This window comes from Cryptomeria japonica, chromosome 6 (assembly GCF_030272615.1).
Source record: "Cryptomeria japonica chromosome 6, Sugi_1.0, whole genome shotgun sequence".
In the NCBI taxonomy this organism is placed as follows: domain Eukaryota; kingdom Viridiplantae; phylum Streptophyta; class Pinopsida; order Cupressales; family Cupressaceae; genus Cryptomeria; species Cryptomeria japonica.
In genome coordinates this window covers 188,312,848-188,384,936 of record NC_081410.1, presented here as the reverse complement: position 1 = coordinate 188,384,936, position 72,089 = coordinate 188,312,848, and the positions used below count along the sequence as shown (strand labels likewise).

Below are 72,089 nucleotides of genomic sequence, written 5' to 3'. Positions count from 1 at the left end.
ATTAGACTCAAGGCCAAGATCACTAGGAGAAAAGGTAAGATGCATAGTCTCAATAACATTAGTAGAATGAGAAGGCAAATGATTGGTAAGGATTTGGAGGTTTTGATTAGGAAGAGAGCTATGAGTTTATTTCCTTTGTCATTCACACCAGTTGCAGACATGGTATTGTTATCAATAAGGTCTTGAATCTTACTCCTTAGGGAATAACACTTTTCAATGTCATGACTAGATTGACGATGATATTAGAAAAAGGCTTCGGCATCAGATAAGGTGGCGAAGGTTTTTTTATGTCAATTGGTTTAATGGGAGGAAGTTTTGAAAACACATTCTTGTTCAAAAATTGTGTCATAATGTTATGCAAAGATTTAGAAAGAGGAGTAAATTCATTTCTAAAATACTTGGATAAAGGAGACACACTTGTTGTTGCAGATTATACTTAGTTATTGTTGTTATCATTGAACTTGATGAATCCCTTGTTCAGTTTAAACTTTGCAAAAGGTTGTTGAGCACTTCCATTCTTATCAACTAGAGCCATTGAAGGCGATTATTCAAATTGACTCACTTGAAGCTGATAGTTTTGAAGTACTGCGCACATCTACGTAAAGGAAGTAAACTCAGAAAAGAGAAGCTTATCCATAATGTCTTTTTGCAAATTAGAAATAAAAATTCTTTGAAAATATTGATTAGGCATAGGATAAGAAATTTAAGAATACAAATGCTTATATCTATCAATAAAATCAATCACTTTTTCTTGAACACTTGGCTTACAATGCATCAAATCAATCAAAGTAATCTTAGGAACAATATTATTGTGAAATTATTGAATGAAAGCATTAGCCAATTGTTGAAATGGTGTAATTGAATAAGGAGGAAAATAACAATACCATTTCAAAGCTTTATCTCTAAATGTTCTAGTAAACAATTTAGCCAAAAGTCTTTGATCATAAGCAAAATCACTACACAAAGTTTGAAATATTTTCACATGAGTTATGGGATTACTTTTTCCATTATAAAGATCCAATTGAGGGACTTCCACATTTTTAGGGGGAACAAAACGAACAACATCATTAGATAATGGTCTTGCTACATCAAATGTGTGCACATTAAACTTTAACTGGTTCATAGAAGCTATTTGTTTTTGCAAGGATGAAATCGTTTGAGCTAGGCTATTAATGGTTGCTTCGATGGATGGGTTGAAATTAGACACATTGGATTGGGATGGAGGAGTAAAATTGTTAAAGGAAGGAGGGGCTTAAGAATAAGGAGGTGGAACACTATGATAGGTAGGTATGGGAGATGATTGGGTAAAAAATGGAAGACTTACTAAAGGAGGGATGAAATAGTTTTGATTAGAGATGTTTTGCCCTTGACTAACATGTGTAGGAATAACATTTTGTGTGGAAGTAGCCATGATGTTGGATGTAAAAGTAGGAACTCTAGTCATAGAAGTATTCATAGGAAAAGAATGATTAAATTCACTAGGAGGTTGAGTGTAACCAAGGACTCAACACAACTTTTCAAAGGCATGAAATTAGTGTCAACAATATGAGAAAGACCACGTAACAAATCAATGCCAACTTTATCACTTTGAACCGATCTTTTTAATCCTTCAATCAATAGGATAGCCTCACTTTTTGGGTATTATTGACTCATCCATTAATGAAGATTTTCAAATTCATTGTCAATCTTCTCCAATTGGTCAATAGAAACCCTAGTTAGTGATTCACCCTCATCATGAGAATTATATAAAGAATGGGGATAAGTAACATCAATTGTTGGAATAGAAGAACCACCCACATTCTCATGAACAAGTTATCCAAATTAGGCTTCATATTCTTAGTAATTAAACCTTGGGCATCCTTAATTATACAACTTCTTCTCATGGGAATATTATAGGTAGGGCTAATGGTAGTAAAACTCATGCACAAAGGAGGGAAATTTGAATTTGAATTTGAGAACTATGATTAAGTAATACAAACTTTTGTGAAAATTATTGATTAACCAATTAATTAAGCAATTTGATTTGTGAATTTGAAACATAAATGGATCTAGATCATAGCATAACATTCATAAAGATCATATCTAAAAAGTAATTTGATAAATTATGCAACCCACATAGTAAATTTTAGAATTATAAATTAGGGTTTTTGTAAATTCAACCACTAAATTTATGTAATTCAATTTGAAAATGAGATCTAGGAGGGAAAATTTGAATTGTAAATTAAATGAATAATTAGATCTGAAATGGTAAATCTAATTTAGACAACCCACAAGCTCAATTTTAGAATTAAAAATTAGGGCTTTTGTGAATTTAACCTCTAAATTTTTAAAATTCAATAAAAAATTAAACTTGCAAATTCAAATTCAAATTTGAAATTGCATAAACACTCAAATCTGAAAACAAAAATCAAAATTGCAGGTGTAAGGATTTAGGTTCATCAAAATGTAATGGTGAAAAATTAGGGTTTCCACAATTAGATAGAAAGAAACCACTAATTTATGACTTAGGGACTATTACATTAAAGAGGGGGGTAAATATAACAGATCTAGCCACAAACTAGCAAGGATAAGGGTTGTGAGTTCTATTAGATTTACTAGGGATTTGATTAAATTTCCCTTTTTTGAGTTGAATTGTGAAAAATGCTGAAATTAAGGTTAATGTGTTGGAATTGATGTAAAAATGCACAAACAGTAAGCTACAGTCATCAGATTGAGCTACGAACTTGGATCTGAGGATTGTAAGAGGATTTGGATCTGTTCTTAGAAGGAGCTCCTAATTTGTTGGGACCAATGTGGTGGTCACTTTGGTCCTCTGCACATTTCACACTCCAATGGGGGATCGATTTGTCTTTGTAGATAAAGCTTATCTTGAAGATCGTAGCTCCATACTTGTTCCTATGCACACTAGAGAAGGGAAACATGTTGGGAATAGGGGTTTTCCCTAGGTCAAACCCTTGTTTTGAAATTACCCATGAAATAGAAATGAAATTTGATTGAATTGCAATAATAGAAATGCTCTCCCTTTGAAGGAGATGTTGAATAATGACTCAAACACTAATTTTGTACATCCTTGTGAAGTTTTGTTTGTCTCTAGACAAAATTAGAGTTTCATGAAGTCTTACATAACATAGAACATGAATGTCAATGCCAATGATTGAATCTTGACTTTAGCTCTGCTTCAATGCTTGAAAGAAGATTGGTTGCTTTCTTGCTTGAACTTGAATGCTTGATTGCTTAAATTGATTATTCAATATCATTGATTGATGATCAAATGAGAGGCGTAGACCTCCTTTTATACTTACCTATCATAAAACAATTTAATTTTTTGACATGAGCCAACACAAAGTTGGAATTCTTGCTCATATTTCATGATCGTTAAGGGGCCCAAATTTGGGTCCTAATTGGGAGGACCAATGCATTGGATGCTCTAGTCCCAAGGGGACCAGGGCATTATGCCGAGGTCTTGCCCAATTAGAGACCACAATTTAAGGGCAGGATGGGTTGTGCATTGAAAATGGTTCAATAAATTTGCATAACATGAGCAAAAGTAGGTCTCTTTCAAGCCTCAGAGCACAAACGCCAAGACGGGGGCCCAAATGAAAACAAAATTGTAAGGGATTACAATTTAGGATAGTACACCAACACTTTTCTAACAAAATTTTAGGGATATACTTAGATTGACATCCTGACTTCAAAAGTGTTTCTGATATTTACATTTGACAACTTTGGGTCAAGGTCGTCTAGTGACATTGATCCACATTTTTTAGCCCAAAATTTAGACACAGGTTCCTCTTTGCTTACCATTTCCAAATCTACACTTCATTTCTACATATCACTTCTATATTTTCCTATTTATGTTGTTTATGCTTAATTTTACACTATTTAGCCTAACACTTTACATATATCTTATCCAATCAAATTAAAATTAATTAAACAATAAGAGAATAATCAAAATCATAGTGCCCAAATCTCACCATTATTTCTAAAGTTGACACCTAATTGGTTGTTCTCCAATGTATTTGAGAGGATTAGGTTTGATTTCTAGTTTGCGTGACTAGACTAGTGAGTCTTGTTGGAGCTCAAAATTACAGGTTTCTAAACCCTAAAGGTATGCTAAGCCTTATACTCAAGTTCAACATTCAAGTCTAGCCAACTGACAGAATAAGTCAATGTGATTGTGATTCCCTACTCTTAGAGCTCTGCTAAACCTAGGTGGTTATACCTTATTACAAAGTATTTTTATCCAACAATACTTAAGTAGATTTATGATTACAAAATTTTCTTTAAGTCAATCTCAAATTGGCATAGATATTTGATATGACCTGATACCTTTTCCCTACTACTTCTATGAAACTGAAAATAAAATGTTATTAGCTAAAATTTTGAGATAAATGCATAAGAGGTGTCACAACTTGTATACTTCTCCCTAAAGGTCTCCTTGCATCTCTATTTAGGACATTTGAAGGGACTCCTTCAACTATTTCATCCAGATGAACAATCTTTGCATCTATACAGGCAATGGGATCCTAAATGCTCGAACAAGCATCATATTTCATGAAGTTATGGTTCCCTTTCCACTCCTAAGCCCTAGTGATCTTGTCATAGGCTTCCAATTTATCAATAGTTGCCATCTCATCCAAGTTTCTGATCAGATCCTCCTACTCAAGTGGTACATGCTTATAAGAGCACAATTTTTGTGATTGCTTGGCTGAACTAATGAATCCTTTAGGATCAAAGCCAACCCTTGGTTCATCTTGGGTCAAGCCATAATAGGCCAATTTATCTTTAATGAAATCATATCCCTTAGTAGAAAAAAATGTAAATTCTCCAAAACACAAGTATCCAGCCATGAGGGACTATTTCCCATGTACTCCTAAATGTGTAGAGCTTGATTCAGCCAATTGCCTCACAATCTCCAAGTAAGCAATTCTATTCGATACCATTTTTGGGAGCAAAAGAGGGGCGCCCTAAAATCCATACACTCTAATATTTGTATACTCCTTGAAAGCATACCAATCCCCCCAATTGTGATTGACTAATTGTCTATCATCATACTCTTTTGGCCTTAGAAATTTTTTAATTTCTATAGTATGAATGACCTTAGAGTTGACACAAGGGATTGACAAAATGTTCTTCAAAGCTTAGGTACTGGGACCATGGACACCTCTGATCCCATATGGCAATCCACATTGTCACTAGCTTGCTTATTCCTTGTCTATCATACTCTATAACCCTAAGACTATCAACCCATAAATTCATGCCCTTCTCGACATATAGAAGCATATGCATTAATACATAATAGTGCCTGAAATGGATTTCATCAGTTTTTTTTTATCCTTTCCAAGCCATGGTTTATATAATCCACCATTTGTGACACATAATCAAAAGGTCAATCTTCATGTCTTTGCACATCTATGACTAATATCATTGATACTATATCCATGAGTGGGTTAGCTTCAAGACCTAAAATCTGACAAATAGAATAGTAAGTGTACCTAAAGTACTCCTGAAATGAATCCACATCAAATAGTGGTTCCTCATTTTCATCAAATATCCTCAGATTGTTCCCATCTCTAGGTCAATGGGTCGACAATCTCCTTCTCTTATATATTTCCTCAAGTCTGGTGTATTCATTTACTAAGAGGGTTGGGTCAATTGGCTTATCGAGGGTTAAATATAAATCAAATACCCTAGACATGAAATCTCTAGTAATAGGCAACAATGGTTCTCTTGTAGCATCACAAATTGTTTTGGTTTGGGGTTCATATTTCGTGGTGAATAATATCATCAGAACAACATTTATAAACACATTAGGTACCACCAATTTCTTGATGTTATGTTCTCGTGGATTACATATCGGTTCAACCCTATTTTTTTTCCTAAAGTGATATAGCAACAATTCATAACCCCTCACAGACATCCATATTTCTCCCATGTCTCCAAATTTATCACCTAGTTTCTCCATGTCCTGCTTTGATTGGGAAGACCTTTTGGATCTAGGACCAGACTCAGGGAATTGGTCCATCAAATCTTGATTTTAATGTTTTCTCTTCTTTTTCTAATTTTTTTGGTTTCGATTCTTGAGGGATTTATACTTTAGTTGCCTTTTCCTTCTGTTTTCTCACTCTGAGCTTCTTAGAGGAACCCTCTATCATTTACAGAAGAAGGAAAAACAATCAAATTACAAGATTCCTTCTTGAATTCGATACTTAGCTGGAATATTGATGCCAATATTGAATTGATGTTCTTCCCCTAGCCCTTAATTGTTCTCGCCTTCGCCTTTGAGATTTTTGCAGTGATCAAATGTGTGCAGGATTGTCTCTTTTTTTCTAAGCCAAAGAGTTTGCATCATTTTAGAAATAGTTACAAAACAGTCATTTAATGCTTAAATTAAAAATTTGTGTGATATGAAACCAAGTTGGTACAATATTAATGTTAGAGAGACTTCATAAATTGTTGCATCGCCATCTGTGATTTTCAATGTAGGTTTCTCTTTCGGTGAAATCATTTTTATCTTCCCTATTGTTTACAAATATAATTAAAACAATTTTTTTGCGATATAACCATTACTAGTTTTCTCCAACATCCTTCCTTTCTATGTAGCACCTACTTTCGGCAAGACTTTTTTTCTTCTTATTGATCCTTATAGTTATACTGAAACTGACAGCTTGCCAAGATTGTTGATGGGCTTTGTCGATAAGCTACGATTCATCAAACATTAGTTTGTGTAGACACCCAAAATTGTCATGTCTAATTAAATAAATATTTTATTTATTTAATTATCTAAGCCCAATTCTTCTATTAATTAAATAAATCTTTATTTATTTAATTAATTCATTTATCCTCTTCTAGCCTTATTTCTCATTTAAATAAATACATTTATTTATTTAAATTATCATTTTCCTAAATTAAATAAATATTTTTATTTATTTAATTATCCCACTTCTTCTATTAATTAAATAAATCTTTATTTATTTAATTAATTCATTAGCCTTTTCTACCTATGACACATGTCATTCATCTCTTAATTTATACACTACCTACCCCTTTCATTATTTTATTATTTCTTTTACATATCCTCTAATCATAGCCGACCTCCTTTTACACCTCTCAATCTTATCCCTCCATTTCATATAGTGTCTTCTATATAAGGAGATGCTTCCTTCATTATCAAACCCTAATGAGCTAACTACTTGATCAATTGACTACACTACGATCCTACTTGCAACCACATTCCGTTCTTTGTTGAGCTCTTGTGCACATAAAATCTGAGAGCAAATATATCAAGCAAGATCAATGGAGATAGGAAGAATGGAGATCAAAACCCTATTGGACATGTGATGGTGTAATCTTTGTGATTTCGTTGAATTTGCATTGTCTTAGGTAATCTTCATATGTTATGGTGGATCTTTGTTGATTGTTAGGCTAGGGTTTTGTGGTTGGATTCATTTAGCCTTTCAATATTGTTATTATTGTTATCCATTTTCACCATATACATTTTGGCATGCCCGGTGGGACTCTTGTCCCTTTTTGCATTTAACATCTTGTTGCAGATTTTGTATTTTGAAGTTGCAGATCTGACATTTTCGACAATATTTTTGACATTTCCGTGTCTGCGCACTTTCAGATCGCATTTTTGATTTTCTGGCGCGTCTGCGACATCTTGGATCGCGTCTGTGTTATTGGTGTCTTTTTATTTTTGCAGGTTCCAGGAAAGCGCGTTTGGGTTTTAAAGTCACATCTGAGTTGTTTTTAGACGCGTTTGTGTCCTGGAAGCACATCTGTGTTATTTGGGCACGTCTGTGCTTCATAGAACCGCGTCTGTGTCACAGAGGCGCGTCTGTGTTCACCAGTTTTGAATTTCGCATTTTTCATTGATTCAGTTTTTCGGATTTTGCCTTTAGGGTTTCAGATCTGGTTTATTTTGAGCTAACATTTTCAGATCTAGCTAACAAAATTGGTGTAGCTTGTCTTGAAGGCTAAATCGTTTGGTTGAAGGCCCCTATTTTCACAAAGTCTTTTTGGGTTTAAAATTTACCTAACGTGTGTGCTTGCAGGAAGGGGTGATTATTTCAAACAAATCCAAACTACTAACAACTCTTTGTTGTAGGACCTTGGCAAGGGTTTTTGGATTTTTATTGTGTGCCTTGTTTTCATAGACTAGCAAACACTTCAATTGGTGCACTAAAATTGAATCATTGTCTTTTGTGTCTTGAGCAATAGGCTCTTTTTATTTAATCTTTAGAGGGCCTGTCTTCCCGTGTGGTCATTAGGACTACTAGTGAGAAGAGAACGATCCAAGTGGTAGCAAAAGAAAAGCCATCTTCTTCCAAACCACTATAAATAAATGTATTCATGGTGAAAACTATGAATAACGTGTGCTGATTAGTTCATACCGACACTATGTCTCCCCATAAACCTGTTTGATCAAATTTATTTGATCAGTTGTAGGGCGTAACCCCTACCGGCTGGGAGCCTTCTGTATTTACAGAGCTGAAAGTGCCGCATGTATGGCCACACAAGCGGATGCCCTTACTAGCACCATTTTGTTTTAGAAGCCCAAATCCTTCTAGTTGTTGGGGCAGGAGGTCGGACCTCTGGTAGCAGCCCACACACATACGGTTCTTAGTAGAGATATAAAGTTCGCCACGGGGAGTTTTCATGGGGACTAATGCTTGGCTGACCCGAGAAGTGACTGCCGAGGGTGGAGCCAGTGAGGTCAAGCATCTAAGTATCCACTCTGAATAGCGTAGCCTCGGGGGTAAAACCCCATGTGGGATCAACAACTATTGTCTTGGCCAGCCATAAGAATTGTGCTTGACTTATTTTAAACATTCAAAACATTCAAAACCAAACAACAAAACATTGTGTCTTTTGTGTCTTCAAGTGTATGCAAAACATTTTACATCAAACAACACACTTTCTTGGAGTCATTTTGGAGTCTAGACACTTGCAAACATTGAGTCCTCATCAACACTATGTCCTTTTGTCACGAAAAACAGTCAAACAGTACGATTTTGGTCACAACAAAACAACTTCACAAATCGGAAAAATTGCACAAAATTTGCAGAAACGTGTCTGTGTTTGGCATAATAGCGTCTGTGTTGTCTAGCCGCGTCTGTGAAGGGCAGAATCGCATCTGTGCTCCAACAGCAAACATTACAATTGACAGAAAATCGCAGAAGTGTGTCTGTGTTAAACAAAGTAGCGTTTGTGTCGGGAAGCAGCGTCTGTGAAGTATACAGGCGCGTCTGTGTCCAGAATTGAAGAAAAAAAAAAAACTGTTACAGTCTAGCAAGCAAACACAGTCAGTTTCGAAATTCTTGAGCTTTCTAGGTCATTTCTCCAGGGTTTTATTTAGCATTCAACCTGTCCTTGGGTCTCACAAAGTCCATCATTGCTTTACATCTTGCATTAAATTTACATTTGTCTAAACTTGAGTCAAAAGGTCACTTGCTTGTCCTCACTATACTTTGTCAACACACTACATACAACAACACTTTGCTAAGTGGTCCCTCATCAAGGTTTCTTACCTTTGGGTCTCATTTGGTCTTACTTAGAGTCAAGGTCAACTTACCTCATCAAGAGAAACTATCCTCTCTTTGGAAGTCACACCTACTCTACTACATACATACTTGGTCTTACATTTTGGACATTGCAAGTACACTTCAGACTCATTTACATTCCATCCAACTCTTGGTCTTCCATACTCTTTCCATTTTTCATCTAGTCTCACACATCTTGGTCAATACCTAGTTCATGGTTGAAACCCGTCTTCAAAAATATAGGAGAGAAACTAAAGAGGCTCAAGAGTCCACAAACATGAGTTCTTATGAGTATGACAATGATATCTTTTTTAATTCTGATCATACTACATTACCTGACATGGATGCCTATAGAAACATTCCAAATGTTGAGAACATGGACACTATAAACAACAATGCTACACAAAATGACAATGTGGACAACTTTTCAGTACATTCAGTAGATGTGGAAGAATCCATTATGAATCCCCATTTCAATCAATTGGTTGAGGAAATAATGAGGAGGGATAGACAATACTTCTTACAAATGATGGCACAAAGTGGAGCCAAGATACCTCATGATTTTGACATGTCTCAAATAATGGAAAATTGACCTTTGCAACAACCGCACTCCAATATGGATCAAAGGAGACCTAATAGTGGAGGAAATAGAGGACCACATATGGTACCTGAATCACCATCAGCTTTGCTTCAAAAACCAGAGGTCCCACATACACATGGTCAAACATATGATACTTACCTTCGTAGACCATTATGGAAGTCTTATGCAGACAGATATGCGCAATCACATACCAATGCTAAGGAACAACCACCAAAACAATTGGATGTTCAAAGGCATGCTCAAAATTTGGACACAAGGAAACCTCATGTCAAATTTGGGGGCAACACAATAGAACATGACATGCCTGTAGAGTATGATATACATGGACAAAATAAATATGGCATTCCTCAACATGAATCTATACCAAGTGGTTCTTATACGCAACATCATTATAGACCTCCTCCATATGAACATGTGTATGATCAATATCATCCATATATGCAACATGCTCCTCCTCCAATTGGTGCCTCAAGCATGGGGTATGGTCCAAGAAGTCGATCTCCACCTAAGAGCAATTTGGAACAACAAATTAGGGACTTACAAAAGAAAATGGAGGACATAAATACACCAAAGCCAACATACACAATGAGAGACATATGTCCTTATCCATTTGACAAGAGCATTCCAATGCCTCCTTTTCCTACACACTTTGTGATGCCTAAATTTGATAAGTATAGAGGAAAAGGGGATCCTAAGGCACACATAAGACAATTTTTCACAGCTTGCATTGAGGTAGCAGCAGAAGAGACATATTTGATGAGATTATTCCCACAAAGCCTAGGTGATCAAGCTATGGAATGGTTCTCCCAACTCCCACCTGGTATTAAGTCATGGGGTGACTTAGCAGAGGCATTTATTCAACATTTCTCCTACAACATAGAGACATACATATCAGTCACTACTTTGTGCAACACCAAGCAAAAAGAGGGAGAGTCTTTTGCATCATTTTTACAAAGATGGAGAAATCTAGCCAGCAAATGCTCTTGTGAAATTCCACAAAAACAAATGGTAGAAATGTTCACCCAAAATGTTAACAAAGAGATTGGTTATGACTTAAGGAAAGCTTGTTTGTCCACCTTCAAGGACGTCATTGAAAAAGGCTTAGCGACAGAAAAGGTCCTAATTGAACAAGGAGTCATTAAAATATTCAAGGAAAACAAAGATGACTTTAAAGGAAAAGACAAGCCAAGATTTTGGAATAAAAACAAGAACACAGTCAATGATGGTGTTGTTGATGCTAACACAGTGCAACCCAAATTCATTTTTTCTGGATCAAGTTCTACAAACAATCAAGTGAATACTCAAACAACTTCCAGATCACGAAGGAAGTACACCCCATTGGGAGAACCACTTGAGTGAGTCTTCAAGAAGCTAGTGGCAAACAAGGTAATCACAGTTCCAGATTTTCCTCCATATGAACCAAAGGTTAAACCAAATTGGTGGAACGATGATGAGTATTGTGAATTTCACAAGAGCAAGGGTCATAAGACAGGAAATTGTCATCGACTGAAGAACATCATACAAGATCTCATTGATAGAGGTGACAATGAGATTGAGGGACATTCATCTAATCAAGAACATGAGATGTTTAAGGAACCATTCCCAAAACATGACAAGGGAAAAGCTAAAGCTACAGATGATCAAACCAACTATACCAGAGCATCCTATAACTATGATTCAACCATAAATCACATTTCAATGGACAATTACGTCTCTACCATTATCATCAAGGACAAAACGTATGAGAATTCTACTCAGAGACCCAAGATTGTCCTAAAAGGTATTGGATCTTCTTCCGAACCTACCTCTGAATTTCATGTTACAACCCGCCGAGGTAAAATCACTTTGCAAGGAGCTCCAGCTAAAAACACCACTTCCTCATCAACCAAACTTGAGTATGACCTTGTAGAACAGTTAGGGAAGACACCCGTGCTCATTTCAATCCTTGAGCTATTACGCATATCTCCCGCACATAAAGCCATTCTTGACAAAATCTTGAGAGATACTGATGTTCCTACTGATCTGAACATGGACCAGTTTCAAGCCATGGTGGGATACCTTTCCATTCCACACTCCCTTACTTTCACAGAAGCAGATGACGCCTCCATAAGTCAGCCACATAATGCACCATTACACATTGAATCCTTCATACACAAACATTGAATAAAAAGAGTCCTGATAGATGGAGGAGCAGGTCTAAACATTTGCACATTAAGAACTATTACACAATTGGGATATTATGATAAAGCTGTGAATTCTACAAATCAAATCACCATTAAGGCATATGATGATGAAGAGCGTTCATCCAAGGGCACAGTCACCTTACCTCTTAGAGTTGGGCTAGTTACAAAGGATGTGGTTTGTCAAGTCCTGGATTTAAATCTCACTTATAACATATTGTTAGGACATCCTTGGATTCATGAAATGAGGGCAGTCCCATCCACATATCACCAATGCATTAAGTTTCCTCATAATAGAGTCGAAGTAACAGTTAACGGTGATCCTAATCCATTCATATACTGCAATAACTTGAAATCAAAGACTGAGACCATCATTCCCAGTAATCGTGAGGCTGTTCCTTCATCAGCATATATTGATCCTGGGTCATTAAAACCTTCGACATCAAAACAAGGTGAGCTTAAAGGCAAATTTCAGGACAAAGGCATGGGGGAATATACTTTCAATCAGACCATGTACTTACGACAAGTCATGAGTTCCCCAAAAGAATATGGAAGACCACATCCTAACAAGAAAATATCCATCATGATGCTCAAATGGGACCCTACTACCTTTCAAAGATGGGGTGAACTAGAAGAGGAAGATTTATATAAGATGCTTTTCAGGGACAATGAAGAGGAAACGCAAGATCATATCAACCTACCATGTGAGAAATATGGCAAAGGCTTCAAAATGCTACAAAAATTTGGGTATGATGGAAAAAGCCCTCCGGGGTTATGAAAGGAAGGCATCATGGAACCTTTACAAGTTGAATTGACCTTCAAAAAGGAACGCTCGAAAGGACTTGGTTTCTCAACTTCCAAGGTCCACACCCAAAGGACAGAAGAAGCTTTACAAATCAAAGCTGCCAAAATGCAACAAGAGGATCGCTATTCCATAGATTCTAACGAATGGGAATGGGGTTCAGACAAGTCTTCCAGTGACTACGAGCTCCCCAAGATATTCAGAGAGCCAGATGAACCCACAGAAGAAGAGGAATTTTATAACAAGTTCAGAGTTGGTCAAGAAACAACCCAGGAGGATTCTACACAGTCCTTGTCCCAAGGTTCTAGGTTGAAATCACATAGGATGAGAACACCTGTCCCGGAGTGCGCTACTAGTGATGATAATTTGGATTCACTCGTGATCGAGACTAATGAGGAGAGTGCCATTGATGACCTCGATAATTACCTTGACATACCTGAATATAATCACATCTTCACTCTTAGCTCCCCTAACTTTGAAGACATTAACGACCTTCCCCTTGTTCACCGCCAACTCATTGACTGGGATCATGAAGGACCTGCACAATTTGATACATTCCAAAACGATGAAGCTTTTATTGACTATCTGGGCATATGAGATGATCTTCCCCCTGGAGACCATAAAGCGAGATACACTATAGAACTCAATAGCATGGCATATTTTGGCGAGGGTGTCGGACCTTCCAGTCGCAAAAATGTAAAAATAAGAACAAATCAAGGGTCTTATGGCGAAAACCACACTATGGCGCTGTCTGACCCCAAAAAAGTAAAAAGAAAGGACGTATCTAAGGGCAAAAACCTCTCTGAGGCACCCAAAGATGGAAGGCTCGACATTCTCCCAGCATCATATGAAGAAAATTCATCCATGTTGGTAGAGGAGACTATCAAAACAAACATTGGTACAGAAGAGGTTCCACACAACATATTCCTAGCTCAATCATTGACAAAGTCCGAAAGGTCAAAATTCATAAGTTTCTTCAAAGAACAACAAATTAATTTTGCCTGGTCATACACTGATATGCCTGGATTGGATCCGGATTTGGTAATGCATCATCTGATAGTCAAACCGGGGGCAAAACCAGTGAAACAAAATTAAGAAAAATGCATCCACAAGTGGCATTACTAGTCAAAGCAGAACTTGAGAAGTTATTGGATGTCGGATTCATACGCCCAATTGATTATCTCGAATGGATCTCCAACTTGGTACCTGTGAGCAAACTAGATCGCAGCATCAGAATATGTACAGATTTCAGAGACATCAACAAAGCTTGTCCAAAGGATGACTTCCCATTACCAAATATTGACTTGATTGTTGATCTCATAGCAGGCCATGAAATGTTATCATTGATGGATGGATTCTCTAGTTATAATCAAATAAGGATCGCACCCGAGGATCAACACAAAACATCATTTACTTGTCCGTGGGGAACTTTCTGCTGGAATGTCATGCCTTTTGGGCTAAAGAATGCAGGTGCTACATATCAAAGAGCTATGACTACTATCTTTCATGATCTCATGCACGTAACTGTGGAAGATTATGTTGACGACCTCTTGGGCAAATCCATAGACAGGAATACACATTTGGACATACTTTCAGTCATCTTTGATTGGTTAGAAAAATACAAAGTAAGATTAAACCCCAAGAAATGTGTCTTTGGAGTAACCTCCGGGAAGCTCCTAGGATTCATTGTATCCAAAAGAGGAATTGAAGTTGATCCAGCAAAAGTCAAGGCCATCTTGGGAATGAAACCACCAAGAAATATCAGTCAACTTCGATCCTTACAAGGCAGACTCCAGTCCATCCGAAGATTTATAACAACATCAAATTCAAATTCAAATGGGATGATAACTGTCAACAGGCTTTCCAGACGCTCAAAGATTATCTTCTAAATCCACCAGTTCTGATGCCACCAGTTCCAGATCAACCTCTGTTACTATACATATCAGCTACTCCAACAACACTGGGGGCACTCTTAGCACAACAAAGCACTGAAGGAAAGGAAAAAGCAATATACTATATCAGTCGCACATTGGTGGGATACGAGCTAAACTACACACTAATTGAGCGTGCATGTCTCGCCATGGTCTTTGCTTCGCAGAAATTACCACATTACATGCTCACTCATAAGACTAAGTTAGTTGCAAGGATAGACCCATTGAAATACCTTCTCAATAAAGCGACACTTACTGGGCGACTGGCCAAATGGGTGATGATCCTAAGTGAATTTGACATCGAATATGTGGACAGAAAAGCAATAAAAGGACAAGCCATCGTAGATCAATTAGCAGATGCTCCCATGATAGATGATGTTCCTCTAAGTTCAGAATTTCCAGATGAATCCATTTTGACAATGTCACATGCAAAGCCATGGCAACTGTACTTCGATGGCTCTTATACACAGCATGGGGTAGGAGCTGGCATCCTCTTTATAACTCCTCAAGGAGATTCAATACCAAAATCATACCGCTTATCATTTCCTTGCACTAACAATATAGCGGAATATGAGGCATTAACAACAGGATTATGGTGGATCTTTGTTGATTGTTAGGCTAGGGTTTTGTGGTTGGATTCATTTAGCCTTTCAATATTGTTATTATTGTTATCCATTTTCACCATATACAGTTTGCAATCATGGGACCCATGAAGCTTTCGGTATAGCATCTTGTTTTGCTAAGACATTATCGACCCTTGGTAGACTTTTATTACTACACCGAAACAAATTCTTTTGGTAAACAAGTGAAGTGTTTCACAGACAAGTCCCTTTTCGTTGTAACTCCATCTTTCCGCAAGACTCTTTCTAGCTTGGCAAACTTACAATGTTATGTCAATACACTTGTTTTTAGTAAGATCTTGAAGAGAGTTATACTGATGCAGAAGTTTGTTGATGTAACATGGCTTTTCAGGGAGATCAAATTTCATTTTACTGGCTTTGCTTGTTATCCTGATATGATTCATGTATGATTGAAAGACATATTATGCATTATCGAAAACAAGACTTCCTTGCAGAGGACATTTCAATATTCTCTTGCAAAGGTATATGTTGGGCTATATGTTGGGCTCTACCCATATGGGAGCCACATTTTACCCCACATATAGCATGTCTTTCATTAATGAACTTGTAATGATAATAACCTCCTCTGGTGACTAAATAAACCATTCTTCTCAAACCAGTATCCATAGATTGGACGAGTTGAGTGTTAGCAAGGTAAAGAGTTTTTTGCTAGGTTAATGAATTACAAAAATCTTGGTGATAACATGTACACAAGGTCTAGGAAAAATGGCTATTTTATAATTTGAAGAAGACTAAATTTTGCCAAAAATTAAGGTTCCAATAGTGGCTCTGTCTGGGGATGTATACCCCTTGAAGGCATAGCAAGAATCCAATTTTTTCTGGGATAGGGGCTAAAAGTTTCAGTGCTAAAAGGAATGGTATATTACACTGGAATGAAACCTAGAATACTATACGTGGATAATGATCAAGAGAAAAATCTGTTTAGGAATTGTCCATGTGCTGGTAATTCCATTTTTGCACCTTTCATGTTTTGTAAAAAATATGAATCCACTCCATTGTTTCCATTGATGACAAAAGGACCAATCCACAATGCCTTAAATTTACCGTGTTTCCCTTTTTCTTGTGTCTTGGCATTCCACATACGAATTAATTCACCTTCCTAGAATTTCCAATCCTTGGCACTTTTATCAAATAGATATTTTGCCTTATGTTGTTCCTTAATATTTTATTTTTGTGCTTCTAGTCTTACTTTATCCAGTTCTACAAGTTATTCCATTCTTTCTTCCATTGGTTCAGGGACATCTAGGCCTTCCTCAACTATAAATTTAAGTATAGGTAAGAGGTTATGCATGGGCATCCATTCTTGTGTTCCATAAACTAACTCAAATGGAGACTTGCATGTAGCCTTCTTGATTGTGATCCTATCTGCCCATAGTGCAAGTTTTAGTTTTGGATCCCAATATCTTTTATTTTGTCCTAATATTTTCTTAATTATCTTCAAGATGTTTTCATTTTTGGATTCAACATATCCATTTGCTTGGGGATGATATGGTGATGAATATAAAATGTTTATACCATAGCAGCCACATAATAAAGTGAACTCATTTGAATGAAAACACATCCCATTGTCCATAGTGATTTTGGTAGGCACTCCAAATCTAGTTATTACATGACCCTCCATAAATTTTATTGCCACCTTGCTTGTAGTCTGCTTGGTTGGGACTGCCTCAACCCATTTAGTAAAAAAGTCAATAGCAGCCAGGATCCAACTATGTCCCCCACTTACTTCTCAAATAATTCTCCTATGAAGTCTATACCCCATTGGTTGAAGGGTTCTTCTATAGATACTGGTCTTAGAGGCAAGGCTCCTTGATATTTCAATTTACCTAAGAACTTCTGACAAGGCTCACACTTTCTTACATAATAATGTGCATCATTAAAAACACTAGGCCAATAGTATCTACATCTGAGTACCTTGTGAGCTATAGTTTTAGCCAAAAAATGTCCCCCATAGACACCATAATGCATTTCCTCTAAAACCTTCTTGGACTGCCATTCATCCAGACATAGTAGTAGTAGTCCATCTCTATTTTTCCAGTACAGATCACCCTCAAGTATTACATATTTGGAAGCCTGTAATTTCAATGTTCTTTTCTGATTTTCACTCAACCCTTTTGGATATGTCATATTTTTTAAATAGTATACTATGTTTGTATACCATGGTGTTTTCTCAATACTTAGAATGGTATCTTTTCACTCCACATTGTTTACTTGTGTTGCTTCCAAGTTTGATTTTGCCATCAATTTAGCCAATCCCTGTCTCCTAACCAGTTTAGTAATTTGAATATTAATATTAAATTCTTGAACTTGATTGATCCATCTACACCTTCTTCTAGTTGCTTCTGATTGTTTGAAAATGTATCTGACTGCTTTATTTGGGACATAAGCTATCACTTCTGCACCAACCATTATGGTCTAAAACTTTTTACAGCCTTCACCAGAGCATATGCTTATTTTTCATTGATATCATACTTTAGCTCAACATCTTGTAGGGATTTACTGAAGAAGGCTATGGGTTGTTCATGTCCCTCATCATTCTTCTACAACATAAAAACAACTATAGTATTAGAAGAAGCAAAGGAGAATATATGAAATGGCTTACTAAATTTAGGTGATTTCAAAATAGGAGCTTCTTTGATGGCCCTCTTGATATCCACAAATGCATCTATTGCTTCGGATGTCTAGCCAATCATTGCTCTCTTTTTCAACATTTTGGATATTGGTTTGACGATTTCAAAAAAGTTTGAAATGAACCTCCTAACAAAGTTGATTTGCCGAAAGAAGGATTGAATGGCCTTCACTATCTTAGGGATAGGAATTTTATCAATGACTGCTACTCGGTCAGAATCTATTCTTACTCCCTCCTTGGACACAACGTGTCCTAAAAGCTTACCTTCAGTGATTGCAAAATTGGCACTTTTTAGGATTGAGAGATATTCCATACTCTAGTGCTCTGAGAAAGATTTTCTCAAGGTGTAAACAATGGTCTTCTTCCTTCTTAGAAGAGGTTGTTAGATCATCTTGGTATGCCACCATGATAGCATTAATCAGGTCTGCAAATGCCACATCCATGGCCTGTTGAAAAGTTGCTCCTACATTTGTCAATCCAAATGGTATCCTAACATAGACATATGTAGCCAATGGAGTTGCAAAGGTAGTTTTATATTGTTCTGATTCCTTGAGCTTAACTTGATTGTAACTTTAAAAAACATCCATCATGGATAGTAGCTCACACCCTGTGACTTGTTATAGTAATGCATCCATGTTTGGAAATGGATAATTATCTTTGAGAGATGAGATGTTCAAATTCCTAAAGTCCACACAAAGTCTAATATCTCCATTTTTCTTCCTCACTGGCATCAAATTAGAGACCCAAAAAGAATGCCTAATTGGTCTTATTATTCCCCCATCTCTCAACTTCATGAGTTCTTCCTGCATTTTTGGTGCCAAGGTTGGGTTTAAAGGCCTTTGCCTTTTCCTGAATGGTTTGGCATTAGGTCTAAGCGGAATTTTATTCTGAAAAAGGTTTGATCTATAAGCTTTCAAGTCTTCATAGGACCAAGCAAACAAATGTTGGTATTTTTTTAACAGAGCTATTAACATATTTCTGACTTTGGGAGTTATCTTTTTTCCAATATACACCTTCTTTGGAGAGTTCTTTGTCCCCAAATTGATCTCCTCCAATTTGTCATTCTACACCATTGTAGATTTGAATGGAGCATCATTTCCATCAAAAACTCTTTCTAAGGCAACCAATCCCTTTTGGATCTTATTAGTTCTTAGCTGTACTATTTCCTTCCCAAAGACCATATCCTTTCCATCAATGTTCTCTACAAAAGCATTGAAGTCTATTTCTTGGGCTTCATATTTATCAATGCATTGCAAGAATATTAAAGATCATCATCATATTCAAAAAATTTCCAACTGTAGATATTATCTGGAATGAATGGTCTAGTTTTTATTTCAACCTCTAAGATATTAGCCATGGTAACATCATCTTGCCTGAGAGCTATATTGGCAAGAAAGTCTGCTATCATGTTTTTAGATATGTCTACCCAATTTATTGAGAAAGCATTAAACATTTCTAAACAATCCCAAATAGCATTCCTATATTGCTTGAGCCTCTTATTTTCGATAAATATTTGGATCTTACTTGTGAGACAATCAATTCAGGATCTCCAAAAATAATTAGCATCTTTATGCCATGTTTGATTGCCAAATTTAATCCAGTCAAAAGGGCTTCATATTCTGCAATATTATTTGTGCACTCAAAGGATAGCAAAAAGGAATACCTAGAAGTCTTCCCTTTAGGAGAAACAAAGATCACTCCAGATCCATTTCCTTCTTTGATGCATGCCCCATCAAAGAACATTTTCCAAATCTTTCGAACATTTTTTAATGTGACTTGTAACCGGATCACTATTCTGTAATTCTAGTCTTATTATCTGCACAATAAAATTCCCCATTTCTGTATCATAGAAGCTCACCATAGGATCAACATTCAGATATTCAATGATATGGGGTGATCTTGGTTCCCTCTCAATTTGCACTTGCTTCCCATTTATTGGAACTGTGGCATATAATAGGTCCAACTTGATGCTTCCTCCTACTAGTCCCATCCATTGTCTTGAGAGAAACATTCCATAGCTAGGGGGTACATCAATGGCTGTGATATCTATTTTATAAGTGGCTTCTAGATATGATGCTATTTTTATTTCCACATCTTTTAAGACTCCTAAAATAGGGATTGATTGATTGTCCATAGCATAACAAGTGCCATAATGATCATCAATCTCCAACCCAAGATCTTTCATGACTCCCAAAGGCATCACATTTATCATTGTTCCCGAGTCAATCATGTAATTTCTCATTAGCCTATTATTTATCATCAATTTCAAATAGAAAGGATCAACTTGGGATGGGTCATCATAAAGAGTGGTTCCTAAATATATTCCAGGAGCTTGTTTATTTTCTCTAGAATCCATTGATTTATCCTTCTTTTCATGTTTGGTCTCACTAAAACTAGAAGGAACTTTAGAAATTAATGTTATGGTGCTATTTTTTTTAATTTTGGGATCTTCATCATTTCAAGCAAAGGCACCAATATCTTCCTTTGTGATAATACACTTGTAATGTCAAATGGGGTTGTAAGTGGTGTTGTTGATTTAGGGGTTTCTATCTGTGGAGCATCTTTCTTTTGACACTCTTGGTTTTTTGATGCATTTGGGTTTTGTTTAGTAATTATTACTTTTGGCATCACTCTGTTTTTAAACTCCCTTCCATCAACATTTTTTGGATTCTTCTCTTTTATGAACATGCTAGTTGGATTACCCTCGTCCTGATTGATCATCTTATTTCTTAGGTTGTAAATGCTTTTAGCCTACTCCATAGCAGCGATAGTGAGGGCTTTAATTTATTCTTCGAAAGGTCTCCTTAATGATATCACACCATTCCATCCCTAAGCTTTTCTATCAGTATTATCACCGCTATCTGAAAATACCTCTTGTTGATGTCACTTCTTACTTTGTCTTTGGTGAGAAACGTCATATTCATATTCATCATCATCTGATGATTCATATTCTCCTATTCCAGACAACATATTTATGGTGCGGTTGTCATCATACTCTTCATTTTCATGGCACCCTTCTTCATCATACTGCAAGTTTTGAGATACAATACATTGTAGTGGGGAGTGTGGTAGATTGCAAGACATACACCAAGGAGTTTCCTCCACAAAATGATTGTTTTGCTTCTTCAATAGGTCAGGAGTCTCTTTCTTTTCATCAACGGGTCTACCATCTTTCCAGTTAGTTTTATATGGCATATCATGTAGTCTTGGCCTGTCATTCCTCTGAAACTGGGGTCTATCATTTCTTGTGACTTTATGGGTAAGGTATTTTAAAGTACTTATGACCTTATCCATTTTATCTTCCTCCTTGTCTTGCTTGTTTTGTGCTTTAGGATTGTATAATTGAGCATCATCTCTCCTACTTGTTTTACTAGAACTATTGCTCTCAATGACAACTGTAGCTTTAAAAACATCATTTAAATTTGAGGGATTCCTTGTTCTTAGTGCATATCCCATCTTGGGATCAAAAACATCAATATAAAATGATAAGCTCATGGAATCATTTGGCTTGAGATGATGAGGCAATTTATTAAGTAATTTCATTAACCTCATATTGAAACTAGATACTGATTCATTGTAGCCTTTCTGGATATTTGTTATCTTATGCAAGGAAAACTTTGGATCCACATGACTCCCATATTGTTCAATAAAAATCATCTTAAATTCATCCCAGTTGTGAATTGATGAGTCAAGTAGGCTCTTATACCAATCTCTCGCATCTTCAATGAGGGACTGCATAAACAATCTTAGATATCATCATCTCACACATCGAATTCATCCAAGGTATTCTGAAAACTTCTTATATGGTCCTCCTTGTATATCTATAAAATCAATTTGTCTATATCTATCCACATTCAGAGGACCCCTTGCAAATATGTTCTATTGGTGTTGATATTGATTCCCATATTGATATTGATACCGAGCTTGGTGATTTTGTACCTGTGGGTCTTGTTGGACTTGTTAATATTGTTGGTTATATTAACTAGCATAATTTGGTATTCCTTGTTGGCAGTGTAAGGGATTATACATGTTTTTATTTAAGCTTGTATAGTTGTATGGAGGAATTTGATATCCATAATAATTATGGCCATAATTAAACTGAGCCATACTTCTCTGGGCTATAGTGGTCCTAGGTAGAATAGAAGTGCCAGATGAAATTTGTGAGGCACTCATTTGTACACTTCCTAGCATTGTAGTCTTATAAGTACTACAAGTTTGAGGATTGGTGGTGGGAGCATTTGCTTGAGATGAAGGGTGAGTAGTCATGGTGGTGTGTAGACTAGGCATTATACTAGTCATGGGCATACTTTTTTGAATTCGAGTTGACATATGAGCCCTAGTAACTGGAGGTGGATACAATGAAGCATTGTTTGGAGGTGGTGGAATATTTTTTGCCAAGTCCAACTTCTACTGAGCAAGAAAATCTCTTTGTGCCCTCAATTTAAAAGTTCCATTTTATCTTTTATTTCATTTATCTGATCTGGTAACTACTGTGTAGTTTCCCCCCTTGTACCCTTGGTGGGATAATGTTGTGCACCTGGGTAAAGCACATCCTCTAGACATTAGGTGATGATGAAAAACAAAGGGGGGTGTTAGGGTTTCGATGTTCACTCCCTGGGCTAGATAGATGGCTTGATGGTCCTCCTTGAAATTGATTATATGTTGCTGCTGCCCTAGCTAATATGTTCCTCCTCATATTGTCCTTGTAGTTATTTATTTGCTGATGTAAGGTATTCAAATGCCATTTTTGTATTATTATTGATTTTTGGACTATGATGTTGGTTTATTTTCTCAGCTAGGGACCCACTTGTGGGCGAGGTAATATGGTTACATGTTGATACAGGGTTTGATGAATCCTTATCTAAACTTTTATTTCTTTGATTCTTGTTTCTAGCTTTATGCTTAAATTTGAGAGGGTATATAGGGTGTCCTTGTCTTAATGACCTCCTCCCATACATATAAGAGTAATTTCTAGATCTTGTGTTTATGAAATTAGAGTCGCCACCCTCTTAGGGATACCTTTTTTTTTTCGTGTTATGAGTTCGCGTTCTAGCAAAGTTTGTAACAAAGTCTTCAAATATTCAAACTCTTTCTTCCCAATGGAATTATAAATTGTCCCCAATAAAGTCGCTAATTTCTAAGAGCTCAAAATTGCAGATTGCTAAACCCTAAAGGTATGCCAAGCCTTATACTCGGGTTCAACATTCAACTCTGACCAACTGATGGAATAAATCAATGTGATTGTGATTCCCTACTCTTCTGACTCTGCTAAACCAAGGTGGGTATACCTTATTACCAAGTATTTTTATCCTATAATACTTAAGTAGATTTATGATTATAAAATTGTCTTTAGGTCAATCTCAAATTGGCATAGAGGTTTGATATGACCTGATACCTTTTCCCTTAATTCTACTTCTATGAAACTGAAAATGAAATGTTATTAACTAAAATTTTGAGATTATAAATGTATGATTATGACCAGTGCCTTCTTCACCTATTGGGTTTAGAGTCTTATGAATTTCTTTCCCTATATTCTCCTTGTTAGAGAGTTTTGAAAAAATATCACCCACTATTAATCCTTCCACAATTGGCGATTAACTTTCATCATGACAATTACTATATAGGCAATTTTAATCTTTCCTAGAAAGAGGCTTACACATTAATCAATCCAAGAATATAATTCATCTTTTTCATTCCACACAACAATGTAGAAGACTTGAAAATAATAAAACAACTACAATATGCAGAAAGAGATTAAACAACCTTTGATCTCTTAGCATCAAAATAACAATCTCGAATTGAAAAGTACTCACAATAATCTTTAACACAAGATAGGAAATAAAAGTAGGTCAGTCTGTATTGCTTATCCAGAAATGATTGTAATTGTCTTTTACATCAGAATGATCTCCCTTTTATAAGGATAGATCATAAAGTTTTAAAGCGACATGTCTTTTAGTAAATGGCCATAATCATTACATAGCTTAATCACTTAAATAAGTTTGTTGATCCCTTAAAGAAATAAATCGATAGCTCCTAGATGATCTATGTAATCCTGGACCTTATAAGTATGAATATTTGAGACAAAGTGTCTCATAGAAAATTTATTCTAATAAAACTGGTTCATTATGGTTTTCATGTTATCTAGGATCCAATCTTCATCATTGATTTTGTCCAATGCTTTAGGAAGCTCATCTGATAACCCATCTCTCCACTGCTCCTAAGGTATAAGTGATCCATCTTCTCCTCCTAAGATAACAGGTAAGCTTTCAGCACCCTCCTTATCCAAATGAGCCATGTCCTCTTCAATCTCTTCATGGTATTCCTGATGGTTCTTCAATAGTCTTTTTGCTTCTTTCAGGATTTTGGATGAAATGGGATCCCTCAATTTAACCACTTTCTCATTCAGTCTCTCTGTAAGCCTAACATGCTCTTGAAAAATCCAGTATGTTTCTGCATATGTGTTCCAATAATCATTTGCATGGGCCATCATATCATTAAATTGATGAGTGAGCAAGTCTGACATCATATCATATGTAGTTTTCTTCCTATGTTCTTCCATCTTGATCTTTTTCTCAAACTTCTTAGCTTTATATCTCTAATAATTTGTGTCATGCAGGGCTTCAACAATCTATTGTTCTCATTCAAATGAGAACTCCTCCTTGTCAGTGATAGCCTTCAACCTTTCTTCACACTGTAGCCTGAGTTCTTCTGACTTCTCATATTTGGATTTATAAACATCCCTTTCTTTGACTACATGTTTCATTTGTGATTTGATGAATTGTCCTACATTGACATTTAGGTCTGTAGTGTCCATTGGATCTATCTCCCCAGCCTTTTGCACCATAAGATGACTAAAAACTTTGTCAGTTTCTACTAAAGTTAGAATTTTGTTTCTAGGATACAAGGCCCATTGCAATAATGCCTTCTTGTCTGGATAAAAACCTAAACCTAAGTAAATCCTGTCAATATCTTGTGGGAACATTTTCTTTTGGTTGTCAATGCTTTTCACATAACTATCAAACAACATAGATGAACTCATATCCCACCCTAGCACAATAAGTACACTAGCATCCTCCAGGAGCTGTCATCCTTTGATGGGGGTGATAGTGGCAAACTCATTATTAACATCTTGTTGCAACTTCTCAAGAAATTCACTTTCATTTTCCTACATGACCTCACCAACCTATTGTTTAAGTATTTTCCCCCTATATTTATACAAGAATGTTTTGAATTACTATGAGTGGACAAATTCATCATCCGAAATAAACTTCTCACCAACAAGTTGCTTAATGTCCCCCCTGTCATATGTGTCCTCTACTACAATCTCCTCTTCTCTTGGAACAAGAGGTGGGTCATGCTTCTGGATGTCCTTTGTATCACTCTATACTGTGGGAGTAGGTTGTGGTGATAAATGCATAAGAGGTGTCACAAATTGTATACTTCTCCCTAAAGGTCTTCTTGTATCTCTATTTAGGAGATTTGAAGGGACTCCTTCAACTATTTCATCCAAATGAACAATCTTTGCATCTATACGAGCAATGGGATCCAGAATGCTCAAACAAGCATAAGATTTTAGTAAGTTATGGTTCCTTTTCCACTCCTCAACCCTAGTGATCTTTTCACAGGCTTTTGATTTATCAATAGCTTGCACCTCATCCAAGTTTATGATCGGATCCTCCTGCTTAGGTGGTACATGCTCATAACAGTGTAATTTTTGTGAATGCTTGGCTAAATTGATGAATCCTTTAGGATCAAATCCAACCCTAGGTTCATCTTGGGTCAAGCCATAATAGGCCATTTTATCTTTAATGAAATCATATCCCTTAGTAGAAAAAACTGTAAATTCTCCAAAGTACAAGTATCCAGGCATGATGGACTATTTCCCATGTACTCCTAAATGTGTAGAGCGTGATTCAACTAATTGCCTTAGAATCTCCAACTAAGCAATTCTATTTGGTACCGTTGTTGGGAGCAGAAGAGGGGTGCCCTCAAATTCATACACTCTAGTCTTTGTATACTCCTTGAAAGCATATCGGTCCCCCCAAATGTGATTGACTAATTATCGATCATCATACTCTTTTGGCCTTAGAAATTTTTTAATTTCTGGAATAAGGGTGTAATTACATGAATGACCCAAGAGTTGATACAAGGGATTGAAAAAATGTTCTTCAAAGCATAGGTATTGGGACCATGGACAACTTTGATCCCATATGGCAGTCCTCATTTGCATCAACTTCCTTATTCCTTGTCTATCATACTCTGTAACCCTAAGATTATCCGCCCATAAATTCATGCCCTACCTGACATACATAATCATATGCATTAATACAAAATAATGCTTGAAATAAATTTTATCAGAGTTGTTTTTGATCCTTTCCAAGCCATGGTTTATATAATCCACTATTTGTTACACATAATCGAAAGGTCAGGCATCATGTGTTTGCACATTTGTGGCCAATATCATTGGTACTATATCCATGAGCGGGTTATCTTCAAGACCTAAAATATGACAAATAGAATAGTATGTGTACCTAAAGTACTCCTCAAATGAATCCACATCAAATGGTGGTTCCTCATTTTCATCAAATATCCTAAGATTGTTCCCATATTTGGGTCTATGGGTCAACAGTCTCCATCTCTTATATATTTCCTCAAGTTTGGTGTATTCATTTGCTAGGAGGGTTAGGTCAATTGGCTCATCGAGGGTTAAATCTAAATCAAATACCCCTAGTAATTGGCAGCAATGGCTCCCCTGTAGCATCACAAATTGTTTTGGTCTCGAGTTCATAGTTCCTGGCCAATAATATCATCAAATCAACATTTATAAACACATTAGGTACCACCAATTTCCCTATGTTATGTTCCCATGAATTACATATTGGTTCGACCCTATTTCTTTTCCTGAAGTGATATAGCAACAATTCATAACCCCTCACAAGTGTCCATATGTCTCCCAAGTCTTCAAATTTATCACCTAGTTTATCCATGTCCTGCTTTGATTGGGAAGATCTTTTGGATTTAGGACTAGACTCAGGGAATTGGTCCATCAAATGTCTTCCCTTCTTTTTCTATTTTTTTGGTTTCGATTCTTGAGGGATTTCTACTCTAGTTGACTTTTCCTTTTGTTTTCTTACTCTAGGCTTCTTAGAGGAACCCTCCATCATTTACAGAAGAAGGAAAAACAATCAAATTACAAGATACCTTCTCAAATTCGGTACTTACATGCAATATTGATACCAATATTGAATTGATGTTCTTCCCCTAACCCTTAATTGTCCTCACCTTTTCCTTCAGGATTTTCACAATGATCAAATGTGTGTAGGATTGTCTCTTTAATCTAAGCCAAAGAGTTTGCGTCATTCTAGAAATAGTTACAAAATGGTCATTTAATGCTTGAATTCAAAATTCGTGTGATATGACAACAAGTTGGTGCAATATTAATGTCGGAGAGACTTCATAAATTGTTGCATCGTTGTTTATTCTTTTCGGTGTAGTTTGCTCTTTCGGTGAAATCATTTCTGCCTTCCCCGTCATTTACAAGTATAACGGAAACAAATCTTGTCAATATAACCACTACCAACTTTCTTTGACATCCTTCCTTTCAATGTAGAACCTACTTTCAGCAAGACATTTTTTCTTCTTATCGATCCTTATAGCTATACCAAAACCAACAATTTGCCAAGATTACTGATGGGCTTTGTCGATAAGCGCGATTCCTCCAACATTCGTTTGTAGTCGTGGGACCCATCAAGATTTTGGTATAGCATCCCATTTCAGTAAGACATTATCGGCCCTTAGCAGACTTTTATTACTACACCAAAATAAATTCTTTCAATAAACAAGTGAAGTGTTTCACTAACAAGTCCCTTTTTGTTGTAACCCTGACTTTTGGCAAGACTCTTTCTAGCTTGGCAGACTTACAATGTTATGCTGATACACTCGTTTTTGGTAAGACTTTGAAGAGAGTTATATCGATGCAGAAGTTTATCGGTGTAACATGGCTTTTCGGGGAGATCAAATTTCATTTTACTAGCTTTGTTTGTTATCCCGATATGATTCCTTTATTGTTGAAAGACATAACATGCATTATTGAAAATAAGACTTCCTTGCAAAGGACATTTCAGTATTCTCTTGCAAATCTATACGCTGGGCTCTACCCTTATGGGAGCCGCATTTTACCCCACATATAACATGTCTTTCATGAATGAACTTGTAATGATAATAACCTCCTTTGGTGACTAAATAAACCATTCTTCTCAAACCAGTATCCATAGATAGGAAGAGTTGAGTGTTAGCAAGGTAAAGAGTTTTTTGCTAGGTTAATTTACAAAAATATTGGTGATAACATGTACACAAGGTCTAGGAAAATGACTATTTGAGAATTTGAAGAAGACTAAATTTTGCCAGAAATTAAGGTTCCAACAAGTCCCTATTTCCCTAAATTACAAATATGATATACAAGAAGTGTCTTTGAATGAAGGTACCTTTGAGTAAAACTATTACCTTTGTCCAAAGGTATTTTTAAATGAAGGTACCTTTGGTGCAAATTAACAATATAAAAATTCATTACCATCTTTGAGCAAAGGTAACTACCTTTTCTTGAAGGTGGACCTCTATTCAAAGGTCCAAGGACCTTTGAACAAAGTACTTGCAAGAAAAATTTCTCTGTGATCCGAAAATGTTTATGTCCCAAGTTTGGGACCCAGAATTGTGGGATAATCCTTAGACCTTGGCTTAGCTTGCTAGAGATAGGGATTTTCCCTTTGTTTCATAAACATAGATTTATTGAAAAGTCATTACCCTTACAATTTTACACATTGTGTCCTCACTATTATCACTATGATATAGCATTCACTTCAATTACAAAATTTCTAACACTTGAGTTTGATATTTTTTGTAATTTTATGATAATCTTAGCCTTTTAAATCTATTTCTTTAGGACGTGAATGCAACATGTAAATGTTCATGCACTGCACTAGTGTCTCATGAAAATTAATGGTTCTAACAGTCGTTGAAGCATTACCTTCCTATTGACAATTTAGAAATAACACTTTTTCATGTAGTTGAATCAAGCAAAAGTAGTCTAACTTGCCTTTTGGCAGAGGGAAGTTGATTTTTCATATGGGTAGATTGAATCTCCACAACTTTTGAAGAATTTTTTCTATATTATGACTAGAAAGCTATACTAGCATTGTGCATGTCATTTTATTGTACATTTTTAATCACCACCTTTATGATATTGGGAAGAGTAATAAGATTGAGGAAGCAACATTCTTCTTGGGGGTTTGAAGGAACTTTTGTTCTAGTGTTATTGTTCCCTTTCTCATCATTTTATCATTTCTTTCTTTCATTTGAAGATTTCAAGCATTAACATAGTGTAGTTGTTGATTCCTATATTATTATCAATCACACTTTCATTTCAAATAATTTTTACTTTTATCTTCCCAATATGATCAAAATCTTAGTTTTCGTGGAGGTAAAAAAACCAAAATAGAGGTTTGACTAAGGCAAGTCTCTCAAACAACCACAAAAAAATATTTCTCCTTTTTTTTTGGTGAGTAGGTTTGGTTTGGAAGAAGAAACATTCATTTGATGATATATATCCTAACTTCACCTTTTAGCATTTTAGTTTTTTATTTTGAATGTTTAAATAATTAGTCTTATCATCATTTTTGTCACTTTAAATGTTATAGATATACTTTGTAAGCTTGTTATTTTTGTTCTATGCATATAAGGATTTAATTTAGACATGAATGTAGGTGAGGACATTTTCATGACACAAGGATATCTAGGTAATGTGTTAGTGTCAGAGACAAAGGCTTTTATAAAGTTATTGCAAGTTCCTCAAAATTACTTCTTTCTATTTCTATTAAAATAAGTTTGCAATTATCTCTTGTAGAGAGATATTTTCACCAACTTATTGTAATTAAGAATTTTATATTATAAGTTAATAATTATTTATTCAATTAGAAATTATGTATAGGAGGGATAATCAAAATAACTTTAATAGTAAAGTTGTTGATTCATCCTAATGAAATGCATTGATTTATTGTCAAGAAAAGTTCTAAGTATTTCTTTGCAAGAATAATTTTTTAATTTATCATAGGTTTCACCTGAAACTTTTAGGGTGAAATGGTTTTCTTAAAACTATTTTTCTAGTTGAAAGTGTGATGTAGCTGCGCAATTTTACCATATAAATACCCCACACTTATTATTTTTAAAACCTTTATCACTTTTACTAGATAAAAAATCATTTGGGGATAACGACAAACCATACTTAGACCTTGGCTTAGCTTACTAGAGATAGGGAATTTCTCTTTATTCAACATATACAAATTTATTGAAAAGGGGACATTACATCCAAACACAAACACACACACATATTCATCCTCCATACAATCTGATAAACTTATAAGGCACTGAGAGGGGGGGGGGGGGGCGTGAATAAGTGCAAGCAAAAACAATATGAATCTGATCACCAACTTAAATAGCTTAAAACTTCACAAGAATAAGAGGAATATCGCCACATAAGCTAATGCCCAAAAAAATAAATTCCACATAACATAAGAGATTTATACGTGGAAACCCAAAAGGGAAAAACCACGTTGGGAGTTAATACCCACAAGATTCACTATTTGAATAATATAAATCTTGATCGGTTAAGGTCTTACAAATATGCCCTGTTTGGAGTAGACCCGGTAAGGAGTCACTAGGTTAAAGGATTTAATATGATGAGCCCTATTAGAAGCTTTGAACTGTTAAGATCAACCTCGCAAGAGGATTTAAGACTATGATATAGAGCTACCCTGTTAGGGGATTTACAAATAAAGGCCTATTAGGACCTACTCGGTTAGGGGATTTTATTGTTGCAAACTGTTAGGAAAACAACAGTCAAATGATCTTCATGTAACACCTATGTGTCTGATAAGATCCACTTCAGATCCTCAAAACTTCAACAACACATCAATACAAAGCTTCACTAAACACCACGCAATCAAATTCACATCCTTCGCTAATGATCTCACACTCTTACATACACACACCGACTTGATACCTCATCACACTTTTTATAAAAATCTCTTAGTCGACTACAACCTTGGAACAATTTCCTAGGTTCAATGAATCTAGACATTCTTACATTACATGCCTTACTTATGTCAGCCACCGACATAAGAAATAAAAAACAAGACAAAACCTATACCGGTTTATTGATTTAAGTGTCTTTATCACTACCGGTTAAGTGTTCATCAGAATGCCTGCTCTGTACATCAAATCACACTTGTCTAGTTGAATCTACCAATGCGGTCATGAACATAGCTCCAAATACATGTCTCCATCATTTCTTTAAAACTACATCATCCAACTCTTCATGAATCCCCTATACCAGTTGCCAGAATGCAACTCTGTCTCTGTTTACCGGTTGAAGTCCTAATTACCGATTCTCTATTAAACTATCTTATGTACCAGTTATACCTTATCGGTTGGCTTCCAAGACTTAGATGACTAGAAAAACATTGTTGCCATCAATGACAACACAAAACTTAGTCATCAAACATGAATCTCAATCTCTTCATCACATTCACCAATCAATCCTTTACTAGTTGCATATCACCAACAGTCTTTACCGGTTCAGTCAAATGCCAACATTCTCCCCCTTTGGCATTGATGGCAACACTTAGGAAAAATTTTGTCAACCAAGTTTGCAAAACAAAAATTGACTCTACACATACTCCCTCTTAGCAATTGTTGTGCAATACAAAAATTAAAAGACTTATACTACTAACCCCCCTTTACTTTTACATACAAAATTTTGATTGACTCTTCAACTATTACTTTCCCTTTGACAACAATACCAAACAAAGAAGTAAATACATGAAAGATAAATACATGTTACATCAAAATTTGCATCAAAATTGCATAGCATATATAGATATAAGAGTTTGAATGTCTTTACAATGGAATCTTAGAAAAAGTATCACTAAAATGAGACTTTAATTGTTTCAAATCATTATGCCATGTCTCCAAAATAGTGCCAATTATCTCCAGATGTGTCTTGATTTGTCCAACAGGCTCCTCCATGTCATCTATGGTGCTCACCTCTAGTGTTGCAAGGATAGCTATAGATTCTTTATAAGCTCTCTGCAAGATTTCCACCTTTGGTATCAGTTGTGTCTGTAATTCCTGCAGTGATCTGGTCCGTTTAACTAAGAACTTCAAGTTCTTGCTCAACTTCCTCCTTCTTCTTCTTCAAATCAACACAAAATACTAAAAATTTAGAAATAGTTGAGAGGATTTTACCTCCGGTTTCAAGTGCCTCTTTTAAATAGTCCTTATTGACAGTAAAAACAACTTTCCCTTTATCAATTTTAGTCATTAAGTGCTTTGTTCTCTTCTTTTTGTAATCTTTCTCAACACTGACATAAGCTGCATCCTCAAATGATTTTATCTGTTCACCAACATCATTAACAAGTTGACCAAGCTTGTCACTAGGAGTAACCAAATTATCTGTATCAGTCTCCAATAGGAGACTAGACAAAATCTCAACAACATTCTTTATTGTTTTTGCCTCCTTCTGCTGTCCTTTCATCCTCTTCTTCTTGGCCCAGGATTGCATGGTAGTTACAATCTCCACCAACTCACTTGAGCTCAAATTGTGCATGTCTAGTGGTCCTTCGATGCTTATAGCATCATCATCATCTTCATCAACAATTTTCTTTTTAGGATCAAGTGACAAAGGTGTCACTTTACGCACAGTATCCTCTGTTTTCTTTTCTTCAGTTTTCTCTTCTACCTTGTCCTCTTTCTTTTCTTCTATATTCTTTTCCTTTGTCTTATTCTCTACATCTTCGGGCTTATCTTCCGTCACTTCCTCTTTCTTTTCATTTTCCTTATCCTTTTCAGTTTCATGTACCGGTGGGGGTTGTGTATGAATAGTTTGAGTTACTATCGGTGGTTCCTCATCCTTCTTTTCTTCTTCATCTTTCTTTTCTTCCTGTCACTGTTCCTGTTCATGTTTCTCAGACATTTGAACATCAACATCCTGTACATCTACATTGTCAGTAGCATCAACATCATCATTATTACCGGTATCATCATCATCAGGGATAATCATAGGTTCAGTTTGTGTGTTCATCGGTTGATCATCTACTGTTTGATCACCCATCACAATTTCATTAGACTCAAAATCAGTTATTTTAACACCTTTCGGAAGATCTTAAGCCTTAAGCCTTTTCGGTTCATCTTCCTTATCTTCTTCCTCTTCATCCGGAATCGGACCCAGTACCTTCTTCAAAATTTGTTCAGTCTCCTCATGGGCCGATTGGGTCTCACCAATTAACATTCTTATCAACCCTTTCTTCGACCTAAAAGACGACTTTACCTTAGCAAAAAAATCATCTATCTCTTCCTTAGTAGCTTCAAGTTGCAAGTTTTTTAGAATAAATTCAATGTATTCTCTATCTTGTTTCATGGCTGCCTGCCATCTTGCATCAATCTTATTATACAAAAAATTTGGAATTTGCCCTTGCAATTCAATTAGGGCTTTGTTGTATTTATTCATCATAAAAACAACTGCATCCTCAATCTGCCTTTACTCATCTTCATTAAAAAATTCATAGAGTTTCTTCACACCAGTCAATAAACCATACTCTTTAATGTTTATTATTAAATTGTCAAGAAGTGTGAGCTTGGTTACTGGTTTCTTTGAAGATTTCACAATCGAAGTACCAATACCCTTAGACCTTTTTCCACTGGTCCTTAGGGCTTTCTTTTCTCCTTCGAACTCAGTCTCTTCTTCATCAGCATCTACCGGTTTCTGTGCTTGTTGCTTTTTCCTTTTACCAGTCTTAACTAGTGCAACAGGTGGTTCAACAATCTTACCTTTTCTCTAGAACTGAATCTTTGAAGGTTTTTCTTTCTTTGTTTCTATCGGTTTTTCCTTCTTGGCTTTTGCTGGTTTATCTTTCTTTGCTCCTTCATCCTTCTTAGCTCTAGTCTTTACACCGGTGGGGGTACCGGTTGGTGCACTTGATGTTTTGTCTTGTTGAGCATCATGCTTTGCTCTTGCTTTAGCAATGGCTTCCTTTGTGAATCCTGCTTGCTCTGCAAATGCTTCAACTTCTTTTTTAACTTTTTTTGCTATTACCAGTTTGTTAAGTTCTGAATGGACTTGAAGGGATTTCTCCTTGTAAGTGCCAAAATGTTGTGTTGTTGTATCTACCGGTTGGGAAAGCAAATGATCAGCATATGCAATCAAAAGATCTTTGTCTACTTCATATCCCATGGGCATAACCCATGTAGTCCGGGGCTAACTACCTCCATCATGCAAGTATCTGTATCAACCATAAAGAAAATTGTGTTTTCATACCAATTGACAACCTCTATCGGTATCCTCTCCCTTGCATGCATTTTCTTTTGAAAGTCCTTAAAATATCCCCATGCAATCTTGCCAAAATCATTCTTATGCTATTCTTCATTTGCACCAATGCTAGAGTACCATCTATCCATTGGATTTCACCAACACTGGGGAAATAATTTTGAAAGTAAACAAATAAATTAAGAATTAATTGTCCAAATGTGAACCTTAACCTCTTATCCTTCTTAATGGATTCCAGGTTCAACATGAGTTGACTTCTCAACGCCTCTGACAGATCATAATCAATATCCTCCTTGATCATCTGGTGGGCGGTGTGAATAGAAACAGTAGGGATATTGTTGATCCTGCTAGAGTAGTAGATCTGGTAACCGATCACCATAGAAGCATACTTTACTACCAGATCATTGATATTGTTCATCGCCATTGCTCTGCCATCCCATTTAGAACCTGTTAATTTTTCTACTTCATTCTTAGGAACGGATCTAAGTACAGGAACCTCACCAGTGGCACAAAATCTAGTGACTACGTAAATAGCTTCCTTAGAAATTTTATGTGGTCGGTCGAGCCACATAAACTGGTCATGAATTCTGCTAAGAACATATCTAACAAGTTCATCATCAAAATCATCAATGGTGTTAAGGGCATGGTGAAACCCTTTCTCAGTAACCCTTTTGAACTGTTCCTTCAAAATACCATTCTTATCACTCAATGCTCTATACTGATAAAAAATAACAACCATACCAAGATCCTCTAGTTTGCAATGATAGAAAGATCTAACATCTTCGACATGTAAGACACCATAAGGAACTTTGGATAGGGCTCTGATAGGATCAGTATCTTCAGACTTAAATGGGTGCCTCTTAAATTCAGGTCAAGGTCTATCGGTAACATCAACTAGATGTGGGGTATCCATCTTCAACGATTCAGAAAGATAAGAAGATAACAAGATTTATGGATAAATACCTTTTGCCACTTCTGCATTAGGGTTCCAAACACTGACAAAGCTTTCTCACCGATTATCGATCGCAAATCACACCAAATCACTTCAAATCTCTGTCAAACAGATTAGATGCTACAAACGCAAGCTCTGCTCTTCTCTATTTTCTCTCCGTGTGCTCACAAGTATGCAATGTGACAAATAACATTCAAAAAGTTCCTTTTATTTGCCCATTATCTACTGCATTAAATGCCATTACCAGTAAAACCCTAAAACATTACTTAACACACTAATACATACTACCGGTTACCAAAGATATATCATTTCTACCGATTATGATCCAAAAAATCTTCATAACATCAAAATGTATCAAAATATGTAGATCAGACTTATCACACTTCATCCAGGGGTTCTTCTAAAGATCTAACAATAAGCTCTCCCCAAGTTGTATAAACAACTCAGTTTACCAGTGAAGGGTTCTCCACACTAGGTGAAGAATTAGACTCCTTAGATGGTTTATCATCGATCTTCTTCTTCCAGATTCTATTCATCTCAGCTCTGGTTTCCTCAACATCAACTTTCTTCTTCCCTTTCCAGTCAGTGGAATGATTTACCGGTTGATTCTTCTTTACTCTGCAAAACTCAACAATGTGACACGGTTGATGAAAATGATAACAAGCCATACCAGATGCTCTCCAAGGTCCTACATTGCCTCTACCTATCCTTCTTCTGTAATTCATAGCCACATGTCCAAAATTATTACAGATTGTGCAAACCACATTCATTCTTTTCTCCATCTCATAGGGGCTAGACTGGTTAGCATAAGGTCTCTGCCAATTTGAATTTCTCTGATCATTGAAATTTCTTCTCCAATCACCACCAAATCTCTGATTCATGTGAGGTGTTGGATTATTTGCTCCATACCTACATTCAATAGATCTATGCCCATACATGTTGCATGTGTAACAATATCCATTAAATTTTCTAGGCACATATCTCTGATAAGTATTAGGTCTATAACCAGTATCAACATTAGATCTACTACTACAAACATTAGTAGTATATCTTGGTTTATGACAATTGAAACAAACAAGCTTATAGGATTTCTTACCAGTGGATTTCTGAATCTTAGGTGCAGGTTTACCTTCATGCATGTTGTCCTTAGTATCGAAAGACTCACCTTTCTCAAATGTAGAGTATCCCAATCTAGTTGTATCACCTTTCATCCTCTGAGATTGGATCTTTTCATCAAGCATGGTAGAACTTTTGTTAAACTTTGCAAGTTTCTCATTAGCATCAGCAAGTTCCTTTGTAAGATCTTCATTCTTTTTCATAAGGGTCTCTGTAAGAGACATTGCCATATCAAGATCTGCCTTTATTTCTTCTTTTTCTTCTTTCTCCTCATGCCAATTAGCATACAAGGTACCGACTTCCTGATTGAACTTAAAGATCTCATGTTCTTTTTCACTAATCTTGTCTTTTGCAATCCTCCTTTGCTTCAAGTTCTTGACTCATTCGGATTGTAAGGGCTTTAAGTTCTCTCCTTAGGTTAGACTTCTCTTCATTCAACTTTTCAACCTCATTCACCAATGCATCTATGTTAGCTTCATCAGAAGAGTTGTTTTCAGTAAATTTCATCAGTTGTTCAGCTAGCTCTCTTCTCTTAACAAGTGAGGCCTTGTATTTGCCTTTCAATGTGTCTAGGGCTTCTTTAACTTCTTCAAGTCTTTTAGACATCTCTCTATAGCTCAATCCTTTCCCCATGTCTGCCTTAGAGATCCTTCCCAAGCAATTAAGCCTCAAGGAAGTTAGGCTCTGATACCAATTGATAAACTTATAAGGCATTGAGTGGGGGGGGGGGGGTGAATCAATGCAAGCAAAAATAATATGAATTTGATCACCAACTTAAACAATTGAAAACTTAACAAGCATAAGAGGAATATCACCACATAAGCTAATGCCCAATAAAACAAATTCCACATAACACAAGAGATTTATATAAGGAAACCCAAAAGGGAAAAACCACGGTGGGAGTTAATACCCACAAGATTCACTATCTGCAAAATATAAATCTTGACTGGCTAAGGTCTTACAAATATGCCCTGTTAGGAGAAGACCCGATTAGGAGTCACCCGGTTAAGGGATTTAATATGATGAGCCATGTTAGAAGCTTTGACCTGTTAGGACCAACCTCGCAAGAGGATTTAAGACTCTGATATAGACCTACCTTGTTAGGACCTACCCAGTTAGAAGATTTTACTGCTGCAAACTATTAGGAAAACAACAATCAAATGATCTTGATGTAACACCTCCGTGTCTGATAAGATCTGCTTCAGATCCTCAAAACTTCAACAACACATCAATACAGAGTTTCACTAATCACCGCACAATCAAATTCACATCTTTCGCTAATGATCTCACACTCTTACATACACACACCGACTTGATACCTAATCACACTTTTTATAAACATCTCTTAGTCAGCTACAACCTTGTAACAATTTCCTAGGTTCAATGAATCTAGATATTTTTACATTACACGCCTTACTTATGTCAGCCACCGACATAAGTAATAAAAGACAAGACAAAACCTGTACTGATTTACCAATTTAAGTGTCTTTATCACTACTGATTAAGTGTTCATCAGAATGTCTGCTCTATACATCAAATCTCGCTTGTCCGATTGAATCTGCCAACACGGTCATGAACATAGCTCCAAATACCTGTCTCCATCATTGCTTTAAAACCACATCATCCAAATGTTCATGAATCACCTGTATCGGTTGCCGAAATACAACTCTGTCTCTATTTACCAATTGAAGTCCTAATTACCAGTTCTCTATTAAACTGCCTTCTGTACTGGTTATACCTTACCAGTTGGCTTCCAAGACTTAGATGACTAGAAAAACACTGTTGCCATCAATGAAAACACAAAACTTAGTCATCAAACATGAATCTCAATCTCTTCATCACATTCACCAATCCATCCTTTACCGGTTGCATATCACCAACAGTCTTTACCAGTTCAGTCAAATGCCAACACAATCATGAACATCGACCCACTTAGGGTTATTTCCATGGCTGTGGGGCCCAAATTTTCAATCATAGAATTTCCCTTGAAATTTCAAAATTCAAACTCAAGTCTAGCTAACTCCATCCATTTTATTAGATTTTTCCAAGGGTTGGCCTAGGTGAACATATCCTCTTGTGACATAATAATAATCCTTCAAAGATGTTATATAAATATTGCTAGTTTCAAAAATTAGAAAAAGAGAAGAATCTATAAAAAACCAATTAGGTGAGTTGCAAAGTTGAAGTATACATTAGGCAAGATCAAATCTATTTGTAGAGGACAAATCCACAAACATAAGAAAAATCCTAATCATTGGACTAAACCCTAAACAAAATTTACATCTAAAGTAAAGTCCAAAATATTTAACTCATAAAGAAGAGCTTTTTTTAGACTAAAAATAGTTTAAAATTTAAATCATATCCTATCCATTACATTTATTTTTTGAAATTATATTATCCACATCTACAACTCTAATTATTTATTATTCTAAATTATAAACATTTCCCTTTACAACAACATAGAAAAGAAATTAATTTTACTCACAAACCATATGGTACTCAACTAATAAGTGCTTTCCTCACCTCCTCACCTCCTCACCAAAAAGCATGTTGATGTGACACTCCTTTTTTTTGGGTCTTTTTGGACATCTCGACAAAAAACATAATAATGTGACATCATATTTGATGATGTGGCCCTGAAACCTTAGTTATATGCAGCAAGGTCTATGAAGCCATATAAAATGCACCCCATACACTAATAAAGTGGTATGGATGCATCTTATTTTTTAGTATATGAGATGCATTTTATATGACCTGCCAAGTAAGGTGCTATAAAATTTTGAGAGTGCTTTGAAATTTCTACATAAGATTTTAAGAAGCGCCAAATAAGGATACTCAACTATTAGATCCTCTCCCCTAAATATTCCTATCCATACATTTACTTTCCTAATTATATTATCCACATCCACAACTCTAATTATTTTATTATTCTAAATTACAAACATTCCCCTTTACAACAAACTAGAAAAGCAATTAATTTTGCACACAAACCATATGGTGCTCAACTAATAAGTGATTTCCCCACCTTCCTCAAGAGGGCTAAAGGTTGACAAAATAAGAGGGCTGGAAGCTCCGAAGCGACAACATGCATCAATTATTTGAGAGAAAAAAGATCAACCAAATGAAATTCAACAATATGCACCATAATATGAGAAAGAAAAGATCAACAACATGACCAGCTTTCTTGTCAAAATTAATAATAGAAAGTTCCACATGAAAAAGAACATGATGAAGATGCATTAAGGATGTGTTTCTAGGTCCCATAAACTGTGTAATCATGTAAACTGCACTAAAATCATTCATTCAACGACTTATATACACATTCTTTTTCTTTTTTCTTTTGTTTTTAAGGTTAAGAAACCAAACAACAATTATGCTCGCCGTACCTTAGGCACAAGCATTGTAAGATTGAAGCACATAAGAGTTCATGGATCAATTCATTCCAATGCTACGGATGCTCCCATGACCTGCACAACTATCCCGGGAAATCCAAGACTTTTCATTCTTTTTCTCAAGGTTAATATATACGGACAGCAGCATGTCTCTGTCATGTCTATTCCCCAGTCCTCTTTATACGAGCTCTTTTATCCCGATGGGAATGTTATATCATATCTTTTAACAACCGTGATTCTATGCCCTTGAATATAAAACTATGTAATACAGTTTCAGCATTTTAAATTCTCCATATATGGATTTGCTAGCAGGGATTTCAAATTCAAATAAGCTGGTTGCTTCTTGCAGTAAAAAGAACTGAAATTTCAATAATTTAAATGAATCATTAGTAATGATGAAGTAAAAACATTCCACAACGGTTATGAGTTATCTGTAATGATACAGTCAATTCAGAAAATGGAAATATACGTTGGATAGGACGTTCTCAACCATAATTAGAGAGGGAAATTCGGTAGAGCAATGAGTAGGCTCAGGGGTAATGACAGTTTCTTCTGGAACAAGACAAGAAAATCAAATCAAATGGGATCAACTTTCTCAGGAAAATGTTTCTTTGCTTATAATGGTAATGGATTCTCATGATCAAAGTATTTGAAAAATTCTATTAGTTGCAGACTTGCAGTACCCTAACAGTTAAGATTCAAATTTCAATTGTTGGGTTTCTAGATTTTTTAACTTTTGTAATAAAGTATTAGGATTTTACAAGCTGCTGACTAGATTCAAGTACCATATATTAAGTAATTTTTGTACAAATGCAGTTTTCATATGTTAGGAGATCCTTGTCAGTTGACAGCTGGTGTCACTGGTTTTACTGCCATGCCTCTAGGACATTTATTCATGTTGTCGGCTTGAGCTGTAAGCAAACATAAATGCAACTGAGGCAAACAACACAGGACTTGTTGAGACTACTTAGGACTTTTTGCCCACTCTGTTCTGAACAACCCATATCTATATTCACAGCATATGGTGATTGAATATTTGAATGAATGAATGATTCTAGAGACTAAACAGTTAATAGGATTGAGAAAAATATTTTAAATTTATCTTCATGTTCTTTTTTATGTTGAATCTCTTATTAACTTTCACGAAGATTTACAATATATGATGATTAAACTTCTGAAATAGCAGAGAAAAAGGGCAAAATGGCAATGAAGGGGTGGGACCAGAAAGGCCCTTGTCTTTTAGGCATTTTTTTTTTATGGTTGTAATCGTTTGAAATCATTTTTTGAAAATTATTTATTTTTATAACAAGTATATCTAATTAATACTGCTATGGGGTATCAAATTTAGGCTTCACATTGGAAGGTGGAAAGCCTTAATGAATGAATGAATGAGTTTTAATGATCTTCATGAGACAATCAGTCTACGAGACAAAGAGTATCATTATTAATAATTTTCAAGTTCCTTTTAATGTCAGTTCTTTTGTTGTGGATCAAATCAAGAAGCATGTAGTTCTGTGAAGCCTTGCCTCCTCAAATAATTTATTTAGATTGCTCACTTTCGAATTGTTTTCATATCATGTACATACATCCTTATATCTTATATGCTGCGCACTGAAACATGAAATATCATTTGATTTCCACCATTTCTTTATTACAGAAAAGACAAATTTTTATATCCCAATCTTCCTTAGAAACGGCCCATCTACCCATCTCACATTTACAATAGAAGTTATCCTTAGATAGTCTAATAGAACAGGGGAGGAATGATACTAGAGGAGAGGACAATGACACTGTTAGGTAGTCTAATTGCCACCGGTTATCATTAAGAGTTTAATGATGAGAGTGCAGGGGAGGAATGATAAGAGCGGAGGAGAGGACAATGACATTGAAAGCCAAGCCGAGATATCCATGAAAACATTAATTAGCCTCCCAAGTCAGACTATCATCTCCTCCACAGTTCAAGGACAATCATGAATGGGCTTCAAAGTACATGTGATTCCTAAAGGTAGAAATATGGAATAGTCGTACATGGGAGGTGGGATTCCAGGAGAAGTTAAGTAGTCACGAGCCTGGTGTCAGACACGGGCTTTGGGAGGGAAAGCCAGGCTAAGTTTAACCATTGTTTTATCAATTGGACACACTGATCAATGTATTGAAACAGATTATAATTATATACACAAAAATAAATATTCTTCACCATAATCAATAAGTCCGACAGGCTACTGTCTAGGCTAGCAAGCATCCCGGAAGCCATTGGTTGTGCATTGAAAGTGATGAAAACTATATAGTTTAAGGAACTTTTGGGCTTTTGAGCCATTAGGAAATTGACTCTCTAGCTCAATTCCCATAGCCCTGTTCGGCCTTTTTAAGGCCTTCAAGTACCATTTTCATAAATGTTTCTTTATTTGTTTTTGTTATTGGTATTTTCCTTCTGCTTCCGTATGCATTAGGCATCTGCAGCAGAGAAGCTCCGGGATGTCCCCTTGTCCTCATTTCAGTTTTTTCACGGACCATTTACTTAAAGAGTCCTTGGACTTCGGAAACTTTGGGTTCTCTGGGCCTCATTTGTACGTAATACTGATGAGCGAGGCCTTTTGGAGACAACTGAGATAGGTTTGTTTTGGTTTATTCTTGTGGGCATCTATAAGGGAATTTTGGGGGCTTACGGAGCTTTTATCCTGTTTGGAGACCAAATTTTTTCTCTGTTGGGGAAGTTTAGATGCATGAAGTGAACTAGGCCCTGTCTAGTGCCTACGAGAGAGATTAGGATGTGAAAGAATCCTCTTTGGTTAATACGAGATACGGCCAAGTCTAGCTCAATTTCTCACGGTGTTTTGTTCCATCTATGCAGTTGGGCACATCTTACATTGCTCCCGGTTTTGGAATTTTGCTGTTGGATTATTCTCTTCAACTGGTATTCTCATTTCCCAGCTGCGTGAAATTCAAAATAAGCTCTTACCTGCTCCGCAAGCCAAAATTGTATATGCAGAATATATGCTGCTATAGCTTCTTTTCTAGGTTCGCCAGTACAAGAAGATTTAACAATGTTCATGTCTGCTCACAAGCCAATTCTGTGCTGTTATGAGTAGAAACTGTGGCATTCCTTTGTTCTTCTAGTAGTTTAGAGATTTAAGGCTTTACTTGATTAAAAAAGGTCACAATGGGAAGAACTAGTAAATGGTTTAGGAATTTGTTGGGTGGAAAGAAAGATCCCAAACAGGCCTCTCCTGATCCTCTTTCCAATACAAAGGAGAAGAGAAGATGGAGCTTTGGAAAGTCCTCGAAGGATAGAGAGAACAAGGCAACATACAGAGAGAACAACTATATGTGTGACTCGGATAACGAGCAGAACATGCATGCAGTAGCTGTAGCTGCTGCTACGGCAGCTGCAGCTGATGCAGCTGTGGCAGCCGCAGAGGCAGCAGTTGCTGTGGTCCGCTTGACAAGCAATGGACGTTTATCTAACTACTTAAGCAGAGAACGAAAGGCAGCAGTAAAGATTCAGACTGCTTTCCGAGGATATCTGGTATGCACATCCGCCTTTGGTTTTTGTTTTCTAAGCTGGTTCTTGTCCTATATTTTTGTAAGAAATTACAACTACATAAATGTCTTAGTCTCTTTCTCAAGTCAGCTTAATGGCCGGCTGACTACCATTATGCGCTTGGATTACGTAAAAGTCTGTATCGAGAGCTGTTCAATTCAGCTTAGATATGGCTGCCCAATACTTAGCCTTTGCATATGTTCTTGTTGAGTTTCAATTTGTTGTTTTCTCCAATAAATCTTAGATGAATGGTTTCAACAGCTCCTCGATTCATTTCGTCTAATTTGTTAATTGTTTTTGGTGTTACAAGAGCTGCCTAATTCATTGTTTCTGCTGGTTACCAGATATGCTTTTTTGCTTGTTATGCCGACAAAAAATGATACATAGGACTAGCCAATTTATTGCATGTTGCTTGTTAGTGAGATAGAGAAGAGGCTCTGTATTCTTCTGCTTACAGTGCCTACAAATTTGAGTTTTGCGGACAACCTATTCATCTATTCCATTGCTTTTTCCAGGTTACTGTTACTTGGTTTGTTTATGATGCCTGCAAATATGATTTTTATGACTACCCAGAATACTGCTTGTTGCTAGTTATCAAAAGCCTTTTGCTTAAATGGCTGTAAAGTTAATCTTCAGAATATCTAATTTATTCTTATTGTTATTGGCACTTTTAATCTTTTGCGTCTAATGACTACAAAAATGGTGTTTAGGACAACCCACTTCTTTGCTTGTTGATAGTTGCTACCGTTGATTTCTTTACAGTGCTAGAATTCATTGTATGTTGTTAGTGACTAAGATTTATTCGCTTATAATTCCTAAATTTGAATTTTATGGCTACTCAATTCATTGTTTGTTGCTGAATAGGAGCTTTTTTGCTTTCTACCTGGAAAGTTGAGTTTTAGGGCTGCCAAACACGTGTCTGTTAGTATTTTAGAGTTTTGATTTAGAGCTCTATATCTTTGCTTTCAATGCCCCTGGGAAATAATGGTCACCTCAACTTCATGGAAAGAAATGTGCCTACGAATGATTCTAAGATCTATCCAATCTTTGGCTACTGAATTTTCAGGGCTAACCAACTCTCTTTTTTGTGCAGGCTAGGAGAGCCTTGAGAGCCCTAAAGGGTTTGGTGAAGCTACAAGCATTGGTTCGTGGGTATTTGGTGAGAAAGCAGGCAGATGCTACTCTTTATCGCATGCATTCCCTACTTCAAATCCAGGCCCGAGTTCGTGCCAGGCGTATTTGGATGTCTGAAGAAGCGAAACTGATTCAGTGGCAACAGAAGCATAGACGCAAACAAGAACTTTGTCCTCGGAAATCCACTGTAAACAAGAACATCTAAGGCTAGTCCATTTTTAAATTATTTAACCAATTCGCCAGTTTTTCACTTCTGTTTTCTTTTTTCATGTGCAGGAGGGATGGAATGCTGCCATTGACCATGGGAGCTATACACAAAGCAGGAGAGGTTTTGGTTATGCATTCCCCCAGCAAGAAATGGAAATAAATTTGGATGAAAGTGCAAAGATTGTTGAGATTGATACTTTCAAACCTAAGGTGAACTCGAGGAGGAGGTATTCTTCAAATACAGACTCTGTTTCTGCAGACCCCAGTATTTCTTCAACAGTTGGTCGCTATTCAATGCCAAATTATCCTTTTCAATCAAGCTCTTCACATATTGAAGGCTCTTTTGCTACACAAAATGTTTTCCCTGTTCCAGGCTGTTTCTCAACTAGATTGTCTATTCCTAGCACGATCTCAGATGAGCTAAGTGCATCTGCTTTACAGGAGTTAGGCCCCATAGATTTGAATGGAGATTGGACATACAGTGGAGAAGATTACAAGTTCTCAACAGCAAAAAGTAGTCCTCAGTTCTGTTATTCTTCAGCAAAGTATGGAATGACAAGTACAGGTCTATCGACACCATCTAAAACTGAATATTCAAATAGTTACTCTCAAGGATATTCTGCCTTTCCCAGCTATATGGGTAACACAGAATCCTCGAGGGCTAAAGTACGTTCACATAGTGTTCCTAAACAAAGACTAGATTCATCAGAGAAAACTCCATCTTCAATTAAGAAGAGAATGTCATTACAGGAAGCAGTAGAAAACAGGTTAAGCTTTAGTAGTGTGCGAACCCAAAGATCATGTTCTTATGCCCAGGAAGCTTGCAAGGAAAATCAAAATGCAGGCCCTGGTAGACTAGATAGATCCACAATGTCTTTCAGAGATACTGAAAGTAATAGATTTCATAGCAAGTGGTGATCAACAGTCTGACAGAACTTGTGAAAATCTTCTCAAGCAAATTTGTAAATTAACCCAGGAGCATAATTTGTATTCACATTCCAACTGCGAAGAGGCTTTGAACCTATGTAAAGAAGCTTATAATTCTTGAGTTCGCTCTTAGGAAGCACCATCTTTATTGTTCATTTGAATTTGAGCAAGCATAGAGTAGCAAATTTGTGAATTTTCTTCCTTACAAGTTAAAGGAACTAGAAGAGGAAGAAAATTCTCCATCAGAGGTTAGTGTTGTTAGTCTCATGTATTTCTGCTACAGTTTGCAGCTCTGCAAAATTGACTGACACTTAGAAATCTTGTGCTCCATTGATAATGTATGCTCTTGAATTATGGTATAAGAGTATTGTCATTTATGGGGCAACTCCATGTTTAAGAGCAATACTGTTGTGGGAGATTATGTAGGTAGAGAGATGTAAATCGAGATTCAGAGATTTGCTTGAAATGTTATCATACCTGAAGAAGAACTTGAAAGTTATAATTATTGTATGAAATACTTTTCTTTCCTAGGATATGAGCCATGATCATTTGCACCGAGATGAGAACAACCTAAGATTCGGTTTAAACAGAAATTCAAGATTTTTTCAGAAAACCACAACTTTTGGAAATTATTGTAATGATACACCATTACAGTTACAGAAACAAATTGAAATGAGCTGGCTGTTTGGGCCACCAATGCTTGCCCATTATTTTTCTTAGCTTTCAGCAAGAATGGAACCTAATACGTTTTAATTGAGCCAGGTACCTTCACCAATTGGGTTTTATTTTTTAATTGAAGAGCACACTTATATTAAAGATACACGAAGTACGACTGTAATAATTTAAAAAGTGGGTAAACAGAACCACCCTTAGATGTCAAATTACTTTCAGAGTCTGAATACTTAATAACCATCATCATAACACATTCTCTAATAACTTGTCTTGAAGTTGTAGATCATCATTCTAGCTTCTTTTGAAATGTCTTTATATCCAAAGTTTTTAAATCCTCAGATCTTATGTTACAACCCAATAAGCTCATTGCCTACTTCACTGAAACGGTAAGTTTGAAATAGCTAATGCCCCAATTATTTCCTTACTCTGTGGTTCTAGCATGCATTTGATGTTAGTTCTACTTTTATATAGGAGAGCAAGGGTGGCCATTTCAGTAAATCCAATTTGAAGAGGGAAATCTAAGCCGGAGAGATGATTTGCAGGCTTCAATAATGAGTGAACTGTAGTTTATGATTAAGTGTAAGGGAAAACATAAAAGATGGTAAGGATAAATTATGAAAATATAGGGAATGGGTATAAACTGAATGGAGGGCATTGAGTGTTTGCAGGTTTGATTCTCCCTGAAGCCCTAGCCCCATCAATCACATTTAATCAAAGGTTGGTTAGGGTTTATAATGACAGCTCTCCAAACTTAAACTGTAAGACTATCGATAGCTAAGATAGTAAAGTTGACAATTCCCCTAATGCCGAAATTTGGAAGGTTGTTAAAATATTAAAGACAGCAGCAACATAAGTGATCCAATACATATCATGAGAATTAATTGAATTTAAATAATTTAAAAAGGTCGGGGAATGTAAATTGTTAACAATATTAGAAACTCCCAAATCATAACATTTGGTTGAGAAGGCAATTGTTATTTTGTTTTCTATAGCACTCAATCATCCTGATGATGGATCATAGAGCATGCTCTGGAACATTAATGCAAAAACTATGACACAATCTAATCCAGAAAGTGCTCTTCCAACTGTTATGTGTTTTACTTGTTTGCTTGTTACATTGCAGATTTTAATAACATTTTTTATTCATGTGAGATTAACAATGTTATTATTTTGTCCATTACACAAAGCTACAGCAGATCATCCTTTAGAGTTTTGTTAAAGTTTGTAAAAAAGAATTTGTATATCTATGTCAATTGTCATGTAGTTTTGTGGCTATTTTGATGGAGTGGCTTATACAATTACATAATGACAAGTAACATACATTTGGCTAATTTTGGCTTCTTCCTTGATACCTATATATCCTATGTCCATTTACACACATTTCTATACATTCAATATTATATTAGCTATACTTGTATCTATTCCTACACATTCAACTCATTATTATTTTGGATTTATATATATGATTGTTGGTGTAATATTTCACCTATTAATAAATTTACTTAGGAGATTAAGAATATTTAATTATTCTCATATAATTAAGTCAATGATGTATGTTTATGTCTTGACTTGAAGTGCATGAGTGTTACCATTGTTTCATTATGCTTTGATTGATGTTAGTTGGGTATCATCTCTATCTTAAACAACTTGATGTAAACCAACTTCTCAAAAGTTTGAAGGCATGATTAGCTCTAATTGCTAACTTTAGAGAGTGATTGTAACCACATAGAAGTGTGCGGTGTAACTGTCACGTTGATGCTATATTTGGAGAGTTAGTACTTTAATAAGAGGGAAAAAATGTGGAATTCATAATGAGTTAGTGGGTGGGGGTGAATGGAGAGGGAGGTGGAGACTTATGTAAATTTGTTGGTATGTAAATACATGTTGTTAGTGATATTTGATTGTTTCATTGTGGATGTTTGTTTGCTCTCCAAATTATTGCTTTTATTGAAGATGTAATTCTTTTTGGGTTTATCCAATGCATCAATTTTGGTATCAAAACAAATAAATCCATGAGAGGATGTTGACATGAAGGTTGGGTAAGGAAAAATGCTATGAGAGCCCTATTTTGGCTTGCTTAAGTTCTATTATGTTTATGTGTTTAAAAGGGAAAGCATATGTAGTTGCAAATGCATAGGGAAGCCTAGATTGTAGAAGCAATAGTAAGATAGATACAAATAAGCTCTTAATCAAGAAGAGACCGAATTTGGTTCAAAAATAGAAGTTGTGTATGAGTTGTTATTTTAATATAATATTTAATTATTGTCTTTCATATGGAATGGTTGTGTTTACCATGTTTTCTCATCCTATGTTCTACTAAGTTTCTATAAACCAAAAGTTTAATATCTAAGAAGAACAAGGGAGATTAATTATTTATGAGAAAAATGTATCACCAATTTAAAACATTGATGCAATGTTGTTTTGAACTACTATGTGCGAAAATGTGAGAGAGAGAAGAAAACAAGGAGGTTTAGTTTTGTGTTTGAGCTTTGGTGGTAAAGTAAAATACGGAGTTAGATTATAATGTAAGAAAAAGGTTAATTAGGGTGGAAGAAAAGATAAGAGAAAGCCAGAGGCATAAATGCTAACAAAGGACCAACAAAAAGAGTTACAAAAACTAGAGATTTAGTTGGAAGAGCTGAGGTGGATGTTGGAGAAATGTGAGTTAGTTCAATAAGAAAAAAAATGAAAATAAATCTATAGAAAAGGTGTTGAAGAGTTGTGAGAAGGTGCAAAAAAATAATGGTACTAATAAATAATCATCCTATGAGCAAGAGCTATTCTCAGAGAGGAAAGCCATTAAGTCAAGGATTGGACAAGGGGTGGAATTGCTAGAAAAAGGAAAGATCAAATCTATTGAAGAGTTGGAAAAAATATTAGTGGATAGAAGACCCTTGTTAGCAAAGAAAAATGGGAAACATAGATCAAAGTTGTGAGCCCCAAGTACTTTTTGAGTATTGTAGTTCATACCCTAGACTTAGTTATACAAAGAGAACAAGGATTAGATCCAAATAGAAGAACGACTAGTTAACTAAACACAATGTAATATCACATAACACATCAAATATATAATTTTGACATTTGTATTATTAATGTCAATTGAGTACTTTCATATATCCTTATATCTCCATTTGCATCATATATCTTCCTCTATACTCTTCTATATTCATCTATTTTTATGCATATCCCTTCATAGTTTTCATCTTACAATTACATCATACTATGTCATAAAAATATTTCTCTATACATATATTTAGAGGATGGGACATGACTCATCTATCATATTCCTATCATAGACGATGTCTTTCAAACCTTATGCTCTATGAGCTCCTTGTAGTAAGATGTGGTAGGATTTTATTGATTGTGTCTGAACTATTGTATTTTCCTACCAACATCACCCCCCCTTTCAAAATGTTGACTTGTCCTCAAGCCAACTCTACTTTGCTTGTAGGATGTCCTTATAAATCTCCTTTAAATTGGAAAATTTATTATCCCATTATGTTTTGACTGAGCGTAACTATTGAGTCTACATTTAGATTTATAGGAGCAATTTCTTTGCCTCTAGAAGTGTAGTTGGAATTTATTTTTTTTGTACAAGTTGTTGGGCTTCTTGGAGGACTTTGGTAATGTGTGCTAATATTAAGTTGACTACTTCTCTCAATTGATGAAACATGTTTTGGTTCTTATCCCTTCAGTCTTGTAACTATTGAAATTGCCCATGTAGCGCTTCTATCTCTACTCAAGATTGACCATCATCTTGCAAATCATCATAGTCCATATCTCTTTAAAGTATTTGTAGCTCAAGCTAATCCATTTGTGCTTTAAGTGGGGTTACCATTATGGGCCATTATAGACAAAATTGATAAAGTTAACCGAGGTCCCATTTTGTAGTCTTTAGGGTATTAGTGTGTGTGTCTAGTGCATTATAGACAAATTTGATAAAGGGAATTAAGGTCCCCTTATCGACTCTTAAAGGTATTTTATGTTTGGGCCCGCATTAGCGAAATAATTTGAGGATTGTTAATAAGCTTTCCATGTATTTCTTGTGAGAGACTAGTCAAAGACATTTCAACCTTTACACCTTGAAAAGTCATTGTAGATATTGTTTTTGTTTGAATATCTTGCCAAAACAAATCCTCCAAACAAATTGAGTACAAAAAATGGCTTTTTATAAACATAGATACACTATTTACCTATAATTGCACACATTAATGATAAAAAATGCTTTTCACCTATCTCACTATGCATCTGATTTGTGGAATTACACTTTCAATCTATTCTAGTACATTTTTTTATTGAGATGACAATGATTTTGACTTCCCTTATGACATATGATTCATAGATTGGTGCTTTCAATCTATATTGTTACACATTTGACTTGTAGAGCTACGTTTGTAATTATCCTTTTACACGGTTGACTGACAAGGTGTAACTTTTTAGCTTTTGAACCAGACCTTTGATCTATTGTCTAGAACATCTCACTAATAGAATTACACATTTGAGTTGCTTGTTGCATATCAGAGTCACAGATCTACACTTTTGGGTTGTCCTACTACACATTTGAGTCATAAAGCTACTCTTTTGATTTGTCTAATTACACAATTGATTGATGAAATTAAGGTTTCTAAGATATTTACCTACAATTTTGAGCACTTCTATGACACATTCGATCTATCATCTGGTGCATTTGACTATAAGAGTAATGCTTTTGAATCATTGCCCTTCATTTTTTAGTTATTGACCTAGGTTGTTTCTTCTATCCTACAAATTAGATTGAAAATGTAATTCTTTTGAGTTATTTCCCTATGCTCTGGACCAATGTTTGAGCATTTTTGACCAATTTTGTGGTGCTTTTGATCATTATCAATATCCTTTTAGATTCCAGAAATTAGACTTTCAAACTTTTAGATAAGCAGACCTAAAATAGACCTAGAACACCTCAACTTCTTCCATCACCAAATATATTGAGTCAACCTTCTTCCACTATCCATAAACTTTTCATCTCAATTCATTGGACTTCAAAGCTACTATCCTTGATAATAAGTGAAAAGGAGTGTAAACCTTTATAGCTTATCTCAATCCACAACCAAAATACCATTATCGTCAACATTGTCAAAATTGTTAGAGTCTAATATCGATCTCTTATCTTTTGTCTCTAGCTTGCCTTTTTGCTTGAAAAGTATCCTATATTAGGTAAAGAGTTAAGTTAGCCCATATTAATAGTGGATATACTAGCTTAGGAGCTTTGGCTACTCTTAAGTTGGTATACGCCACTCATTATACATTTGCTTGGACTCACAAGGATAGTTAAAGTAAAACAATCTCAATCTTAATCCTTATAATATAGAGATTTAGATTAACTTTGATAATTTTTTGTTCTATCCAAAAATTATCCCCTTAAATAAAATATTATCCAATTCTTACCATATTATAAGAAGTGAAAAACATCCCACATCGATATCACTTTGAATCCATTTTCCATCTCACATTACCAACCAAGGTCATGTACACTTTCATATGCCTATCACAAGGTCACAACATAAGAAAACCAAGAAATCTTGTCAAACCGATTTGAACACAAAAACAATAATGGATGATAGAAAATATAGGTTTGGAATTCCTTCCCGTCCATCCAATATAATTGGATATGAAAACCTCAAACATCAAGTTTGCCCTGTTGTAGAGGACATCACTCTAGATTCCTTTCAGCTAACACTAAAGGAATTAAAATAATTTCAATAATACCCTAAAGCAATTAAAGTCATAGACTATGTCCTTGCTTCATATCCTAACCACTATTTTCTATCCTTAACTCAAAAAGGAGCCAAGCTTCCTTTTGATTTTGATATTACCATTCTCAAATAGAAAGATCCCATAACATTCACTACATCAAATACCTTGGGAGAAACAAGTTCAACAAATATACTTGTCACAAATAGCTCCATATCATAATCAACTACACTTACCCACTCACAATATTTGTCACAAAACCCATTAAACAATTACACTACACCTAATAATTAATTATCCACTTTACATCATATATTATCATCCCATCCTCCCATTAAAAACACACCTAAATTCCAATGCCGCTCCTATTAAGATACATGAGATCATTTGACCAAAAAAATGATACATGAGATCATTTCCTACCTAACCCCTCACATAAGATTTCAAATTCTATTCCAACTTCTACCAAAAAATTTCTCTTCCATCAAATATACCTCAAACAAGCTTTCCATCCATGTCATCATTAATTGATTCATTACCCTATCCATCCATATCACAACTAACACATTCCAAACTTATCACAATTCTACCTCATACACCCCATTACTCCACCTATCAACAATCACAAACACCTCCAATACCAGATGCCCACACACATATGCCACTTAATAAATACTACATCTCGCCAAATAACACTTTGCAAACAACTGATCACCAACAATCAATCCCATCTAGTTATGTAATCATATCTGTTCTTCTAATTTTATCTTTAGATCTATACATGCATCGCATATACCTCCCTCTCTTCTACATCCACTATACCAAAAAAGTACATACATTCTCCAAAAATATCACTCTATCACATAGAACAAATCATATTTTTCCACTTGCACCCATCAACATACTCACCTTAACACCTACAAATGAATTAGCATTACAAATTTAGATCCTATAACAAAAGATAACTTATATTGAAATGGGACACGCCAATAAATTAAAAATACACACTAGAAGACATATGTCCTTATCCCTTTAAAATGTCCATACCAATGTTAACTTTTCCTCATAATTTTGAAATAACTAAATTTAACAAATATATAGTTTGATGACAGATAAAAAATATAAACACAAAAAAAAATCTCTTACTCAATTTTTTAAAAACAAATTTGTTTGTGAAAACCTTATTTCCTTACTGACAAGATTCACCAAATGCTTTGCAATTCTAGCTGTTGAGATACATAACACGATTGTCATCTAAAACAAATGTAATAACTTATTAAATAGGGAAATAGCAGGGAATTGATTATTTTATGCAGTGTCCCACTCAGGAGTTCAAATTTTTCAAGCATTCGTACTCTCATTCTTTGTTATAGCTACATTCTACACGTGAATTATGTCTGGTCCTCAAATATATTTAATCAAAACGCTTGGAAATATCCACAAAAACCACAACAGTTACTGAACAAATTCAAAAACATATTATATTGAAAAAAATTTAAAAGCATTGGCAAAAGAATGGCCATGACAGAACTTCTGTATTTGCAGGATTCCAGTGTCCCATCATCTGACAGATTTTAACGGTTGCAACATAAGATAATGAAATAGTTGCAACATAATCTCTGTTTATAGGCTTGAATTGTATAACTCTTCTTCTTATTAACTTTCTGATGCTTTCCTGCTTTGACTAGATTTCTGTTTCCTCTGTTTTCTTCTGGATCCTTCTTACAACTTACAAGTGGTATCAGAACACAGAAAATTATGTGAAAAGAGATAATTTTTTAGAAATCCTAATGTATCTTAGCTTAGGAGTGATATCAGAGTACAGTGAATAATGTGAAAAGAGATGTCTAACACAAACTTTAAAACCAACTGTAAACAAGAAATATCATACTAACAGTAGAGGAAATATTATTTTAGTTAACAGTAAACCATGTGAGCATGATATTAAAAGTGACAAGGACTGGTGCTTGAGAAATCTAGGAAAAATCTACAGACAGGGACATCGATGACCTTTGAAGAGAAAAGATATATTCTGTTTTGGACGTCAGCAAATTTTTTTTAAACAACACTTAAATATTACAAACATTTTTTAAATTGATAACCTACTCCAATTAATAACTGTATATACTTACCAGAAAAAACATTATTTTTTCCATATGCAAATCCATCCCTTCAAATTGATTCTACCACTAAAAGTTCTTTTATTATAGTCGTACTTGTTTTCTATGTTCAGAGCATTAAGAAACAAAACTAAACTTTCTCCTTTTAAGGAATGTTTTTTTTCTGTTCAGAAAATTTAAAAGATCAGCAGAGAGAAAACTACAGGCAGGATCACAGATGAGTTCATTAAAGCTAATTAATAACTCCATAAATGAAACAACCATGATGGCCAAAACAACAACCTATCATAAAGTCATAATAGAGACATAACATTTATGTGAGTCACCATAGTAATGGTTCCTTCTATATAAGTGAATTGAAAACTCTACTTTAGGTGCTCTAAACCAGGTTGATTCCCTAAAATCTTAAATAAGATATAAGAAAGGGTGCTAAATTACCTCAAAATGCTAACAAAGGCAGAAAGTGGATCTCCATGTTGAGAGCACCATTTGGAGCAAAGATTTAAAGAGGGAAGTTCTGTATCATAATTTCTGTAAAGCCAAGGTCTGGTGCAGATGTTTCTATCAACTCTGCTCCACTGTCATTACAATCAATAGACACCTTAACATCATAATGTATTAAGTCTTCCTGCCATAGTACACCAAAGTCCAAGACAGCTTTTTCTTCTCTCCATCATTAACTAAAATTTGGACAGTGTAGTTGTTGGGTGTAGAAGATAAGAAGGCGTTTTTGGTTATTATTGGCATACAACCAATGCAAATATGATTTGGTCAGTTTGCATTGATTGTTGGGGTTGAGCATGGTGGATTGAAATTATGTTGGATCTAAATGTCCACCTCCTCTTCATTCTAAAGTTGAAGTACCCTTTTACTAGAAAGTAGCATGTGTTTTTTTTTTATCTAATCAAAGATTTGGCAATTGATGTCTCTAGCTATTCTAGCTGTATAGCTTTAACAATTGAAAGAAGCATTACAAGCTAAGTGGGTTTAACCTTGGAGGGAACTCTGTGGTTAAGCGCGCTTGAGCTGGAGTAGTATTGGGATGGGTGACCTCCCCGGAAGTCCCAGTGCTTCACCCCTGTGAGCATCGCCTAGATGCAATGAGTGCTAAGTGGACCATTCATTCTCATGAGAGATGGGTTCTTGTGAACCACTACTCGTGAAACATGGGTCAATGAGTTTGACTCAAAAACTACACAGTTGAACCTTGATAGCAATATCATAGAAGCGTTACAAGCAAAGCTAGTTAAACTAAGTATTCTTTTAATTTCACAATTGAATATTTTGACTAGGGTTTCAAAAATCATGGTTTTAAGTTGTGAGTGATCTTAAATTTGAAAAGTTGTTTTAAGTCAAGATTTAGAGACAAATTATATGTTGCTAAAACCATTTAATTGTATAAAATTGGTTACAAACATGACATAAATATTATGAAAAAAGAATCACAATCATCAAAATCCACATGCTTTCAGTCATAAAAAATATTCAATCAATTAACTTCTAAAGGTTTAGATTGAGTGACAATGACATTGTTAATAATATTATTAGATATTTAATAATATTATATTTATAAGTTAAATTTTAGCTGAAATTCTAGCAATGTTGTGCAAAACTTTATCATTGTGTAAAACTACTACTACTGATTAAGACTGCCTTCATATGAAGTTGTATAATAAAACTTTAAGAACAATATTATGGAGGAATTATATGTCAACGATGTTTGTTATTGATATGAAGACCTTATTTTTATTATTCATGACTCACTGTGAGTTACATTTACTATTCTTGGAAAAGCCTTTTCATTTTTAACATTGGAGTTTTTGTATTTTACTATGGTCTGAAATACCATCTGTGATATTCTTGTTTCTCAACATACATAATGAAAAAGATTTAATATGTTTGACACAATACTGAAAAAAAATTAAAAAACATATTGTATTGACACATAAAAATTACAACAACAGTTACTGAACAAATTCAAAAACATATTATATCGGCACACCTAAAATAAAGATTAAAAGCACTGGTAAAAGAGTGGCAATGGCAGAGCCTCTGTATTTGCAGGATTCCATTGTCCCACCATCTCAGCATCTGACAGATTTTAACGGTTGCAACATAAGATATTGAGATAGCTGCAACATAATCTCTGTTTATAGGCCTCTTCTCTTATTAACTTCCAGATGCTTTCCTGCTTTGACCAGATTTCTGATCTCTCTGCTTTCTTCTGTTATGTGCAGTACTTTACTATATCACCCACAGGACTGGATCCTTCTTACAACTTACGAGTGATATCAGAGCACAGTGAATTATGTGAAAAGAGAGAATTTTTGAGAAATCCCAATGGATCTTTACTTAGGAGTGATATCAGAGTACAGTGAATAATGTGAAAAGAGATGTCTAACACAAACTTTAAAACCAACCGTAAAGAAGAAATCTCATACTCACAGTAGAGGAAAGATTAACTTAGTTAACATTAAACTACGTGAGCATGACATTAAAAGTGACAAGGACTGGTGCTTGAAAAATCTATGAAAAATCTACAGACAGTGACATCGATAATCTTTGAAGAGAAAAGATATATTCTGTTTTAGAGTTTAGCAAATAAAATTTGCAGTTATGGCACAACAGGCTTCCATAAAGATTGTGGGTAGTTTCAAATCATGAAGGAGATCTTTTTATTCCTTGTCATTTTCATTCAACTAAAATTCAAACAGTTCTTATTTAAGGAGGCTCTGGAGTAGCAATAAATCAAACGTTGAAATCTTCAAAGTATAGCTACATTTACACACCTAGATTTAGAAAATTATTCATTAATATTCCAGCAAAATGAAATTTAAAAAAAAATTCAGAGTATTCAGAGGTTTTTTATTATTTTTGATTGAAAAGTTAACGAATTATTAAAAAAAAAAAAAAAAAAAGATTTGGGAGAAAAAATGATGGCATTATTGAAAATGTCTGGCCAACAAAAAGGATAAGAAATTTTTAAAATTAAGAAAGAGAGGTTCGAATGACAAGATATATAATACTTCTACTTGTTTTCTACGTTCAGAGCATTATGAAACGAATCTAAATTTTCTCCTTTTAAGAAACGGTTTTTTTCCTGTTTAGAAACTTTAAAAGATCAGCCTGTAGAGAAAACTACAGGCAAGATGATCATAAAATCATAAAAGCTAATTAATAACTCCATAAATGAAACAACCATGATGACCAAAATAACAGTCTATCATACACATTACATTACTTTTATGTCAGTCACCATAGTAATGCTTCCTTCTATATAAGTAAATTGAAAGGCCTGGTTAGGTCCTCTAAACTAGGTTGATTCCCTAAAATATTAAATAAGAGATAAGAAGGGGTGCTAAATTACCCTAACTGTTAATGAAGGTAGAAAGTGCCTGTCTATGTTAAGAGCACCATTTAGAGCAAAGAGTTGAAGGAATTTCTCTATCGTAATTCTGCAAAGCCAAGGTCTGGTGCAGATGTTTCTATCAACTCTGCTCCACCTTCATTACAATCGATAGACACCCATCACAAGTATTAAGTTTTCCTGCCATATGATACAAGTACACCAAAGTCCCAGACAGGCTTTTCTTCTCTCTCCACCATTGAATAAAATCTTGGACAGTTTAATTGCTAGGTGTAGAAGATTAGAAGTCATTTTTGGTTATTGTTGGTATACAACCAATCCAAATCTGTTTTGGTCAGTTTGCATTGATTGTTAGGGTTGAGCAGGGTGGATTGGACTTATGTTGGATCTAAAGCTCCAGATCCTCTTCCTTCTAAAATTGAAGTACTCAGGGTGGATTGGACTTATATTGGATCTAAAGCTCCAGATCCTCTCCCTTCTAAAGTTGAAGTACTCCTATAATGGCTATGATTAGATGAGAAAGAATATGGTGTGAAAATCAAATTTTAACCTCGACCCACATCCCCATGGCTTGGATGGACTGACAAAATGTATTTATTGCAAGTTTTTGGAGAGAATGACGACAAAAAAAATAAAAATTAAATTAATATGTAATGGCTGGAGTTATTACTAATGATATAAATAGTATCTAGTCAAGAATAGAAAATTTACAAATCACAACAGATTTTTAAGTGATTCCACTGGTTTGATCTTCTTAATCTGCCTTTAATCTGCCTTCTCAACACAGTAAAAATACAAAAAAACTGTTTAAAAAACAATAATATTATATAAATTTGTATTTTTAATAAATACTATTTTATATGAAGAATAGGCCTAAATGTTTTCTACTTACCAGTCAATGTTGTGCACCAGGCATTCACCACTCATGCAAATTGAAGGATGTGGTCGTCCATTGATTTTACTTCATCAAATTGGATGCCTTATTTAAATCTTCAAGCTTTCAGTTATATGCTTTAATCTGAATGAGCCAAACCATAACAGAACGAGACATTTGATAGTCGCCAATATTTATATATAGTGGTGACATTAATGGAGTTTGGGAATACGAAAGGAAACATCTGAGATATTATTTGAATATTTTTAAAATGTAAAATAAATAATTTATATTTATTAAAAAGATAATTAAAATTTATAATTAATAGTTAATGTGTAAATAATTATAAAATTACTATTAAATAAAATAATTTTTTTATAAGTAAACGGAAACAATATTGTTTAATTAAAGGGAAATAATTTTTTGACATGTTCTTATAGTCAAATCTGTTGACTTTTCTTTTGTGTTATTTGTCCTTGATGACAAAACTATTCAGTTGGCACATTGATCTTGGCATGGCACTTTGGTGATTGGCAAATTGATCTTGGTATATGGCATATTCAGATTTGGCACACTTGGCTTTGGCATTCTTGTTTCAGTCCTTGGCATTCAGTGTGTCCTTGATGACATTTCTGTGCAAAGGTATATTTTGCTTTAGCGAAATACTTGGTACTCAGTCACTTTCAATGCTACATTATATACATTCTTGAGCTCTATCTTAACATTCGGTTTTCGATTCATTCGCATAAGCATTTACATGCTTGAGTACTTTACCTATATGACAACATTTCCATACTCATTTTATGAATACATCTAAAGGGGAAGTACTTTTGTAATCTCATTGACACATAATGAACATTATGTTCAAGGTTCATAATGTATCACCGACACTTAGCATCCATTTATATATTGGGTCCATCGCTATGCTGCAGTGTACATTATTATATTGTTAAAGTGCATATTCTTTATTGTATTCAACCAATCATATAACATAGCATCGTGCTCAAGCTTAAATGTTTTTTAAGCATTAATCTGTCAACTATTGGACAGTATATATCATGTTCCACGGGCTCAAAATAGTTAAGTGTTGTAATACCCTAAAATTGGTCATCTAAACCATGGGCTCCTAATCTCGACAACATCACCAAGGTCCTAACCAAAGGCAATTAAATCAATCTTGAGCACACAATTAATTAATTCTTCAATCATTAATGTCACATGGCAAGTGAATTATTCTATATTAATTAAATTATTCCAGTAAATCATTTTGATCAATTATCCTATTTAATTTATTAAATATCCTAGCATATTTAATTAATTAATAAATTTGCCATTTAATCATGTAAAAAATGAATTGATTTATTACAAAAGAGGAATTAATTAGAAAGCAAGAGTTAAATTGAAAATAAAATAAAAGAATTGAATTGAGAGAGAAATCAAACTTGAGATATTATTTCTTTTTCTAAATTGAGAACTTGAAATCAAAAAAGCAATTGAATTGAATTATTAATCATTCTCTAAAATTGGAACTCAAAGCTTTTTAGAAAAAGAAGTTCAGTTGCATTAAAAGGACTCTTTTCTTGAATAAATCAAAGAATTATCTATTTTTATCATAAATGCATGGAATTAATTAAATCTTATTTCTAATGCAACTTGAACTTCTTATTTGAATGCATTTCAATTAAACTATAATTGGAATCTATCTCAAGGTTAATTGAACCTCATTTCTCAATTATTTCAATTAATCCTAAATTGTGCTTTTTCTTGATCTCTCTTGTGAATTTCAATAAATTCAGCCTTCAACTCTCATTCAAATCACCACAGAGATATTTGAGAAACACCTTGGAGATTATTATTATGCTGATTTTGCTTTGAAATCATTGAATATATTTGCTTGCTTTTTTTTGATTATTTGCATATTTAGTTTATTTCATTATTGCTTGAATCCATATTGCTCGAATTCATTATTGCTTGATTATTCATCCATCTAACATCCATCTTGCATCCATCTTGCTTGATTTCATTATCATATAGATTAAATCCTTCGTCTTGGTGTAGTCTAGTCACTGGTATTGCTTATAAAAATCAAAGAGCAATTTTATACTCACATCTTTTAGAAGGCAATTAGTTGCTTTGTTATGGTTTATTATTTATTGATTATTGATTTACTAACCATGCATTTAATGACTTAATTGAAGTGTTGTGCCTGCAGCTTATAGACTTACTCCACTTTTCACACACACATTTTTGGCGCCCACCGTGGGGCAGAAGACTACATTTTTCGACATCCAAAACTAACTTTTTTTAGGATTTTTAACTTTTCGGATTTTCGTCTGTACAGTTTCTGCAAATTGTTGTACGACATTTCCCATGTGCCCAAATGACAAACTGCAGGTATCGTACGATACTGTACGAATTATCGTACGATCTGGTAAGAAGTGTTGTACGATTATGTATTTTTCTGGTTAAAAAGAAAATTTTATTCTTCTAGTTTTCTGTTCAATTTGATTATACGAACGATTGACCCTGGTTGGTTATCTGTTTATCTGAAGAAATTTTCACAGCCTAATTAGTTTTTTGCAGAACGCTTGTTGAAGACTATGCTTGTCGTACAAAGACAATATGACTACTGATTCGTTGTCTTTGCAGGTTGCCTGAGGAGAATTGACCAAACATCATGTATTCTTTAAATTCTTTTTTAGGCATCTAAATTGCTATCTGGTTAAAGAAAAAATCTGTATTTTGTATTTTAAGTAAATTCTGAGAGGTAGGAGAGTGTGCTCTTGTCTGTATAGTCAATTAGAAATCTAGACCCTTTAGGATTTTTCCTAATTTTGAGATTTGTATATCTTTAGCAGACCTACCCTCCTGAGGAGCCTATAAGGCTAAAGCCATTAGGGTCTGTGAGAGGGGAACGATCGAAGTGGGAACAACTAAATGCCAAGTACTCCAACCCATTATAAAATATACGTGATTTGATGAAAATCAAGTCAACGACAATGCTCGGGAATAGCTCTCCTTTGTACCCTCAGGTATATTAAACCTTGATTTTCAAGGCTGGGAGACCTCTTAATTGAGTTTATACCTTGATGCACCGAACGTATCCCTGACTAGTTCCAATTAAAATTAGAAGCTACTCGGTTCACCTCCGAAAGGGGGGATAATCTTTGTGCAAGAGAGATAGTAACTCTCCCAAGATACTTGTCATTTTGTGCCCCCATTAGCTTTGAGAGTCGGCTAATACGATGTTGAGAATCCATTGTGTCAGACTCAGCGACTGTATTTTGATTAGCTATTGGGTGTGTACCCGAGTCTACAAGCAAAGGTTTTCTTCTCTCACCAATTTCCATAAGGTTTGCATGTTGTGATTGGAGTTATTATTTATATTATGTTTTTTCCATGTTTTCATCTCTGAAACTGAAACTGAAATACCAAAACTGGAGAAAACAAGAAACAACTCAGTGATCAAAAACTATTCGTGTCAAAACTAGTCTATCCTAAGTCAAAACTCTGTCCAAAACTAGTCTATCCCAGTTGAAACTTTATCTGTGTCACAAACTAATCTATCTTAGCTATCAAAAACTCAGTCCACCCCCAAATTGCTCATTGTCAGTCAATCCAAAAACTCAGTCCATCTCAAATCTGGTCATACTCAGTCATTGAAAACTCAAAATTTAGCCTCTGTCCAGTAAAAAGTCGTACGAGTCTTCTGATTTATCGTCCTGTGTCATATTATGTGTCGTACGATATTATATCAGTCCTGACAGTCTGTCGTTTCATCCCAAATTCTATGCATACGAATCTTGATTGTCTATCGTCTGGTTCTGAGAATTGTCGTCTAAGCTTTAGTCATGTATTGTACGATAAAATATTACACTGATTGGTTCGTCGTTCTAGACATACCCATATGTCGTATGGTACTAGGCAGCAACTCGTACGAAACACTGTTGTTGTCGTCCTGAAGCTATATTTAATTGTCGTCTGGTTCTGTTAAACCTGTCGTATGAATCTCTGATTTTGTCAGTTCAGAACAGGAAAACTTTCCTAAAATAGTCTACAACGAGCATTAAATTGGTTATCATCATCCTGAGCCTAAACAGATCAAGACAGCGTACCTCTGCTATTTGTGTTGCATGATTTTGTTGATCATCTTTTAGCTAGTTCAATCAACTACTTATCAAACCTAAGTCACTTAGATAACATCTTATACATGATAGATCGTTCTTGAAACTAGATTGAGTCTTAGTCACTTCTCTTGGATCAACTTAGATAAACGTCTTATACAGGATAGATCTTTCCTGAAACCATATTAAATCTTAGTTGTTTCCCTCAAACAATACATTAACCGAACAACTAGCTCTGAATTTAATCTTGACTTCTACATCACAAACAGCTTTAGGTCACACCAATCAATAAAAATGCCTATTCAAACCAGGAGTTCTCGTAAGAAAGAGGCTAAAGACAAAGAACAACCCTTTTCATATAACTATAATCCATTTTATGAAGAGGACCCTCTGACTGATAAACCTTCATCATCAGGGATACCAATTTATGATGAACCTTTATCTTCTACTATACCTAGAACAAAACAAAACAATGAAGACAACCTCAATATTCATGAAAAGGACAATGATTCCTCATCAAGTGAATCTGAAGACTCTGAACCTCTAGAAAAAATATTCATAAATGTCAAAAGGATAAAGATTTTCCGAAAAATGATGAAGGCTATCATGGCTATAGAAAAAGAAGATTATTTTCTAGAACTAGCAAAACAAGGTGCTAAACTTCCTACTGGATATGACGTTCAAACTCTCGTTACTAAAAAGGAAGAATCACCTATAATAATGGTACATAGACAATTGCAAGCCTTGAAAACTGAGATTACAGAACTGACAAATAAAGATAAATCCCCAAAACAATATTCTCTAGAGACAATATGCCCATTTCCGTTTGATAAAAACTTATACATGCCTCCATTTCTTTCGCGAGTTGAGATCCCAAAATTTGACAAATATGATTGTACCTCAGATCCCCAAGACCATATCAGAGAATTCCATGCTTTATGTATGGAGTTCATGTACGATCAAACGTATCTCATGCGCCTTTTTTCCGAGGAGTTTGGGAGGACAAGCTATGGAATGGTTTTCAAGCCTACCTAAGGGAATAAAAACTTTCGAAGAACTCATCCAACTATTTTTACAACAATACTCCTACAACATTTGACATCTGGTTACTATGATCGAACTTTGCAATACCAAACAAAAAACATGGGAGCCTTTTCTAACTTTCCTCAAACGTTGGAGAAAGATGTTCTCTAGGTATTCACGACCTATCCTAGATTCTGAGAAAATGGATATATTCATCAACAATATGGTCCCTGAATTGAAATATAGTATCCAAATGCAAGTGCACCCATCATTTAACAAAATGGTAGATAATGCTATCTGAATGGAAGATGTGCTTATAAAGAAAGGAGATATCTCAACTTGGAAAGAAACACAACCAGGATCTAGCTCTAAAGAAAAGAATAAGTATTGGAAATATGGAAAAGACAACAACAAGAAAGTTGTTAATGACGGAGTAGTAGACACTGTTAAAACCAACTCAAAGCCCATGATATTTAACTTGGCTAGAAGCACACAAGCACTCAAAGTAGCTGAAACCATAGTAGAAAATCCTCCAAAGAAAGCAAAAGAGTGGTTCAAAGAGAAAGCTTGGCTTTCGAAACCTAAACGCGGATTCACTCCTCTGGAAGAGTCATACGAATACGCTTTCAAGACTTTATTGGAAAATGATCTGATAACCTTACCAGATAATTCTAGGCCATATGATCCAAAAGTCAAACCAAAATGGTGGAGAGAAAACGAATACTGTGACTATCATCGAAATAAAGGTCATAACACAAACAACTGCATGAAGCTCAAGCATGAGATTCAAGATCTCATAGACGTTGGTAAAAGTGTTGTTGGGAATCACTCGACAAATGCTGATCATAAATCTTTTAAAGACCCCTTACTTGTTTACGAACAAGGTGATTCCTCAAAAACCAAAGGAGGTGCCAAAGTAAATTATACTTATACCAACAATGACAACGTCATCAACATGATTGAGCCTTCCCAGTCTGAATATTGCAATGTGATTATAATCCAAGATAAACAAAATGAATCACTATATGCAAATACTATGATCCATTCTCAAAAGAAAGTAACTCTCCAAGGAGCTAGTTCTTCAACACTTGCTCAAACGACGTCAAACCTACTGGCCTCATCAAACAAACAAAAAGAATCAACATTTGATAAATTTAAAAGGCTAACTTCATCATCATCCTCTGGATATAGCGTTGTTGAACAGTTGAAAAGGACAAATGCTCAAATTTCCATCTTTGAATTACTAAAAATCCATTCTGCTCACAAAGAGATCCTGGACAAAGCATTGCTCACAACTAATGTTCCAAAAGATCAAGATATTGATCGGTTTCAATCTATGGTGGGCCATCTGACTTCACCTCACTATCTGACCTTCTCTGAAGAAGATGACAACTCGCTAAATCATCCACATAACCAACCATTTCATATCGAAGCCATGTTCCATAAACACAGAGTCAAATGTGTTTTGATAGATGGAGGCACTGTTGGTATTTTGGTATGGTTTTGTCATTGATGTCAACATCTACTGAAACACTAGCACTTTGGAGATCCAGCAACATTCACTGGCAAACAAGTAACTATTGCACAATTACTGGTATATGGTTCACCGACAGGATATAATGTTCATCGACACTTGGAATGATATGGAAGACACTTGATAATGTCGAAGACATCGTGTGGACACTTTGTTTTGAAAAATTAATCATTGGTATATTCATATTTGCATATTTGCTTTTACCGGCAAATAGGTCGAGGGTTATCTAGGGTTACACCGACAGGTTTATCTTTTCCAGATCAACATGGCATGCTATGGAGATGATTTATTATTGTTGTAAATGCATTAAGCTGACATGTTTAATCGGTTATTGCATCGGATATTATATTGTTTGTAAAATATTTTTATTGTAATATCTTGTAGAGCCGACCTACTAAAATTGGTCTTAGGTTGTGGTATAAATGTAAGATCTTATTTGTAAGATCGAATGTGGAAGGCGAAGAAGAATTGTGAGAAGGTATATGCAAGATTAAGCAGAGGTATACATGAAGACATTATTTGAAGGTGAAGCTAGGTTTTTGTAGAAGCATATCAACATTACACCGGTACTGAATCCAACATATGAAGATGCTATTTTGTACAATACATTCTTATTGGATTTAACCATCCAACTATAGTCAGTGTGACTCCCATTTTGTGATTGAGCAGTGAGCTCTAGGCTGTTGGTCTTTCTGAATGTGCAGACCCCATTTATGTACACTTACTATCTGCAGTAGTATCATCTGATTGTGGGTAAGGTTTCCCACCGTGGTTTTTCCCCTTACAGGGTTTCCATGTACAAATATTGGTGTTAAGTGTTGTGGATGACTTTATGTTTATGTTTCATGCATTAATCTTTACCGGTATAGCAATTTACTATTAACACTATCTACCGGCATACTTAATTGGTTTACCGGTATTAAGCATTAAGTTGGTTAAATAGTTTTTGGTTTGAATTTATTAAACAACTGATTCACCCCGCCTCTCAGTTGTCTCTGGAACCTAACAATTGGTATCCGATCTTAGTCCTCTTTTGTAAAAGTTTAACAACTTGAGGAGATCCAATGTCTACTAATTATTTTAGGAAGGACAGTCCTAAACTTGATGGAACCAACTATGGGATATGGAAGATCAGGATGGAGACACATCTGAATTGCATTGGTAAAGACATCTGGGAAGTTAAAAAGAATGGTTATACTGCTGCTGTAGCTGGTCAGACTGCTCCAACTACCTTAGCTAAAGATGAGGAGAATGATTGCAAAGCAAGAGAAGCACTTTTGAGTGCATTATCAGATCAAAAAATCATGGGATTATCAGATAGGTCTACTGCTAAAGCTATTTGGGATCATTTGGAAACACTAAATGAAGGAGATTCCACAGTCAAGATTGCAAAACTTGAAAGCTTCCGAGTCAGGTATGAACATCTGAAAATGGAAGAAGATGAAAGAATTTCTGCTTTTATGGAAAGAGTAAATGAAATTGTTTTGGGTATTAAATGTTGTGGAAGAACCCTAAGTGAGGATGAAATTGTTTCAAAAATCTTAAGAGGATTGCCACTGGCATATAAAATGAAGGTTACTGCTATAAATGAGTTGAGAACAATGCCTAATACATCAGTAACTAGGGATACATTGATTGGAAAACTTTCAGCCTTTGAAATTGAGGAATTTGGTCCTCTTGCTACTATAAAGACAGATTTAGCCTTTAAAGCATCAACATCATCTGCTCCATCATTTGACAAATCAGACTGGAAAGCCTTTTATGCAAGAGAACTTGAAGAAACTAGGAAGGAAAATGAAGAGCTTGAAGAACATGAAACACTATTTGCAAGGAAAATGCCAAAAGGTCCAGTTGGAAGTAAGTATGAAGGTAAAACACCCTTTAAATGTTTCAACTGCAATAAAATTGGTCATATGGCTTCTAGATGCCCTGATAGACATGCTAGACTAAGAGAAGAAGCTAGAAGAACATACAAGCCTAATCCTGAATATCAGAGATACAGATTTAAGAAGAACAAAGACAAATCTTGTTACATTGCTGATGAAGGTGTGACTGATGATTCTGATGAGGATCCAATAGACAATGGATGGGTTTTTGTTGCTATAACAGAAGATCAACCGACACCTACTGTTCAACCTATAGAACAAGCACTAGTAGCTAAAGTTGAAGTAAAGGATGAATGGATCATTGACTCAGAATGCTCACATCATATGACAAGAGACAAAGGTAAATTCTTGAACTTTCAAGAATACAATGGAGGTTTAGTAAGATTTGGAGATGACAAAGCTTGTTCAATCAAAGGTAAGGGTTCAATATCTCTTGATGGTAAGCATAACACTGACAATGTCTACTATGTTGAAGGATTAAAGCATAATCTTTTAAGTGTTGGTCAATTAGTTGAGAAGGGATTTCAGTTACAATTTAAAAATGGAAAATGCAAAATCATGAATAGAACTGGTTTGGAAATTGCAATTGGTAATCAGACTAGAGGTAATATCTTTCATTTGAATAACAGTGAAAAGGCATGCTTGATTGCACATATAGATGAAAGTTGGTTATGGCATAAGAGACTATGTCATGTAAACTTTGATTGCATGGTCAAAACTAGTACTGATAGTTCTGATACTTAATATAAGTACAGATCCAATAGCCAACAAGATGAGAGGGGGGGGTGAATCATACAAACTTAATCATCCATAAAAACATCAGATTCAACCTCGGTAACATGTATATCAGTAATATAACCAAAACTGTCAAACATGCAAACTCAAAAGCATATGAACATCATAAACCTCATAACACCAGATTTAATGTGGAAACCCAAATAGGGAAAACCACTGTGAGATTTCGGACCCACTAAGAAATATACTCTTCTAGAGTATGCTCGGTTAAAAGAAAATCCTGTTAAAGATTACAAACACATTGGTAGATGTGACCCAGTTAAGGAATTTCCCTCAGATCTGTTAGGATCTTCACTTTGTTAGAAGTGACTTTGTTAAACGATTTCAAACACTCAATTAGAATGTCACCTTGCTAGAGGGTTTTACAAATAAGACTGTTAAGTCCACTCGGTTAAGAGATTTTCTGTCACTTTCACAAAATAATAGTAATAAAATCTATCTGCAACTTCACATCTAAAATGCTAAAGCAGATTCCTATTTGTTCAATACAATCTAGACATAGAACTAATCTTGTCTATCTGCTAGGCTTCTATACTCTGTTATTCTAATAGGTCTTCAAGCTTCTGTGCTCGGTAATCACTATGTAGCATCCCTGTGCATACACTTGTCTGCATATATTGTTTATCAACAGTTTCTTATTTATAAACAATCAGGTAACTGCTTAATCTCCTTGATCACATTTCCCATGATCAATCATAGCCATTAGATCTTCAATCTTTTCCAGGTTCAATGCATATTTCGATCTGTAAACATTTTACCCCGCCTTGGAACTTGCATAATAGTCTTGGAACTTGTGCCAGGTTATTGCGGTTCAATCTGAGCTATAGATCTTCATGCTGACTTTTCATTGCCTTAGATTCATTAACAAACTTCGTTCACGGCTCACCAATCATTGATCAGTTCCATCTCATCAGCTTCCTTCATTAAATACCACATGTAAACATTTAATGCATTCTATTATAGCTCGATTACAACTTGGTAACAACTCGGTGAATACTAAACTTCACTCGGTAGACATTTCGTCTTCATTAACCAACTAGGTTCCTTAGGGTTTATCGACTAGGTTCTTTGCTTGATAACATAGTATAGTATTAACCTTTACATTTTACAACATATGTATGATGTTAAAACAATCTAAAACATCATGATCTCATCATTGTCTGACTCGGTATTAGTTGCCCATTAAATACCTTATTCTTCCCCTTATTCATCATATTCTTTCCTGTGTCTTTTATTGACATCTTTATAATCTTCATAGCATACTTCTCAAGATATGGCAACATCATACTGAATTAAAAAATCAATTTCTTGACATCAATGACAAAATAATAATATCAAGATAGTAAACATCTTTAATCAGTTATATCCATAATCATCAACAACCTTCTCAATATCCTTATTGAAATGCCAAAAATCTTTCATTGTCTGTTATAAAGCTATGTTGCCAACAATCTCCCCCTTTGGCATTGATGGAAAAACCAATTGATTTGACCTTAAAAGATTTGGATTGCTGTGATTCTGAAATGCTGAAATGCTCTCCCCTATACATTAGACTTATTCCTGGTTTCAGTCTTCTTTCTAATCTGTAGTTTGCTCAATTTTCTTTTAGTCTTCTCCCCTGATAGGTCTTCTTCCTCTATATTAGTCTTCTCCTCTTTGTAGTAATCTTCTCCCCCTTTGACAACAATGCCAAAAAGTAAAGAACTAAAACATAATTACTTTTTGTAAGAAGTTATTTCCTACTGTTGTGTATCAACTGAGTCACAGTCAGAGCATTTGTCTTCATTTCCTGTTCCCTGTAATATTTCCTGTATTATTTCCTGTACACCTTTAGAAAACATCCTAAAGTGTATAAATCAGCATCAACTCCCAAAAGATATTCATTAGAGTCATCAGGTTGATGCTTTCACCGAACTCGGTCAGTGAGTAGAAGATAGGGGTAAGACCCCTAACTTACTTCTAAGATATTCAAAAGTGTCCCTTGGTAGTGGTTTGGTGAAGATATCTGCTATTTGTTCCTTTGTGCTAACATACTCCAACACCACTTTCTTCTCTTGAGCTTATTCTCTAAGATAATGATATTTGATAGACATGTGCTTTGTCTTAGAGTGCATAACAGGATTCTTTGAAATATTAATGGCACTAGTATTGTCACAGAATATAGTTACTGGCTAGGTAACTTTCTCATTTATACCTTCCAACAATTGTTTGATCCATGCAATGTTGGTACAATTCAATGCTGCAACAACATATTCAGCTTCTGCTGTTGACTGTGAAACACATCCTTGTTTCTTGCTAAGCCAACTCACTAGTCTTTCTCCTAAAAAGAAAGCTCCTCCACTTGTGCTTTTTCTATCATCAATGTTGCGTGCCCAATCAGCATTAGTATAAACTTTTAAACCAAAATCATTTCCTTTTTGATATACTAAGCCATAATCCTCTGTGCCTTTCAAGTATCTAAAAATTCTTTTGATTGCTGTCATGTGTGTTTCCTTAGGATTTGTAGAGAATCTTGCAACTATACCTACTGCATGTGCTATGTTTGGTCTATTGTGAACAACATATTGTAGCTTTCCAATCATGGATCGGTAAAGTGTCTCATCAATAGATGCAGATTCATCATTATTTGATAATTTACAGTTGGTAGTCATAGGAGTACTTACTGGTTTTGAATCCTCCATTCCAAATTTCTTCAAGATTTCCTTTATGTACTTGGATTGAGTAATGAAAATCTCATTTTTCAGTTGCAGTATCTGTAAACCTATAAAATACTTTATCTCACTGATTAATGACATCTCAAATTCTTTGCTCATTTCATTTCCAAAGTTCTTGCATAAAGAGTCATTTCCACAAAATATAATATCATCAACAAATATGACTGAGATCAGTATTCCATTTTCATCATTCTTCATGTACATGTTGCTGTTCTCACTTGTCCTTATAAAACCAATCTTAATCAAATAAGAGTGCAATCTTTCATACCATGCTCTTGGTGCTTGTTTCAAACCATATAAAGCTTTGTTCAATTTACATACCCGATCTTTATTATTGTCTTCAACAAATCCTTCAGGTTGTTCAATGAAAACTTCTTCTTCTAATATTCCATTCAGAAATGCAGATTTGACATCCATTTGATATACCTTGAAATTTTTGAAAGCAACATAGGCCAACAATGTTCTTACTCCTTCAAGTCTAGCAACAGGTGCAAAAGTTTCACCATAATCAATTCCTTCTTCTTGAGCGTAACCTTTGCAAACTAGTCTTGCTTTGTTCCGAATGACCTCTCCTTTTTCATTTAGCTTGTTTATGAAAATCCACTTTGTACCGATTACATTTTTTTCCTTTGGTCTTGGGATTAGTGTCCATGTGTCATTCTTCTTGATTTGATCAATCTCTTCTGTCATAGCATTTATCCAATCTTCACTGTTAAATGCCTCTTTCACTATTCTCAGTTCAAATTCAGATATCAAACATGTGTTTTGTCTCAGTTTGTTCCTTGTCATCACTAGATCATCCTTATCTCCTATAATCTGACTTGGTGCATGATGTCTTCTGACATACTTGGCTAATACAGGCTCGGTAGGCTCTCTATGATCTTCTTCATCACTCGGTAACTGCATATTCTGTTCATTTTCTTCAACAGTCTTCTCGGTAGGACTTCTTGGTTGAACATAGACAAATTCATCATAGTCTTCTGGTTCCTTGGAATTTCCTTCATCATTTCTTTATGCAAATTCATCAATTTTCACATTTGCACTTTCTACTATTTTGTTAGATGATTTGATCAGACATTTAAATGCTTTGCTTCTAGAAGAATATCCTAGAAACGTTCCTTCTTCACTTTTCTGATCAAATTTGCCATTTCTATCATCTTTATGAACATAGCATCTACTTCCAAAGATTTTAAATTAACTAACATTAGGTTTCTTATCATACCAGATTTCATATGGTGTCTTCAAAGTACCTTTCTTTAATTGAACTCGATTCAGGG

The 72,089-nt window shown here is 35.1% G+C and overlaps 1 protein-coding gene across 1 annotated transcript; it reads left to right on the top strand.

Moving 5' to 3' along the window:
- The first annotated feature begins 41,894 nt into the window (after positions 1-41,894).
- LOC131077621 (protein IQ-DOMAIN 23) lies at positions 41,895-46,666 on the top strand. Its single transcript, XM_058015155.2, has 3 exons — positions 41,895-43,690; positions 44,799-45,026; positions 45,116-46,666. The coding sequence occupies exons 1-3, from the start codon at positions 43,325-43,327 to the stop codon at positions 45,962-45,964; spliced, it is 1,443 nt and encodes a 480-aa protein (XP_057871138.2). The 5' UTR covers positions 41,895-43,324; the 3' UTR covers positions 45,965-46,666.
- The last annotated feature ends 25,423 nt before the right edge of the window (positions 46,667-72,089 follow it).

Bases quoted from the DNA above. Each gene is read 5' to 3' on its own strand.
- LOC131077621 (XM_058015155.2), top strand. From the start codon at position 43,325: ATGGGAAGAACTAGTAAATGGTTTAGGAATTTGTTGGGTGGAAAGAAA. The intron at 43,691-44,798 runs GTATGCACATCC...TTTTTTGTGCAG, and splicing joins CTGCTTTCCGAGGATATCTG to GCTAGGAGAGCCTTGAGAGC. The intron at 45,027-45,115 runs GTAAACAAGAAC...TTTCATGTGCAG, and splicing joins TTTGTCCTCGGAAATCCACT to GAGGGATGGAATGCTGCCAT.